General features: G+C 45.2%; 8 protein-coding genes across 19 annotated transcripts; 3 read left to right on the top strand and 5 right to left on the bottom strand.

Annotated features, from left to right (window-relative positions):
• Positions 1-12,678: 12,678 nt before the first annotated feature.
• On the bottom strand, positions 12,679-23,201 carry prss16 (serine protease 16). Its single transcript, XM_076981347.1, has 12 exons — positions 22,938-23,201; positions 22,506-22,651; positions 22,233-22,332; positions 21,988-22,117; positions 21,051-21,174; positions 20,749-20,826; positions 19,086-19,133; positions 18,720-19,004; positions 17,668-17,803; positions 17,136-17,315; positions 16,839-16,984; positions 12,679-13,109 (listed from the first exon to the last, which is right to left on the bottom strand). Exons 1-12 carry the CDS (start codon positions 22,996-22,998, stop codon positions 13,050-13,052), a joined length of 1,494 nt encoding a protein of 497 aa, XP_076837462.1. The 5' UTR covers positions 22,999-23,201; the 3' UTR covers positions 12,679-13,049.
• A 115-nt stretch (positions 23,202-23,316) lies between these two features.
• On the bottom strand, positions 23,317-27,810 carry ech1 (enoyl CoA hydratase 1, peroxisomal). Of its 6 annotated transcripts, none has more exons than XM_076981351.1 (10): positions 27,575-27,810; positions 26,622-26,781; positions 26,355-26,443; positions 25,747-25,871; positions 25,447-25,495; positions 24,905-24,963; positions 24,493-24,563; positions 24,341-24,412; positions 24,068-24,218; positions 23,317-23,803 (listed from the first exon to the last, which is right to left on the bottom strand). In XM_076981351.1, exons 1-10 carry the CDS (start codon positions 27,606-27,608, stop codon positions 23,699-23,701), a joined length of 915 nt encoding a protein of 304 aa, XP_076837466.1. In that variant the 5' UTR covers positions 27,609-27,810; the 3' UTR covers positions 23,317-23,698. The 6 variants fall into 6 exon arrangements, with proteins under 6 accessions (XP_076837466.1, XP_076837465.1, XP_076837468.1 ...); XM_076981350.1 differs by having other exon boundaries at positions 24,899-24,963; positions 27,575-27,803; XM_076981353.1 differs by having other exon boundaries at positions 24,899-24,963; positions 27,458-27,596.
• Positions 27,811-28,147: 337 nt separating this feature from the next.
• On the bottom strand, positions 28,148-34,805 carry hnrnpl2 (heterogeneous nuclear ribonucleoprotein L2). Its single transcript, XM_076981346.1, has 14 exons — positions 34,642-34,805; positions 34,052-34,170; positions 33,714-33,951; positions 33,529-33,614; positions 33,291-33,387; positions 33,129-33,201; positions 30,902-30,934; positions 30,655-30,723; positions 30,183-30,436; positions 29,960-30,081; positions 29,551-29,752; positions 29,394-29,451; positions 28,680-28,787; positions 28,148-28,578 (listed from the first exon to the last, which is right to left on the bottom strand). The coding sequence occupies exons 1-14, from the start codon at positions 34,726-34,728 to the stop codon at positions 28,520-28,522; spliced, it is 1,605 nt and encodes a 534-aa protein (XP_076837461.1). The 5' UTR covers positions 34,729-34,805; the 3' UTR covers positions 28,148-28,519.
• Positions 34,806-35,406: 601 nt separating this feature from the next.
• On the bottom strand, positions 35,407-41,550 carry LOC143482813 (uncharacterized). 4 transcript variants are annotated; one of them, XM_076981358.1, is made up of 8 exons: positions 40,895-41,550; positions 39,798-40,036; positions 39,444-39,620; positions 39,078-39,152; positions 38,697-38,735; positions 38,161-38,205; positions 38,000-38,077; positions 35,407-37,104 (listed from the first exon to the last, which is right to left on the bottom strand). In XM_076981358.1, the coding sequence occupies exons 2-8, from the start codon at positions 40,022-40,024 to the stop codon at positions 37,032-37,034; spliced, it is 714 nt and encodes a 237-aa protein (XP_076837473.1). In that variant the 5' UTR covers positions 40,025-40,036; positions 40,895-41,550; the 3' UTR covers positions 35,407-37,031. The 4 variants fall into 4 exon arrangements, with proteins under 4 accessions (XP_076837473.1, XP_076837474.1, XP_076837471.1 ...); XM_076981359.1 differs by having other exon boundaries at positions 35,407-35,813; positions 40,895-41,547; XM_076981356.1 differs by having other exon boundaries at positions 39,078-39,155; positions 40,895-41,536.
• A 454-nt stretch (positions 41,551-42,004) lies between these two features.
• Positions 42,005-44,616, top strand: chchd2 (coiled-coil-helix-coiled-coil-helix domain containing 2). Its single transcript, XM_076981360.1, has 4 exons — positions 42,005-42,196; positions 42,998-43,262; positions 43,650-43,809; positions 44,370-44,616. The coding sequence occupies exons 1-4, from the start codon at positions 42,150-42,152 to the stop codon at positions 44,378-44,380; spliced, it is 483 nt and encodes a 160-aa protein (XP_076837475.1). The 5' UTR covers positions 42,005-42,149; the 3' UTR covers positions 44,381-44,616.
• Positions 44,617-44,758: 142 nt separating this feature from the next.
• On the top strand, positions 44,759-53,379 carry LOC143482811 (phosphorylase b kinase gamma catalytic chain, skeletal muscle/heart isoform-like). 2 transcript variants are annotated; one of them, XM_076981348.1, is made up of 10 exons: positions 44,759-44,968; positions 45,963-46,066; positions 46,456-46,634; positions 46,883-46,937; positions 47,042-47,107; positions 47,294-47,457; positions 49,321-49,411; positions 51,133-51,286; positions 51,426-51,551; positions 52,675-53,378. In XM_076981348.1, exons 2-10 carry the CDS (start codon positions 45,984-45,986, stop codon positions 52,939-52,941), a joined length of 1,185 nt encoding a protein of 394 aa, XP_076837463.1. In that variant the 5' UTR covers positions 44,759-44,968; positions 45,963-45,983; the 3' UTR covers positions 52,942-53,378. The 2 variants fall into 2 exon arrangements, with proteins under 2 accessions (XP_076837463.1, XP_076837464.1); XM_076981349.1 differs by lacking the exon at positions 44,759-44,968 and having other exon boundaries at positions 45,967-46,066; positions 52,675-53,379.
• Positions 53,380-54,187: 808 nt separating this feature from the next.
• psph (phosphoserine phosphatase) lies at positions 54,188-56,471 on the top strand. 2 transcript variants are annotated; one of them, XM_076981599.1, is made up of 6 exons: positions 54,188-54,450; positions 54,978-55,129; positions 55,195-55,329; positions 55,454-55,599; positions 55,693-55,841; positions 55,972-56,471. In XM_076981599.1, the coding sequence occupies exons 2-6, from the start codon at positions 54,990-54,992 to the stop codon at positions 56,101-56,103; spliced, it is 702 nt and encodes a 233-aa protein (XP_076837714.1). In that variant the 5' UTR covers positions 54,188-54,450; positions 54,978-54,989; the 3' UTR covers positions 56,104-56,471. The 2 variants fall into 2 exon arrangements, with proteins under 2 accessions (XP_076837714.1, XP_076837715.1); XM_076981600.1 differs by lacking the exon at positions 54,188-54,450 and adding an exon at positions 54,714-54,878.
• A 2-nt stretch (positions 56,472-56,473) lies between these two features.
• Positions 56,474-64,342, bottom strand: nipsnap2 (nipsnap homolog 2). Of its 2 annotated transcripts, XM_076981598.1 has the most exons (10): positions 64,135-64,328; positions 63,425-63,564; positions 63,289-63,334; positions 61,173-61,267; positions 60,127-60,197; positions 59,393-59,533; positions 58,766-58,797; positions 58,440-58,534; positions 57,885-57,968; positions 56,474-57,762 (listed from the first exon to the last, which is right to left on the bottom strand). In XM_076981598.1, the coding sequence occupies exons 1-10, from the start codon at positions 64,212-64,214 to the stop codon at positions 57,698-57,700; spliced, it is 849 nt and encodes a 282-aa protein (XP_076837713.1). In that variant the 5' UTR covers positions 64,215-64,328; the 3' UTR covers positions 56,474-57,697. The 2 variants fall into 2 exon arrangements, with proteins under 2 accessions (XP_076837713.1, XP_076837712.1); XM_076981597.1 differs by having other exon boundaries at positions 57,885-58,534; positions 64,135-64,342.
• Between the last annotated feature and the right edge of the window lie 4,417 nt (positions 64,343-68,759).

Here is a 68,759-nt window from a genome sequence, read left to right as displayed (position 1 = left end):
CACACACACTCAAACACACACACACACACACACACTCAAACACACACACACACTCACACACACACACTCACACACACACACACACACACACACAAATACACCCTTACACACAAACCACAACACACATACCCACACACACCTCCAAATGGCAGCCACATTGACACCATGTCCTTAAAAGCAGCTCATATCTTATGTGCATACATTTTGCGTTAGGCGATACAGTTTTTCTTCTCCTGTGTTACCCAAACGTTATGAGTAAGTAATCCAAGGTTCTCCCACTCCCTGCTCGGGCCCGGCTGGCCAGAACTCTGAGCGATGGGTTGGGGGATTAGCGGCGTTGGGTCGGCCACGAGGCTGATGGATGTGCGGGCGTGAGGAAGGAGCACCCAGCACACACAGCTGCACGCTCAGCGCTCCATAAATCTGAGCTGCCCGGCCTCACACGGCAGAGAGCTGCTGGCTGCTTGTTGTAAGCAGCTGTATTACTGCTCACCACGAGAACAACGGCAGATTTCTGCTTGTTTTTGTTTGAGTGTTGGTTTGTTTGAGTGTTGGTTTGTTTGAGTGTTGGTTTGTTTGAGTGTTGTGCTCGCCATTTGAGATGTGTTTGTGCCCAGTACAGAACTAGCTGGGTTTTACATACAGGGTTAAAGGCTGTTCAGTAGCATAGATTAGTGGACAGTGTAGACTAATGTAGATGAATGTATACTAATGTAGACTAATGCAGATGAATGTAGACTAATGTAGACTGATGTAGACTGCTGTAGACTGATGTAGACTAGGAGGCTATGCGGGTGTTCACAGGTATTTCACAACCTTCTGACAAACTGCAGTGATGTAGGAATGCACCTAGGAAATGGTCGTCATGGCATCTGCATTCAAACTTCATCTTAAAAAACTGATTTGCTGATTTAGTAATTAACAAATGGTGTCTTGTTAATATGTGAGTTTAATGGCTTGGGGTGTTTTGATCTGGACAGAGCATTAGTACAAATAGTTTTAATGTGTGTGTGTGTGTGCGTGTGTGTGTGTGTGTGTGTGTGTGTGTGTGTGTGTGTGTGCGTGCGTGCGTGCGTGCGTGCGTGTGTGTGTGTGTGTGTGTGTGTGTGTGTGTGTGTGTGTGTGTGTGTGTGTGTTTTCAGTCAGCTTCTGGAGACATCTGTATGCTGTTGTTCTGCAGCCTGGCTAGGATCAGATAGCCCCCCCCCCCCCCCCCCCCCCCCCACACACACATAACCATACACCCCACCCCCTGCCCCCCCACACACACCCCACCCCACTTCAGCCCCCCTCCCTCCATTTGTCATGGGGCAGCTGTCGGGCTGTTGTGATTGGTTGTTGTGGGAGACAGATAGCCGATAGGCTCTGATTAATAGTTGTGGCTCCAGCTCATGCTCATTGATCAAGAGAATGGAGAGAGAGAGAGAGACAGAGAGAGAGAGAGAGGAGAGGGAGAGAGAGACAGAGAGAGACAGATGGAGAGAGGGAGAGACGGAGATGGGGAAAAACAGACACTGAGAGAGAGAGGCAGAGGGAGAGAGATGGAAGGAGAGAGAGAAAGGGAGAGACAGAGAGAGGGGTGAGAGAGGGAGAGAAAGAAGGAGAGGGAGAGGGAGAGACAGGGAGATGGAGGGAGAGAGAGGGAGAGAAATTATGAAACAGAGAGAGAGGATTCTCTCAAGAGAGGATTCAAACAGAAATAAAAGAACAAGAAGAGAAAGACGTGAAATGGAAGTGAGAGAAATTAAGGTAAGAGAAAAATAGAAAGACAGACAGAGACACAGAGAAAGAGAGAGGTGGAGAGAGAGAGATGAAGAGAGAGAGATGGAGAGAGAGAGGTGGAGAGAGATGAAGAGAGAGAGATGAAGAGAGAGAGAGAGATGGAGAGAGGAAGAGAGAGAGAGATGGAGAGAGATGAGAGAGAGAGAGAGAGATGGAGAGAGAGAGAGAGGTGGAGAGAGATGAAGAGAGAGAGAGGTGGAAAGAGATGAAGAGAGAGAGATGGAGAGAGAGAGGTGGAGAGAGATGAAGAGAGAGAGAGGTGGAGAGAGATGAAGAGAGAGAGATGGAGAGAGAGAGAGGTGGAGAGAGATGAAGAGAGAGAGAGGTGGAGAGAGATGAAGAGAGAGAGATGGAGAGAGAGTGATCAACCTAGGTAATGATGAGATGCTGTGAGTAGAATTCAGGACTGTTGGACTGTCACTCATCAAACCATCTAACCTCACCTGTCTAACCCCACCTGTCTAACCTTAACCCCACCTGTCTAACCTTAACCCCACCTGTCTAACCCCACCTGTCTAACCTTAACCCTACCTGTCTAACCCCACCTGTCTAACCCTAACCCTAACACTACCTGTCTAACCCTAACCCTACCTATCTAACCCTACCTGTCTAATCCTAACCCTAACACTACCTGTCTAACCCTAACCCTACCTATCTAACCCTACCTGTCTAATCCTAACCCTACCTGTCTAATCCTAACCCTAACCCTACCTGTCTAACCTTAACCCTACCTATCTAACCCTAACCCTACCTGCTAACCCTACCTATCTAACCCTACCTGTCTAATCCTAACCCTACCTGTCTAACCCTAACCCTAACATTACCTGTCTAACCCTAACCCTACCTGTCTAACCTTAACCCTACGTGTCTAACCTTAACCCTACCTGTCTAACCCTAACCCTACCTGCTAACCCTAACACTACCTGTCTAACCCTAACCCTACCTGTCTAACCTTAACCTTACCTGTCTAACCGTAACCCTACCAGTCTAGCCCTAACTCTACCTGTCTAATCTTAACCCTAACCCTAATCCTACCTGTCTAACATGAACCCTAACTTAACCCTACCTCTCTAACCCTAATCCTAGCTGTCTAACCCTAACCTTAACTTTAACCATCTTTTAATGATGGTGCATGTGAGGTTCTTCAAGGCCTCACAAACACAGACACACAAAAATGCAAACACACAGAAACTGACATACCAAAAAATAAACACACAGAAACTGACATACCAAAACACAAACACACAGCCTTCTGATCCGGCTCAACCACCCATAATTGTGGTTTACTTTTGCAAACATTGTGTGACAATGAGACCAACAGGATCACTAGTGCGTCAGGTTTAGTTTATTTCACAAATACAAGAAGGTGGAAGCCTGATCTCAGATCAGCAGTGCCTTTGAAATTATTTACAAATTCAAGGTTTGTGTCATGGTCAGAACACCAGGCTGAGGCACATCTTAAATCACTGTACGGGCAATGAGTGGCTGATGCCTGCCAGGGATTTGCAGGTAATGCTTTATTGACCGATACAGGGAGATGAGCGTTGGGGCCTTGGCTTATAGAAACAGCCCAGTGTGGCGATCCAGGCAGCGACCGGGTCTTAGTATCATAAAGAGATTATAGAGAGATGGGAGGGGGAGGGGATCACAAGATGTCATGATGTAGTCATATTGTAGACTAGATGTAGTGTTAATACAGACTTAATGTAGTCATATTGTAGACTAGATGTAGTGTTAATACAGACTTAATGTAGTCATATTGTAGACTAGATGTAGAGTTAATATAGACTTAATGTAGTCATATTGTAGACTAGATGTAGTGTTAATACAGACTTAATGTAGTCATTGTAGACTAGATGTAGAGTTAATACAGACTTAATGTAGTCATATTGTAGACTAGATGTAGTGTTAATACAGACTTAATGTAGTCATATTGTAGACTAGATGTAGAGTTAATACAGACTTAATGTAGTCATATTGTAGACTAGATGTAGTGTTAATACAGACTTAATGTAGTCATATTGTAGACTAGATGTAGAGTTAATACAGACTTAATGTAGTCATATTGTAGACTAGATGTAGAGTTAATATAGACTTAATGTAGTCATATTGTAGACTAGATGTAGAGATAATTTAGACTTAATGTAGTGTTAATATAGGTAATGAAGTCATATTGTTGACTAGATGTAGTTAATATAGACTTAATGTAGTCATATTGTAGACTAGATGTAGTGTTAATATAGACTTAATGTAGTCATATTGTAGACTAGATGTAGAGTTAATATAGATTTAATGTAGTCATATTGTAGACTAGATGAAGTTAATATAGACTTAATGAAGTCATATTGTAGACTAGATGTAGTGTTAATGTAGACTTGTCCTTAGTCCTTACATAGGAAAACTACTGTGAGATAATGTGGTACCAATGAAGGCCCACGAGGGCAGAGAGACTAATAATCTGCTTGAGTGAATGTGTGTGTGTGTGAGGATGGGGGAGGCACTCTCTGTGGGGGGGTCAGTGGTGGGAGGTCATGACCTGCTTGACCCCAGGGGAGTGGAGATCATCAATCAGCAAGAGTCAGTACTGAGCAGCAGGCAGAGTACACACCCCCTGTCACACACACACACACATGCGCACATACACGCACTCTCTCTCACACACACACACACACACACACACACACACACACACACACACACACACACACACACACACACAATCACACAAACACATACTCACACACACACACACACACACACACACACACACACACACACACACACACACACACACACACACAGTCAACCAGATGGCTGCTGGGTAAAGCAGCTCTTCTTCATCTTATTCTCATGCACTCATAGATTCAGATTCTGCCGTCATTGATTTCCTGTTTCTGCTGGTGTTTGGTACTATTTCATATGACCCTATTTGTAGCCACTCTGCATAAATCCATTAGTTAAATATCCCGCACTGAATAACACAGTATACATATCACACTGTAGTCCCTTGTGTCTGAATAACACAGTATACATATCACACTGTAGTGCCTTGTGTCTGAATAACACAGTATACATATCACAATGTAGTGACTACATATCACACTGTAGTTCCCTGTGTCTGAATAACACAGTATACATATCACAATGTAGTCCCTTGTGAATGAATAACACAGTATACATATCTCCCTGTAGTGCCTTGTGTCTGAATAACACAGTATACATATCACACTATAGTGCCTTGTGTCTGAATAACACAGTATACATATCACACTGTAATGCCTTGTGTCTGAATAACACAGTATACAAATCACACTGTATTCCCTTGTGTCTGAATAACACAGAATACATATCACACTGTAGTGCCTTGTGTCTGAATAACACAGTATACCTATCACACTGTATTCCCTTGTGTCTGAATAACAGTATACATATCATACTGTAGTCTCTTGTGTCTGAATAACACAGTATACCTATCACACTGTATTCCCTTGTGTCTGAATAACACAGTATACATATCACACTGTAGTGCCTTGTGTCTGAATAACACAGTATACATATCACAATGTAGTCCCTTGTGTCTGAATAACACAGTATACATATCACACTGTAGTGCCTTGTGTCTGAATAACACAGTATACATATCACAATGTAGTCCCTTGTGTCTGAATAACACAGCATACATATCACACTGTAGTCCCTTGTGTCTGAATAACACAGTATACATATCTCCCTGAAGTGCCTTGTGTCTGAATAACACAGTATACATATCACACTATAGTGCCTTGTGTCTGAATAACAGTATACCTATCACACTGTAGTCCCTCGTGTCTGAATAACACAGTATACAAATCACACTGTATTCCCTTGTGTCTGAATAACACAGAATACATATCACACTGTAGTGCCTTGTGTCTGAATAACACAGTATACCTATCACACTGTATTCCCTTGTGTCTGAATAACAGTATACATATCATACTGTAGTCCCTTGTGTCTGAATAACACAGTATACCTATCACACTGTATTCCCTTGTGTCTGAATAACACAGTATACATATCACACTGTAGTCCCTTGTGTCTGAATAACACAGCATACATATCACACTGTAGTGCCTTGTGTCTGAATAACACAGTATACATATCACAATGTAGTCCCTTGTGTCTGAATAACACAGTATACATATCACACTGTAGTGCCCTGTGTCTGAATAACACAGTATACATATCACACTATAGTGCTTTGTGTCTGAATAACACAGCATACATATCACACTGTAGTCCCTTGTGTCTGAATAACACAGTATACATATCACTGTAGTGCCTTGTGTCTGAATAACACAGTATACATATCACACTGTAGTCTCTTGTGTCTGAATAACACAGTATACATATCACACTGTAGTGCCTTGTGTCTGAATAACACAATATACATATCACCATGTAGTGCCTTGTGTCTGAATAACACAGTATACATATCACTGTAGTGCCTTGTGTCTGAATAACACAGTATATATATCACACTGTAATGCCTTGTGTTTGAATAACACAGTATACATATCACACTAGTGCCTTGTGTCTGAATAACACAGCATACATATCACACTGTAGTCCCTTGTGTCTGAATAACACAGTATACATATCTCCCTGTAGTGCCTTGTGTCTGAATAACACAGTATACATATCACACTATAGTGCCTTGTGTCTGAATAACAGTATACCTATCACACTGTAGTCCCTCGTGTCTGAATAACACAGTATACAAATAACACTGTATTCCATTGTGTCTGAATAACACAGAATACATATCACACTGTAGTGCCTTGTGTCTGAATAACACAGTATACATATCACACTGTAGTCCCTTGTGTCTGAATAACACAGCATACATATCACCCTGTAGTGCCTTGTGTCTGAATAACACAGTATACATATCACTGTAGTGCCTTGTGTCTGAATAACACAGTATACATATCACACTGTAGTCTCTTGTGTCTGAATAACACAGTATACATATCACACTGTAGTGCCTTGTGTCTGAATAACACAATATACATATCACCATGTAGTGCCTTGTGTCTGAATAACACAGTATACATATCACTGTAGTGCCTTGTGTCTGAATAACACAGTATATATATCACACTGTAATGCCTTGTGTCTGAATAACACAGTATACATATCACACTAGTGCCTTGTGTCTGAATAACACAGCATACATATCACACTGTAGTCCCTTGTGTCTGAATAACACAGTATACATATCTCCCTGTAGTGCCTTGTGTCTGAATAACACAGTATACATATCACACTATAGTGCCTTGTGTCTGAATAACAGTATACCTATCACACTGTAGTCCCTCGTGTCTGAATAACAGTATACAAATAACACTGTATTCCATTGTGTCTGAATAACACAGAATACATATCACACTGTAGTGCCTTGTGTCTGAATAACACAGTATACCTATCACACTGTATTCCCTTGTGTCTGAATAACAGTATACATATCATACTGTAGTGCTTTGTGTCTGAATAACACAGTATACATCTCACACTGTAGTGCCTTGTGTCTGAATAACACAGTATACCTATCACACTATATTCCCTTGTGTCTGAATAACACAGTATACATGTCACACTGTAGTGCCTTGTGTCTGAATAACACAGTATACATATCACCCTGTAGTGCCTTGTGTCTGAATAACACAGTATACATATCACTGTAGTGCCTTGTGTCTGAATAACACAGTATACATATCACACTGTAATGCCTTGTGTCTGAATAACACAGTATACATATCACACTAGTGCCTTGTGTCTGAATAACACAGCATACATATCACACTGTAGTCCCTTGTGTCTGAATAACACAGTATACATATCTCCCTGTAGTGCCTTGTGTCTGAATAACACAGTATACATATCACACTATAGTGCCTTGTGTCTGAATAACAGTATACCTATCACACTGTAGTCCCTCGTGTCTGAATAACACAGTATACAAATAACACTGTATTCCATTGTGTCTGAATAACACAGAATACATATCACACTGTAGTGCCTTGTGTCTGAATAACACAGTATACCTATCACACTGTATTCCCTTGTGTCTGAATAACAGTATACATATCATACCAGCCCCGGTTCTGGACTGCTTTGCTTGGGGGGGCAGTAAAACATAATGAGGGGGCATGTTGATAGTCATGTTTATGAAGCCAGAAATATATTCAAGGCTTGATTTGTGCATGAATGATGACTATACTGGCTTAAAGTGATGTATTAGGTAAAGAAATAAAAATGCACATTTTCGAACTTAAAACTTAAAACACAATGATTAAAAAATACATGTTGATTATGTAAATGGAGAACAAAGATTATCTAATTGTATTTCATTTCAATACTGCCATTACTAATAGAACAACTCTATTTCTTGAAAGGCTGACAAATGTACCTATACACAGACTGAGAATATTCAAACATGGAAATAGGAATGAGTGAGAATATTTATATTACTGGGAAATTAAAATATAAAGAAAACAAAAGAATACAAATTCTGTTATAAAAGGGAGTATTCGTCACATTTCTATTTTGAAAAAGAAAAAAATATGAAAGTACATAAAATAAGAAATCTATCTACTGCACTTTAATGGTAAAAAATCTGGTAAAGTATTGAAGTTTTTATTGATGTTATGAAACGTACTGGTACAATGCGGTATTTATGCACAGTATAACAATACTGGCTGTGATGGCGAGGAATCGTTTAAACCAGGGATGTCAAAGTCAAAAACACAGAGGGCCAAAAAAACAAATTTGCTACAAGCCGAGGGCCGGACTGGTTCAATGTTTATTAAAACATATTGAAATGATTGCACATAGCCTATTGAACCAAGACCTAACACAGTGTATATTATTTAATGTTTAAATGAATAAAGCACTATTTTCTTATGGATCTGTCAGTAATTTCAAGTGAAAACATTTTTCAACAGGCAAACAGATAAAAGCAAACTTCATTCAAAGAAAAATCACATGAAGACACACAGGTTTACCTTTTACCTCCGTGAACATGTACTCTGCCTCCCACCTGGCTTGAAACCCGTTCTCAGTGTCCACCTTACGTTTAGTCATTTTTGAGAAGGGGGATAGCTGAACGTTGATGTCTGCTCTGACTGCTGATTTAGGTTTATACTTTCGCGAGTGACCATAGTGCGCGACTCCGAATTTTAATGTTGCTTTGTGTTGCAAGTTTGAAAAGTGCTGCAATTTAGGCTAAAGTACTTGAAAATGTTTTAAATTGTAACTACTTCGTTTCACAACAAATATCTGTCTGACTGAACAGTTCTCTTGTATTACGTTAACAAATACGAGCCTCTTGTAATTCCAGGACGAAACATGAGAGAAAGTGAAGACGTTAAGTTTGGGGAAAATAAACAACCATTAAATAATGTGAATAAAAAGCGAATTATTTCGAATCATTTCGAGTATATGTATAAATATTTAACATATTTAAGTTTAACGTGCTGGAAAATATTGAAATGGACCTTTAAAGTGACGTACAAGTGCTTGAATTCCACCTTATAAAGCAGACCCTCCAGAAAGTCGCGATGTTGCGATTTGCAACTTCAACGCAACTTCAAGCAAACACCGCGAATTCAGGGCGGTGTTGCAACTTCAGCCAATCACCGCAACTTGCCCGCAAATTTGACCAATCACTGATGTCGTCTTGATGTGACGTCGACAAACTCCCGCCTTACTTCCGTATATACGTTCAAGAGGAGCAGACTGAAAGCAGCATGAGCGACGAAAATAACGCCAAAAAGATCGGGAAAAGCAGTATCCCTGTACACTACATGAAAGCGGGGATAAACTGTCCAGATCCGACCCGCGAATTGATTATCTATGCCCCCTGGATGATATTTAATTACTATTAGAATCGGCCCGCAGGCCACAGCCGCCCGATGGTGTTTTGCACGCACAAACACTACATTCCCCACAATGCAACGGTAGCCCGCGAAGTCACTGCAGCGCACACAAGCGGCGAGGGTCTGAGATAAAGTTTAAAGTCAGAGATAAAGTTTATTTATCTCTGATCCATATCTATGAGTTACTAGTTCGCTCTGGCGCCAACCACTGGCGATCGATCTCGATATAATACTTAATTTGTGTCCATTTTACAGGCCGCCCGGTAACAACTTACGTTCGCTAACCCCGCCCCCCCCCCCCCCCCGTCAACAATTAATGTTCGCCACCCACCTCCAGGTTCAAATCTCACTCCAAGCGATCTTGAAAAGTTGGCAACCCTGAATAAATAGGTAAATAGATCATTAAAATGTACTACTAAATAGAGGAAACCATACAACATTTACTCCCTATTGTAATGTACTCACAAAAAAGCAAAAACACACCGCAACTTCCATCGCAATTTTTTTGAAAAACACCCGCAACATCAAACATTTTAGCCCGCAACAATCACAAAAAAGGCCCGCGAAATCCTGGTGGGACTGATAAAGGTGTATGAACCCTGCAGACGTGACTTTGTTCATTGCGCTGGCGGAGCCACTGCGATTACGTCATTTTCGCCGCGCGGACCCTCGCGACGCTTCGCGCTGCAGTGACTTCGCGGGCTACCGTTGCATTGTGGGGAATGTAGTGTTTGTGCGTACAAAACACCATCGGGCGGCTGTGGCCTGCGGGCCGGTTCTAATAGTAATTCAATATCATCCAGGGGGCCATAGATAATCAATTCGCGGGCCGGATCTGGCTCGCGGGCCTTGACTTTGACATATGTGGTTTAAACCATGAGCCGTGACGGCTTGCACGGGGGAAAGAGCAGCCTCGCGCGCTGTCGTGCACCTCTCGAATTTTGTAACTTCGCGCGCGCCGCACCTCAGCGCAATGAACAATGTCATGTTTGCCGGGTTCATACACCTATACAAGGTGGAATTAAAGCACTTGTACCTCACTTTAAAGGTCCAGTTCAATATTTCTCAGCACGTTAAACTAAATTAAGTTAAATATTTATACATATACTCAAAATAATTCGCTTTTTTAATCACACTTTCAAAACGCCCAATCTTAACGTCTTCACGTTCGTCCTGGAATTACAAGAGGCTCGTATTTGTTAACGAGCCAAAGACAAGAGAACTGTTCATTCAGACAGATATTTGTTGTGAAACGAAGTAGTTACAATTTCAACATTTTCAAGTACTTTAGCCTAAATTCCAGCACTTTTCAAATCTGAAAAAGCAACATTAAAATTCGTCAGGTAAATGTTCATTCCCCTGTTTTTTATTACCACATATCGTTTCGGACAACACTGCGCGGCAAGTATTTAAACGCTTCCGCTGTTCGCGCAGGTTTAGGAGAAGCAAGTTAGCCTAACCGCTAACGGCTAATAAAATAATTTAAGCAACACCTATGTAAGAGGTGAGTAACATTAAAGCAACGAAAAACCACAGTTAAGCAAATATTACCATGTGGAAGTCAGTTTAAACTCAGAAGTGTTTGCCAGTATACCTGTCTTTCACTCACACTAACAGAACATATACTGCCCGTTTGGGGCGGTCTGCCGATTTTTATATGACTCAAAGAGCCAATCAGGAATAAGCAAGGAAATATCTTCACGCTGTAAAGCAAAATGCATTTTTGTGATTGGTTCAGATATAATAAAAAAAGCCGTTGCTTGCATTGTGCTTGGGGGGGCAAAGACACAATTTGGGGGGGCAATGCCCCCCTCTGCCCCCCCCTAGCGCCGGCCCTGTATCATACTGTAGTGCTTTGTGTCTGAATAACACAGTATACATATCACACTGTAGTGCCTTGTGTCTGAATAACACAGTATACCTATCACACTGTATTCCCTTGTGTCTGAATAACACAGTATACATATCACACTGTAGTGCCTTGTGTCTGAATAACACAGTATACATATCACACTGTAATGTATTGTGTCTGAATAACACAGTATACATATCACAATGTAGTGACTATTGATTATTAATTAATTAAATTGATTTATTTAATTAAGAATAGATGTTTTATAGTTAAGTTTACTTCTGTTGTGAACAAACCAGTTGTCTCAGGTTGAGAGAATTTAATTTAATTTGATAGCTGTAAATGCACTTTATATAGTGTAACTGTTTACTTTTGCTTTTTTTTTTTCCCCCAAAGATTTGGGATTTTAAAGGATTTTATCCTGCACTGGTCTGTGGATGTGCAATAAACATCAAAAGTTAAACACCTTTCTAATCTACTCATTTCAACTGACTGTGAAAACTGCTTTTTCAAAAAATCCTTATTCATTGGCATATAACTTTTTTTAAACTGTAATGCAAATAGTTACTTTCCCTGGTAACGAGTTATTTTTATTATAGAGTAATTCAGTTACTAACTCAGTTACTTTTTTGAACAAGTAGTGAGTAACGATAACTAATTACTTTTTTTAAGTAACGTTCCCAACACTGCACATCACACATGTGTACACATCTCACATGTACACACATCTCACATGTACACACATCTCATATGTACACACATCTCATATGTACAGTCCAAGGGACTATGGCTGTTCTGTATAGGTAAGTAAATGTAGAACCTGGTATCTTGTTGTTGTTTCTTATGAAACTAAGTACACTAAGCAAGTTAATTGTAAAGTTACATTAACACTAAAACTACTTTACATCCTTCATAAATGCTAAATATGAACATAGCATATAGCAAATGATAGATGATTCATGATAGTTATGGGGTGACAAACCATAAGATTAATAACCATAAGCTTAGTAATTGTGTAATACATCTGAAGTTTAAATGCTTTAAAGAGACCAGAAATGCCAGGGGCCAGCTTAAGAACTTTGCCGCACAGTAAGTAAACATAGTTTTTTGTGTTTATTCAAATATCAGTGTGTTTACAGAGCCTCGAAATAAAGAATGCTTTATTCTCATTGGTTAGCTTATGGCCAGATTACAGTCATTAAAACAAAGCACTGATATATTCAGTTTGAGAACGTTTCACCTGATGCTACCCAAACGCTGAGATGTGTGTCTTCATTGAGGCTACGCAGCAGCGAGGTGAAGATTAGCCTTCGTTTCCCAAACAGGAACCGAACACAGTGCGGTGTATCTCCACACGGCACTCAGTGTGTGAGTTCACACACATGCAGGCAGTCTTGATAAGATAATTTGACAGAAGGCAGAATAGAAAGGTAATGGTAGGTCAACCGGGTTGGCACATTTTGGTCACATGATCAATCACCAAGCATCCTGATTGGTTAAACCATGTTCTCCCATGCTGCAGACTTCAGCCATATGGCAACATGCCTTTCAATTTCCTGCATGGAAAAAAAGATGAAGTGCATATGTTAGTGTATGGGTGTGCAGAAGGAGAGAGAGAGGGAGTGAGAAAGACAGAAGAGTGCAGTTCGCTCACAGTGGCTCCTCACCCAGAGTATAAGAGTAATCCATCATTGTTTTGCACGTCACTGCTGTTTTGCTATACAATCATGTTCTGTTTTCAGGCTTCACCCCCCCCCCCCCCCTCCATCTACCCCAACACTCCCCCCAACACTCCCTCCTCCTCCATCTACCCCAACACTCCCTCCTCCTCCATCTACCCCAACACTCCCCCCAACACTCCCTCCTCCTCCTCCATCTCCCCCCAACACTCCCTCCTCCTCCATCTCCCCCAACACTCCCTCCTCCTCCATCTCCCCCAACACTCCCTCCTCCTCCATCTCCCCCAACACTCCCTCCTCCTCCATCTCCCCCAACACTCCCTCCTCCTCCATCTCCCCCAACACTCCCTCCCCCTCCATCTCCCCCAACACTCCCCCCCTCCATCTCCCCCAACACTCCCTCCCCCTCCATCTCCCCCAACACTCCCTCCTCCATCTCCCCCAACACTCCCCCCTCCATCTCCCCCAACACTCCCTCCTCCTCCATCTCCCCCAACACTCCCTCCTCCTCCATCTCCCCCAACACTCCCTCCCCCTCCATCTCCCCCAACACTCCCTCCTCTATCTCCCCCAACACTCCCCCCTCCATCTCCCCCAACACTCCCCCCTCCTCCATCTCCCCCAACACTCCCTCCTCCTCCATCTCCCCCAACACTCCCTCCCCCTCCATCTCCCCCAACACTCCCTCCTCCTCCATCTCCCCCAACACTCCCTCCCCCTCCATCTCCCCCAACACTCCCTCCTCCTCCATCTCCCCCAACACTCCCTCCTCCTCCATCTCCCCCAACACTCCCTCCCCCTCCATCTCCCCAACACTCCCTCCCCCTCCATCTCCCCCAACACTCCCTCCTCCTCCATCTCCCCCAACACTCCCCTCCCCCTCCATCTCCCCCAACACTCCCTCCTCCTCCATCTCCCCCAACACTCCCTCCTCCTCCATCTCCCCCAACACTCCCTCCCCCTCCATCTCCCCCAACACTCCCTCCTCCTCCATCTCCCCCAACACTCCCTCCCCTTCCATCTCCCCCAACACTCCCTCCTCCATCTCCCCCAACACTCCCCCCTCCATCTCCCCCAACACTCCCTCCTCCTCCATCTCCCCCAACACTCCCTCCTCCTCCATCTCCCCCAACACTCCCTCCCCCTCCATCTCCCCCAACACTCCCTCCCCCTCCATCTACCCCAACACTCCCTCCCCCTCCATCTCCCCCCAACACTCCCTCCTCCTCCATCTCCCCCCAACACTCCCTCCTCCTCCATCTCCCCCAACACTCCCTCCTCTATCTCCCCCAACACTCCCCCCTCCATCTCCCCCAACACTCCCCCCTCCTCCATCTCCCCCAACACTCCCTCCTCCTCCATCTCCCCCAACACTCCCTCCCCCTCCATCTCCCCCAACACTCCCTCCTCCTCCATCTCCCCCAACACTCCCTCCCCCTCCATCTCCCCCAACACTCCCTCCTCCTCCATCTCCCCCAACACTCCCTCCTCCTCCATCTCCCCCAACACTCCCTCCCCCTCCATCTCCCCCAACACTCCCTCCCCCTCCATCTCCCCCAACACTCCCTCCTCCTCCATCTCCCCCAACACTCCCTCCCCCTCCATCTCCCCCAACACTCCCTCCTCCTCCATCTCCCCCAACACTCCCTCCTCCTCCATCTCCCCCAACACTCCCTCCCCCTCCATCTCCCCCAACACTCCCTCCTCCTCCATCTCCCCCAACACTCCCTCCCCTTCCATCTCCCCCAACACTCCCTCCTCCATCTCCCCCAACACTCCCCCCTCCATCTCCCCCAACACTCCCTCCTCCTCCATCTCCCCCAACACTCCCTCCTCCTCCATCTCCCCCAACACTCCCTCCCCCTCCATCTCCCCCAACACTCCCTCCCCCTCCATCTACCCCAACACTCCCTCCCCCTCCATCTCCCCCCAACACTCCCTCCTCCTCCATCTCCCCCCAACACTCCCTCCTCCTCCATCTCCCCCAACACTCCCCCCTCCATCTCCCCCAACACTCCCTCCTCCTCCATCTCCCCCAACACTCCCTCCTCCTCCATCTCCCCCAACACTCCCTCCCTCTCCATCTCCCCCAACACTCCCTCCCCCTCCATCTCCCCCAACACTCCCTCCCCCTCCATCTCCCCCAACACTCCCTCCTCCTCCATCTCCCCCAACACTCCCTCCCCCTCCATCTCCCCCAACACTCCCTCCCCCTCCATCTCCCCCAACACTCCCTCCTCCTCCATCTCCCCCAACACTCCCTCCTCCTCCATCTCCCCAACACTCCCCCTCCATCTCCCCCAACACTCCCCCCTCCATCTCCCCCAACACTCCCCCCTCCTCCATCTCCCCCAACACTCCCTCCCCCTCCATCTCCCCCAACACTCCCTCCTCCTCCATCTCCCCCAACACTCCCTCCCCCTCCATCTCCCCCAACACTCCCTCCCCCTCCATCTCCCCCAACACTCCCTCCTCCTCCATCTCCCCCAACACTCCCTCCCCCTCCATCTCCCCCAACACTCCCTCCCCCTCCATCTCCCCTAACACTCCCTCCCCCTCCATCTCCCCCAACACTCCCCCCTCCATCTCCCCCAACACTCCCTCCTCCTCCATCTCCCCCAACACTCCCTCCCCCTCCATCTCCCCCAACACTCCCTCCATCTCCCCCAACACTCCCTCCCCCTCCATCTCCCCCAACACTCCCCCCCTCCATCTCCCCCAACACTCCCCCCCCTCCATCTCCCCCAACACTCCCTCCCCCTCCATCTCCCCCAACACTCCCTCCTCCTCCATCTACCCCAACACTCCCCCCAACACTCCCTCCCCCTCCATCTCCCCCAACACTCCCTCCTCCTCCATCTACCCCAACACTCCCTCCCCCTCCATCTCCCCCAACACTCCCCCCCTCCATCTCCCCCAACACTCCCCCCTCCATCTCCCCAACACTCCCCCAACACCCCCCCCTCCATCTCCCCCAACACTCCCCCCTCCTCCATCTCCCCCAACACTCCCTCCCCCTCCATCTCCCCCAACACTCCCTCCTCCTCCATCTCCCCCAACACTCCCTCCCCCTCCATCTCCCCCAACACTCCCTCCCCCTCCATCTCCCCCAACACTCCCTCCTCCTCCATCTCCCCCAACACTCCCCCCCTCCATCTCCCCCAACACTCCCTCCATCTCCCCCAACACTCCCTCCCCCTCCATCTCCCCCAACACTCCCTCCTCCTCCATCTCCCCCAACACTCCCTCCTCCTCCATCTCCCCCAACACTCCCTCCTCCTCCATCTACCCCAACACTCCCTCCTCCTCCATCTCCCCCAACACTCCCCCCCTCCATCTCCCCCAACACTCCCTCCTCCTCCATCTCCCCCAACACTCCCCCCTCCTCCATCTCCCCCAACACTCCCTCCTCCTCCATCTCCCCCAACACTCCCTCCTCCTCCATCTCCCCCAACACTCCCTCCCCCTCCATCTACCCCAACACTCCCTCCCCCTCCATCTACCCCAACACTCCCTCCTCCTCCATCTACCCCAACACTCCCTCCTCCTCCATCTCCCCCAACACTCCCTCCTCCCTCTCTCTCTCCCTCCCTCCTTCTCTCTCACCTTCCTGGCCTGATGCAGTGCCAGTCTGTCTCCAGGACGTGTGGGGTTCATGTCCGCACAGTGTGCGGTGCCCGGGATGACGATGGCCCCGTCCACGCTGCTTCCGTTCTGCACCACACTCAGCTGTATCCATGGGTCGATGTCGCCTGAGAGTCAGAAAACCTCGGTCAAGTGTTGGAAAGGTAAATCTCGCACACTACTCACTGAACTACACCCATACACTACACACACACTAAACACCCTAACAGTGAATGCACAACAGCTGTGTGTTAGCAGTCTGTCTGTACACTCATTCACCATTAACGTAGAGCACACGCTGGCTGTGGGGCTCATCTCCCCCGTAGTACTGGTTGGTAAAGGCGATGTTTGTGGGCAGCGCGTCCTGAGAGATACCAAACAGCAGGGGGCAGAGTTGAGTCTGGGTCTGCAGTGTCAGCATGCATGAGAAAGGGCAGCTTGTGTCCTCACATGTCTGATCTGGTCATCAAACACACACACACACACACACACATGTAAAGTCTACAAAGATATAACAAAAGCTTTTTCCAAAAGATTTTTCCAAAGCATTAGGACTGGTTCACTTGTTTACAATCACACATATACAAAAGTTATAAGTAATGTCCTATATCAAAATTGTTTGGGTCTTAAAGGTTTATTTATTTAATACAACTATATGATGGTTTAGATAAGCATGTGCCCAGAGTGGCGCAGAGCACAATCATGTGTGTTCATGCATATATGTGTGTGTGTGTGTGTGTGTGTGTGTGTGTGTGTGTGTGTGTGTGCATTAGTACTTAAGAGGGAAACAAGTTCAAAGTCTTATACGTACAGAAGCCGAACTCGGTGCAGGTTTGGTAGAACCACTGTCTATAGCCTGATATGCCATCAGAGGTGGAGTTGAGACTGTGGATGGTGTGTTTGTGAGACACGTCCAAACACACCTCCCTCTCTAGCGTGCGATAAAGCTGCACACACACACAACCAGACCAGAAACACTGGGGTCACTACCAGGACAAGCAGCACCTTAACCCCACGAGACCATACACAACCGACAGGGTTTCCTCTCCCTCTCTGAATATTGCTAGGACAATCAAAACATGAATAAGAATAAACAAACAAACACAAAAGCAGGACTGTAGTGCTGTGTGACCGCTGGGACAGAGCTACAGCCCTGCAGGATGTTTACAGCTCACTGGCGCCACCTGCCACTACGTTTGGTAAATTCTGTGAGCTCTTCTGGAGAGCACTGCTGTCATGGACACTCACCTGATTTATAACTTCACTCACTAATGCAATAATTCACAGAGGCTGAAGATGAGCAAGTACCAATACAAAATAATTTCAGCACACTAACAAACTCTTCATTAAAGATGTAATTAATAGATGTACAGTTAATTACATGACATAAAGCTCTGTTTTCGGTGGATAACTACAGTCATAACTCAAAAAAGTCATAACCCAAGAGTGTGTCAGAGTAACCAGAGCTCTGAAATACTCACAGTGACCAGAACTCTGAAATACTTGCAGTGACCAAAGCTCTGAAATTCTCACAGTGACCAGAGATCTGAAAAACTCACACACACTTCCTGTTTCTTAGCTTAATATTATTATTAAACAGACTGACTACAGCAAAAGGAGGTTCTTTACTTCTTTAGTGTAAGACTGTAGGTGGCGCTATAAACAAACCTGTTCTTTGTATTCAAAAAATATATACATATGAACAGATTTCTGTTCAAAACTGGCTGTCAACATGGATTAACAATCATGGATTGAATCAGACTGACAATAACAAGTTGACAATCACGGACTGACAATCATGGACAGACAATCATGGGACAATCACAAACAAGAGAAGACAGAACAATGAGCCAATGTCCACACCTCTGCCAGTTTGACCAGTCTGCTGTAGGGCTCCTCCCCCTGCCCTCCAGCGCTGTCCTGATTGGTCATGAAGCTGCAGAGGTGGGCGATGGTCAAGGCAACCCCCTCCTCGTTGTACTGGACACTCCCCATGAACATGTCAGCCAGGCTCTGCATGAGCTCGACCTGGTCCTCCGGGCTTGTGGGCGGGTCACAGCAGACAAAGTCCACGCCCACCTTCGTAGTGTTGCCACCACGGAGGACAGCCTCCACGGCCCTGAAGGCCTCCCGCACGATGTTCAAACACTGAGCAATACACAAACATGGTACAGTAACGGACATCTACAAACCAGCATGTGTAAACAGACACAGTTGTATTGACCGTACCCTCTCAGAACCTCCCACCCTCTCGTCCATCAGACTGCGTCCCACCACCTGTCCAGGGGACAGAGAGGAGACACATAAACACTACTGCAGTCACATTAAATATGTACGGGGTTACAGCAAGAGGCATGAGGGGTAACAAGGCAGCCAGCAGCAGGATCAATGATGCTTTAACACATTATGATAGGCTATAACATGCTAGAACACATTATGGTGCACAGTAACATGTCATAACACATTATGACACACTATGACATGCTATAACACATTATGATGCACATTAACATGGCATAACACATTATGATAGGCTATAGCATGCTAGAACACATTATGGTGCACAGTAACATGTCATAACACATTATGACACACTATGACATGCTATAACACATTATGATGCACATTAACATGGCATAACACATTATGATAGGCTATAACATGCTAGAACACATTATGGTGCATAGTAACATGTCATAACACATTATGACACACTATGACATGCTATAACACATTATGATGCACTATAACATGGCATAACACATTATGATAGGCTATAACATGCTAGAACACATTATGGTGCACAGTAACATGTCATAACACATTATGACACACTATGACATGCTATAACACATTATGATGCACATTAACATGGCATAACACATTATGATAGGCTATAACATGCTAGAACACATTATGGTGCATAGTAACATGTCATAACACATTATGACACACTATGACATGCTATAACACATTATGATGCACTATAACATGGCATAACACATTATGATAGGCTATAACATGCTAGAACACATTATGGTGCACAGTAACATGTCATAACACATTATGACACACTATGACATGCAATAACACATTATGATGCACTATAACATGGCATAACACATTATGATAGGCTATAACATGCTAGAACACATTATGGTTCACAATAACATGTCATAACACATTATGACACACTATGACATGCTATAACACATTATGATGCACATTAACATGGCATAACACATTATGATAGGCTATAACATGCTAGAACACATTATGGTGCACAGTAACATGTCATAACACATTATGACATACTATGACATGCTATAACACATTATGATGCACTATAACATGGCATAACACATTATGACAGGCTATAGCATACTATAACACATAATGATAAGCTATAACATGCTATAGCACACTATAACATGCTATAACACACTAACATGCTATAGCATACTATAACACATTAAGACTTGCTATAAACATGCTATAACAAATTATGACACACTGTAACATGTTATAACACATTATGACACGCTATAGCATACTATAACACATTAAGACATGATATAACATGCTATATGTTGATAACATAACAATGTTATAACACATTATGACACTATAACGTGTTATAACACACTATAACATCCTATAACACACTATGGAGCACTATAACATGCTGTAACACACTATAACATGCTATAACACGCTATAACATGCTATAACATCCTATAACACACTATGGAGCACTATAACATGCTGTAACACACTATAACATGCTATAACATCCTATAACACACTATGGAGCACTATAACATGCTGTTACACACTATAACATGCTGTAACACATTATGACACACTATAACATGTTATAACACACTCTTACTTTGTTATAAGCAGAAAAATCCAGTTCAGCCCGGACAGGAGCAGAAGATGCTACTGCCCCATAGATGAGGTGAGGAAACTACAAAACCCAGTGAGAAATATGTTCACACTATTATCAGTGAACGGAAGAGGCCACCACATCATTCTAATGAAACTGTGTCATCTAGTCCATAATGTTGTGAATTTACTCTCAGCCATGTTAGGGTGAAACAATGCATTCTAGGTAAGTTTGTGGTACTTTGGGAACACCAGCTGTGCTTGAGGTTAAAGGGCAGAGGTTAAAGTGCAGACGTGTGCACAGACCTTTCCCCTCAGCCAGGCCGACAGGGCGCCAGCGTACGAACCCCCGAAGCTGATCCAGGTGTTCCTGCGGCTGAGGTCGTACTTCTGATGAACATACTGGTGGAATACAGCCAGGTCAGAGAGACTGTGTGTGGGGAGAGAGGAGGGGAGAGAGGGAGGTAAGAGAGGGAGAAAGAGAGGGGAGGGGAGAAGAGAGAGGGAAGAGAAGAGGGGAGAGAGGGAGGGGAGAGAGAGGGAGGGAGAGAGGGAGAAAGGGAGGGGAGGGGAGAAGAGAGAGGGAAGAGAAGAGGGGAGAGAAAGAGGGAAGAGAAGAGGGGAGAGAGGGATGGGAGAGAGAGGGAGGTAAGAGAGGGAGAAAGGGAGGGGAGAGGAGAAGAGAGAGGGAAGAGAAGAGGGGAGAGAAAGAGGGAAGAGAAGAGGGGAGAGAGGGAGGGGAGAGAGAGGGAGAAAGGGAGGGGAGAAGAGAGAGGGAAGAGAAGAGGGGAGAGAAAGAGGGAAGAGAAGAGGGGAGAGAGGGAGGGGAGAGAGAGGGAGGGAGAGAGGGAGAAAGGGAGGGGAGGGGAGAAGAAAGAGGGAAGAGAAGAGGGGAGAGAGGGATGGGAGAGAGAGGGAGGTAAGAGAGGGAGAAAGGGAGGGGAGGGGAGAAGAGAGAGGGAAGAGAAGAGGGGAGAGAAAGAGGGAAGAGAAGAGGGGAGAGAGGGAGGGGAGAGAGAGGGAGGTAAGAGAGGGAGAAAGGGAGGGGAGGGGAGAAGAGAGAGGGAAGAGAAGAGGGGAGAGAGGGGAGAGAAAGAGGGAAGAGAAGAGGGGAGAGAGGGAGGGAGAGAGGAGGGGAGGGGAGAGAGAGAGGGAAGGGGAGAGGGGAGATGGGAGAGAGGGGGAGGAGTTATGAGGAGGCGGCTGTGCTGGAGGCGGGGTCACACAGGCAGGGCTCACTCACGCCTGGACACTGGAGAGGTGCTGCAGGTTCTGGGTTTCTGTGCCGCCCGGGTGGATGCTGCTGCCATAGAAACGGTGCTCCAGAGCCACCAGCAGAGCACCGTGTGCCTCTGCCATCACCACGTGGTGTCCTGCAGGGCGGCAGCACATTCACCTCTAATCTCAATCACATATTTCACTAAGTATTATAATAATTAGAAATCATAATGAATAGTATCCTCTTGAGTACATTTGGGGAATCAATACCTGCCAGCACGCTGTATTCAGACAGAGGGCCTTCACCTTCAATGTATAGGAACACTGGACCATCGGGACGGTCCCAGAACGCCTCGTTCACAAAGAATCTCTGACAAATGGACAAACAGACGCTCACTAACCCAACTTTAGGGTCTGAACACTCGCCACTCCTGAGTTAGTTAAACTCATGTTAGTCAAAGATGTTTAGCGATGACCGCTCCTGCGTTATGGTCCGTTTTGGGTGCGGATTAAGGTTTCGCTACGTGTTTCCGAGGTTTGGACCTGGGAGAAGGTTTCCGTGTTCCGCGCGCTGAAGTGGTCCAGCTGCTGCTCGATGCGGCCCCGAACAGCGTGCGCCAGCACGTGCTGCTTGGCTGTCTGCTGGCGGATCGCACGCGCGCGCTCTTTCGCCTTCCAGAGCACGCGACCTAAAATTCACGAGCACGAGCAAGAGATATTCTGCAGCTTTGCAGGTTAGACATGAACACTTTGTGATGCGGTGGGTCCACTTCAGTCAGAACTTAAGAAAGAAAACTGTTGCATGATACACTACGATGCACCTGTTATCTTATTGTATGGTTGCATTCTGGTACACTGAACATCATATATGCTCCATTGCTAAAACTCTTAATGGTGGCCTAATAGATTTGCACAATAATGTATGTGCGAGTGATTTTGTTATTTATTAATTTTATTTTGGCAAAAAAATCTTACCTGAAGAGACCAAGTCGATAAAAAGGATGATTGATACGAAATGAAACACCGATGGCATCATGGATGTTGACGGGTTGGTTAAACCTTCACTGAAAGTAGACTGAAAGACTTTAAACTGATCCAGTCAGTACTACTCCGTGTACGTCGTGATGTCCGTTCAGCACTATTTAAAGCACTCTGCCCTTTACTTCCATAGGAGGACTCTTAATTCAAACATATAAAAAGAAACAGCCATGGATAACCATAATTTAAAACTAGGACGCTCACATGATACTGATGCTGTCATATCACATTACATGCAATATATAGATCATTTTTCACATATTTCCAACATATTCAAATACATTTTCAGTTAGTGAGAAACACATACAAGAACAAGAAAGTTCAGGGTAGTTTAATTCAGTAATGAGACAAAACAAGAGGAAACAGAACACGCGTTTGTCAGAAGCAGGTCAGGTATGAGTCTCTGGAAGATGAGTGACAAACACAGATGCACACCACTTCCCACAGCAATCATCTCAGAGTTACTGTTATTCACTTAATTATTTACAGCTATTATTTCAGCACTTGGCCACATACAGAGAGTCTGACAAGTTCCTTTTGTGATCAGCTAGTTGTTCTGTGACTAACCCTTGTTGAAAGACTGCTCTGTAACTAAACAGCGTAAGACACAGAAGGTGACCGTCCGGGTCCCGGTCGAGACTGTTGAGGGCCACTAGGCTGTTGTGGGCCTGCCTGCTGTGGACGGCGGTTTCTGCTTCTCAGAGCTTGGAGAAGGCCACGCTTTTAGGACTCTTCCTCTCCAGGGCTGCCTGCGCAGACTTGACAAGGTCTTGCGTTTGTAGCATGCTCATGTTCCACGTGGCCTGGACACACGGGTGGAGACACATGGGAGGAAGTGTGCAGGTGGAGACACGTGGGACAAACATGGGACAAGACAGGACAGAGCAGTTGAGAGCAAAAACTGCTGGTCTGACACAGCACAGAAGCTCCACTCACGTCTATGCTTTAACTACAGCATCCTGTTTTGTGGCTCTAGTGTGTGTGAGGGCTTCTGTGTCTGTGGCTCTAGTGTGTGTGAGGTCAGTTTTGTGTGTGGCTCTAGTGTGTGTGTCTGTGGCTCCGCCCACCATGAATTCGAGGCCCTCGGCCACACTGTGGTCTCTGGAGTAGAGCAGGTTGACTTTGGTTCCCTGGACAGCAATGGGGCTCCGAGCAGCGATCTCACCTGCAACTTCCAACGCTCCTGCCATGAGTGTCTCTTTATCAGGAAACACACGGCTGCAGAGAGCGCGCACACACACACACACACACATACACACTTACACACACACACTTACACACACTTATATGCATTTCATTTTAAAATCTGGGAATGTCTACTATAATAGAAACACCATTACCTGACCAGTCCTGAGCTCTTGGCTTCATCAGAGTACATCTTCCTAGCTGTCAGAGCCAGTTCATTCACCAAGCTGATGGAGAGAAACAAACATTAGCAGCTCTTACACGAAACCATCATTTTGCATTTCAGGCTAAACACGACGGCCCTCACCTACGGCTGCCGATTACTTTAGGCAGTCGCTGTAAAGTTCCCACGTCTGCTGCCAAGCCGATGTCCACCTCCTGAATGACACGTAGCAGTGTTTACCTCAACACACATCATTTATCCCAACATTCACACATTGACACAGACAGAAGTGTGCCCCCTTGTGGTTGGATTCCTTTGTGACACTTTCAGAACCGAGGTGCAAGGTGGCAGTATGAAGAGTAGAGAAGTGCTGACCCAGGGTCAGGGTCATTTTAATATGGGCATGATGATGTGGGAGGAACTGCTAATCCTGGACCAGTAATGTAAACACTAAGACACATATGGACACATTCAGGCCCAGGACTAAGCTCTCTTCCCTAAAACAGGGACGTACGTTACTGCCTAGAGGACACGGAGACGTTCGTAATACCTTCACCTGGAACCAAGCGTCCTGTGTGCAGAGACGGATGTCACAGGCTGTGATCAAGTCCACCCCTGGCAAGAGACAGACAGACAGACAGACACACACGGGTTCATAGCAAATTCTTATATGGCTAATATTCTGTAGCACTTTTTTAAATAAAGAACATGACACTTACATCAAGACCTTTAAATAGCAGTACAAGACAGCTTTGTGGACAATACAACTGTGGTTAACTGTGTGGGGTTTAACACATTAACTTTCAGAGTTTCAGAGTGGACAAAAATAAACAGTGCTGATACACTCCTGCACAAAAGAGAAAGTGTGTCCTGTTGTGAGCTAGAGTTCTGAGTGTGTCCTGTCGTGAGCTAGAGTTCTGAGTGTGTCCTGTTGTGAGCTAGAGTTCTGAGTGTGTCCTGTTGTGAGCTAGAGTTCTGAGTGTGTCCTGTCGTGAGCTAGAGTTCTGAGTGTGTCCTGTTGTGAGCTAGAGTTCTGAGTGTGTCCTGTCGTGAGGTGTGCATGTGCAGTAGAGGTGCTCTTCCTCCTGGTGAACAGACCTCCTCCCACACACGCGCCGTGTACGGCCGCGATCACAGGCTTCGGACACTGCACAGACACCATGGAGAGCACAAGCAGTTCAGTTACACACGCAGCTCAATTACACATCACAAAACACCAGTTCCACCTCTGTAATCTCTAATCTGTCCTCATTGAGAGGTTGACTGCTAATAATGGCATTACTTTAATCTGAATGTCACATTCACTTCAAATATAACAAGGTGTAACTGATATGTCACATGACCTGAGCACTTGTGACAGGAGGGATATGACAAAAAGGATAACCGTAGTAACCGGACCTTTTCGATGACTGAGAAGGTCTCCTGGTATTTGGACACGATGCGGCGGAGGTACCAGGACGTGCGAGCGGTGTCGTCTCCCTCGGGATGGAGCAGATCTCCAGCGATGTCCATCAGATCGATGCCTACACACAGGCTGCACATGACATCGGACACCACTGCACCACTAAACCAAACTGTCTCTGGAAGGGCTTTAGAGTAACGTTCCAGGACATCACCAGAGTCTTCAGTCCCTGTGGTTCATGTCAACACTGCTGCCCTGCTACACTACGCTCCCACGCTACGCTCCCACACTACGCTCCTGCTGGGGAATCACCAGTACTAGCTGAACTGTGAACTGACCCATTACAGAAGCTTGAATGAGTGATTTTGGAGTCGAAGTCTAAATGTGAGCGTACATCACTCAGTGGTGCTGAGTGATACTTTGCAAAAAGTGACAAAAAGACTGCAGATGTGTGAAACTGTTACATGCGAGGCTTAAAGAATATATTCCGCCTTCTGTCACAATAGTTGTGATTCGCTGAACCCCTACTGCAAAATGGCAAGCCACAGATTTCTAGTTCTCTCCTGCAACAGTGCAGTAAAGGAGAAACATGGAGCTTCTTTACCCGCTGTGAAAAGTTTGCCAGCCCCTGAGAAAACCACCACACGACACTCTGGGTCTTCAGCAATCTGATTAAAGCAGCCGACCATTTCACTGCAGACAGGGAAATTGTATTATATGACTTATTAAGGCACAATTACTGGTATACTTAAACCTCTTTGTCTGTGTACTGCGTTACAGACTGCACACTAAATGAAGGAAAATCTACTGACTCAAGCCAGGACTGTAGTTATGAGTATTTCATAACTACAGGACGATGGGGGACAAATACCTCCAGAAAGCTTTGTTCATGGCGTTGCGTTTGTCTGGGCGATGCAGCTCCACCTGCGTGATGTGGTCGGCGGGGTGGCTGACGGACAGGGTGGTGAAAGGCGGTGTGGGTCCAGCTGGGGTCGACATGGCTCGTACTGTGTGCAGGCACAGGGCCCTGCCTGTTCAAAGCCAACCAATAGATCACTATACTGCCTATTTTTATGGGCAAAACACACTGGGAAAGCCAAAATTAGGGTGAATAATGGTCAGCACATCCACGTGAAAACACTGGCATGGGTAATCCTGCATGAGCTATGATAACCAGCACAAAACACACAACACAAACTTAATGAGTGTACAACCAGATCCGAGAGACCCTGAACGGTGTTAACGGCCACTGAAACTGAGACTAGAGACCTGACATTAGAGACTAGAAACTAACTAGAGACCTGAGACTAGAAACCTGTGACTAGAGATTAGAAACTAACTAGAGACCTGAGATTAGAGACTAGAAACCTGCGACTAGAGATTAGAAACTAACTAGAGACCTGAGATTAGAGACTAGAAACCTGCGACTAGAAACTAGAGACCTGCGACTAGAGACTAGAAACCTGCTACTAGAGACTAACTAGACACCTGCGACAAGAGACCTGGACACAACGACAAACCCGCGAGCGCTGGCACGTTTAGCTCCGACCTTTCACCCACTGCCACGTACACCGTGTGTTAAACGAGGACATAACCGCCGTGCTCCACCTAAAACCAGTAAATTCACTAAATACGTGAATATATATATGGATATATGGTGAATAGACACGGTCATCCGGGTATTTATCCGTACGTTAGCGGACCTACATCCGTTAAACCGCTTTATTCGCCGGTTCTCTCCTCGGTTGTGGTGTGGTTGGTTTAGTCCGTGGTGTTGACGTTATAACGCGGATAGTCGTGTGTAATCGGACGTTAGATACTCACTCCCTATTAACGCAGATCTGATTACGACGTTCATCTGTCCGACATTTACCTCAGACTAGCGGCGAAAACGCGTCGGTTTATATAACATGGCTAGATACCCCGACGAGCTCTGGGGGGTAATACTGCCGGGGCAGGACTTTTATTCAACTGGACACACTTGTTTACTTTGTAACAATTTCCCAAATTCTTAAAATTATCCGATTTTAACATTTATATTACGTCATTCTTCCGCACCAATCGTACGGCATCCGAAAAGGTTCAAAAACGACTGGAGAACGAAAGTAGCCGAACCGCGCCACGTTGAGTAACCTTCATTTATATATATATATGCCTTCATAATCTCTCTCTCTATATATATATATATATATATATCTTCATATGCATAACTCGTGTACGAACACTAATATTAAGCAAATATTTTCACTTTTAGCCTGAATTTTCACTTAAAAAATATTTTCACTTTAGTTCTATTAAAAGCTTAATCAATCGAGCAGATTAAAAATCTGCCATCACAGTAAACTCATTGTTTCTTTGATTCAAAAGATAAACAGACACGAGTCTGCAAAAAAAAGGTCTAATCACGGTCATTTTATTTTACAATTAAAAGAAAAATGCAGTATGTCCTTTACAGGGTGACAGGTTTCCAAAAGTGACGCGCTGCACACAGCTAACAGTCAGTAATGAAAAGCAATTAAAAAAGAAAAAAAAAAGAAACAGAAAATACTGGTACAAAAGCATGGCCACCATCCTCCTTTTCAATAAAAACAATTTACGGTTCTGTCAGTTTCACCTTCTCAGCGCTAGTGGCAGCCCCATCACACACACACAGACACACTCACACACACCCTCATGTAGGACCCAGTAAGAGAGCGATACACAGCGCGGGAGACGGACGAGGAAGTTGCAGCAGTGTGGTGAGAACGCAGGAGAGAAGCGACAGACGTCTCAGTTCGCGTGCTGTGCGGTGGAGAAGCACAGCTTCAGCGTGTAGGGGTACGGACCATCTGGAAGAGAAACATCTCAGCTGAGCACAAACCCCAGACACCAGGTCCGTACTGTTGGGAATACGGTGAACACCTCACATTTGGTCAGCAAGGACACTTACTAGGGTTCTTCATCTGGTGATGGTTCATCATTGCCAGAGCTTCCATAGCATCGTTCACAGACTCCCACTCCAGGAGACCAGAGGAGCTCTTCTCCGAGGACGCGCCACCTGAGAACGGTCATCAAAGCTCAAACGCATGTTTCAGTTTAAGTGCTTTAATAAAAACAGAAAAGGCTGAACAGGAACAATTTTTTTCCCCTTCCGTGTTGACTGCTAATGGAGAAGTGACATTCTCAGTAGAGTCCTGACGAAATCAGGGTATCTGCACATTTTTAAATCTCAAATTCAATGACTTAAGACCTTTTTAATACCCCTCACAAGAAAAAATTATATACTCCAACGCTAGGAATCTAGCACTAGGACCCTGGAGCGGTTGTTTTCTGCATGGTCCTAGCGCTAGATTCGGCCAAGTTCACATCGCGCCAGAACAACTGAACAACACACACTTATAATAATTTAATGCCTCCCCTGATAAAATTCCAGACATTTTAAGACATTTTTAGGCCTTGAATATGGAAAACTAAATTTAAGACATTTAAAGACTTTTTAAGGACCCGTGGGTACCCTGGAAATACTTTTTGTAATCGATTTCATCTTCACTTAAGATTTAAGATTTCATTTAAGATTATAAATTAGACTACATCTTCAATACAACCCATGTGCCATGCATGAGCACGCTGAGGGACCCATTCCAGAAGATGCACACCCACTCACCCTTTGCTGAGAACAGTTTTACGTTAGATGGACTCTTCACACCAAGCTCGTCACATATCTGAAAAGCCAAAGAACAGAAGCCCGAGTTTGTCAGACTGCGTATCCCAAAGTCACCATCCCAGAATCAAGACCATCTTGAAAGACTCTGCCCGCTAACCTCAGAGAAGATCTCTGCGGAGGCCTCCGGGGCGGCGTTGAAGTAGTGCAGGACGTTGCTGGGATGCTGGATGCGGTTCTTGGCCGCCTGCTCAGGGGAAGTGAAGCGGTTGTTGCGACTGCCGTGGAAGTCTTTGAAGCTGCTGGAGCCGTCCTCCAGCTCGTAGGACTGCCCCGGCATGATGGCCTGCTGCTTGGACACACTACAACAGAGACCTTAAATCAGGAAACCTCCAACACCACACAATGACCTGAACTCAAGAACTCGAATACTAGTGACCAAGGGAGTATAGGCAATATGGTTACGGATAGGAAGAAGGGGAGAAATGTAGATCAAAGTGTTCTTGAATAGCTTCATGTTGTCAAAGCAGTAAGCGCAAGCGATTGAGGACAAAGCCAAGAACCCTCACCACACGTTAAGCTTCTGGTTGAAGAGGAAGTGGTTGTTGAGATGGCAGATGGCACGGTCCACGGCGTAGCAATCTCCCATCTCCACCATGGCAGCTCCGGGCTTGCTCTTCATGAACTTCACCTGTGGTTTCAAAACAGATTTTGATTGATATACCAATTCTCATTTTGGTAATCTGGAGTTTGCTGTAAGATGTAGAAGACCCATTTCCTAGTCTCTCTTACCCTCTCAACATTGCCATAGAGGCAGAAAATGTTGAAGACCTTGTCAGCATTTATTTTGGCTGGCTCCAGGCCGTACACCATCATGACGGGAGACTCCGCGTGTGCGCTGTACTCCCCCGGGGGTGGGGGAGGGGCCCCGTACTGCCCCCCGTACCGCTGACCTGATGCCCCACGCCGCGGGCCGCCCATAGACGGGCCCATACGCCGTCCTTCATAGCCGCCATAACTCTCGTCCTGGTATCCATGGTAACCACCTGGATTGGGGTGAGAGGGAAGGAGGGAAATAAAAAATAAAAATACTCTTGGAAGATTTATTCTTGGCGCCAAGTGACTCAACACAGCACCAACCTGCTGGCACTGTGCACCGGCATTTAATCAACACGGCCTAACTGCTCCTTCCCAGTTGAACCACCCCCCCCCCCCCCCCCCCCCAAACACACAAACGTGTGTTGGCTGCGGCCACAGGACTTACCATACTCTGGAGGGTGGTCTCCCAGCAGGGCCGGCTGGCGCTGACGCTTGTGAGGGTTGGCGTTCATATCTGAGGCAGGAGGAGGGAGGTTGGGAGACCAAGTGAGAAGCAGGCAGACAAACAAGCCAATACAGCTGGACACACTCAATGAAGCCCGATCGACAGGAAAGAGAAAGCGGCCACCACACTGGAGCATTGCGTAATGTAGATCGAAGAAGAACACTGAGGGTATAACAAGAACACACACCTTGATCGCCCCCGTTGCCATCGGCTTCTGCACCTGTTCAGGTACACACATTACAAACATGAATCTTACTGGACACTCGACATTCACTTCAATGTAACACAGACAAGAATACTACCGAGTGTGAGGTGAGGTGCACATCCGAGAACCCGTTTCCCCACAGATTACAAAAGCCAGAGAAGAGGCCTCCAACAGATCATGACTAAACCCAGAACATTCGCCCCGGACATTACGGGTACTTCTAGAACAACCATCACTACTAGAACAACCCTCTCAGTCTGCAGCGTAGCAGCAAGAGGAACCCACAGGATAAACATTTAAACCAGAAGAGCAGGGGGGAGGGAGAAAGAGCAAGTTAGTCATTCCGTCACAGAACCTCTCGACCCAAAACCACATGAGAGCATCACTCCAAGACAACACAAGCTTGGGATTACTTACAGCTTCAAGTCAAGGGGGCGGGGCAGAGCAGTTGAGGCAGGAATCAAGTGATGTAACTTAGTTGCCAGCCAGCCAGCCACAGGCCCGTTCAGCTCTGCCTCTTCGCGATCAGCACACAGTGCTAACCCCGGCTTCTTCGCCGCCTCCCCGCGGCACCATTCTGGCTCATGACCACAGTTCCGCCGCAGATCTTGCGCTCTCCGCATTCTCATTTCAACACACTTCCTTTTCTCATCGCGGAGGGTTGCCAAGTTGGGACTTTTTGCACATTTCAGACAGTTTGTTGTTCCCCCACTAGAGAGACAATGCCACACCTGCATCACATTGGAAGGTATTACAGAGTAGTCATTTAAGACTAAAACGAAGAAAAAAAAAAATTAATAAAAATAAAAAAAAAGTCACACATTGAGAGGATGAATTGTTTTGGTAGGTGTAGCTCAGCCTACAGATGTCAGGGTGGCGAGATATCGTCCGGCACGCTTCAGGACGTAACAGGTGGAGGAGATCGGCGTGTTAAGTCTGCATGTAGGTGCTTGGTGGTGTTTGCCGTGTTGTCCAGGTTCACTGGCGGTGTGAGGCTTTGCTCCAGTGATCTGCTACGGCGTGAAGTCAGTGGTTTGGCCCGTGATATGCAGCTCTACATGGCGTGTGAGTGCCAGTCGACCCCGAGCAGTAAAGGAGCAAGAGATCAAAAATGGTACAACCCAACATAGGCGGGGTTTACAGACGGCCTGTTTGTTTCTTGAGGTGCTGTGTGCCTGTGGACGTCGTCTGTTTGGTGTAAACAGACTGAGGCTTGTCTGATTGCATCGTGTTGTGTCTTTGTTTTGCCTCCCTGAAGATTCCTTTGTCAGCAGTGAGGTGATGGTGCAGTGTCACAGTGGTGTGTCTTGTTCTTGGAGAAAGGCGACTAATCGGGAGGTCAGTGTGGCGGCGCTGTGGGGATCTGGCGTCTTCGTGGCTGTAGGGGTGCTGGTTCAGTAGGAACGCTGAGTGCGAGATGTTTGGGGGGGGGGGGGGTCAGTGGTGTCTCGTGTGTCAGGTCTGTTCTGCTACTGGCTGCTCTTGTGGAGGCAGCGGTGGAACGTTCCATCTGCGGGGGTGTAGGACCAATGGTGGCTGACTGGTAGCGTGGTGGTGTTAGAATGTTGAGGCAGTGTCTTCGGTGCGAATATAAAGAGAGGTCCAATGTCCGGATGTGTTGTGCTGTAGCAGCTGATGAGGCAGGTTCTGTGCATCTCCCGTTTGAGTGTACAGCACAGATGGCCAGGAGCATCTGGCCATGAGCAGGTGTCATGGAGACTTCCCCAGGGACCTGGGGGCCATTATCTCCACCATTGTTGAGAAGCCATGACACACCATGGCCAGAACGCCACACAGACCCACATAAGCTACTCATAGAAAATGCGAATAGATAAAAAGGTGGAGAGAGAGGGGGGTTGTCCTGACTAAGTTGTCAGAGACAGAATGTTTCTCCATGAATGACACGTACCCAGTGGCCCAGTTGCTCCTGACATCCTTGCCTTGTTGAGAAAGGGAACTCATGTTTTGAGAGGGTTCATGTTTTGAAAGAGCATTTCAAGAACAGTGTCACAAGACTCCCACTAGCACAGCGTGACGGTAGAGCGTCAGCTGACGTGTGGTCCCACACACCGCGGGCAGGTGATGGCCGCACAGGTGAGTAACACTGCTCCTGAAGGCCACGCCCACACAGAGGGGCCCAGTCCCACCCACTGCTGCTCCACACAGGGTGTTGAGTAGTGTCAGAACAGAAAAAAACGGCTCACTTTACCTTGACCGCTGAGGTTTGGGTTGGTGTAGTCCCATGTGTCCTGGTCATTCTTGAACACATTGAGGCGTGTGGGCTAATAAGAGAAAAAACAAATCATTGCCATATTGCCTGTAGAAACGAACCACGCTTGTACATGTACATGCACACGTACACATCGCTTACCTTAGCATATTCAATCTTAAGGGTGCAGCAGCCAGAATATATATCTGCGCCGTTGAGTGAAGCTTTGGCCCTCTGGGCACTCTGCACCGAATCGAACGTGGGAGGAGTCAAGGACAAAAATGCCCAACAGGACATCACCAATAGCAAACATGCTCTTGGAAGGATTTTTAAAATCAATTTAAAGACAGTATAAAAAGCATCGTGTATTCAAATGTCACAGCCAAACAGTAAAGGATATTCCACCATGGCCTGGACACCATTTTTCCTGAAGATGACGATCCTTTGGACGGGACCACAATTGTTGCAAATGGTATACAGCACGTCCTGCATGAAAGGATTAATTAAACAAAACACACAAGCCACTATGCTGACCAAATCACACGGAGAAATAGAAGTGATGGAGAGCATGTACATGGGTATTACCGTTGTGATGGGATAAATGGGATTCATGATCGTGAACAGCAAAACGTTATTAACACTGCGAGAGTCATCAGAATCGCCAGGGCGGGAGATCTTCTGACTGGTTGAATAATTCACAAACGCAGGATGGCCAGCAATATAGATCTGGTTGTCGTTGGCATAGGTCACAGCATTGCAAGATCCACTCATGTCCTCGTATTCAACCAGAGCCTGGCGCTTCTTGGGCATCAGCACTACATAACTGCAGACACAAAAGAAACGTGGTGAGCGCACACACACACACACACATCACAAAACACCAACGAGGCAGCTGCAGGTACAAACGCCAAGGGTGATGTTACCTTATGGTCCCAAACTCCTGCAGGGCTTCCACAAGGTCCGCCTCCAAAACGCCGTCCACCAGCCCCCTCACGTGTACCACCAGGGAGGGGAGAGGTTTGTGAGGGTCATCATAGCCCTCCTGCAACACACAACGGTTACATTATATCCGGATGACTGAAGAAACAAGTCAGAACTGGTATTTAAACAGCAGCGCGTCTTCAGCGGCGACTAGTTGTCCGGCGCGTGCAGCCCTCACGGCTCTGAGGCGCAGCTAGCCGGCGTCTGTAGCGGCTTAGCCGAATTACTTTACTGTAAATTTCCGCAGTTTGAGTACTGTGGGCCAACGTTTAACGCACTGGAAGGTAATGTTTGGAAATGTCACTCACTCTGAATATATTACTCGACGAAAAATGAAACTGGAAAATGCAGTGTGTGTTTACAGCGTTCGCTCAAATGAAACAAAGCCCGCTAACTTAGCTTAGCATAGGCTAGCTTAGCATTGGCTAGCTAACCTTGCTAGCTAGCCATCCAATCACGCCCAGCCGGGAAGCGGGCTTGGTGTAGAGAATTAAATCGGTAACACAAACACTTATCGGACAGATATCCTTACGCCCGATATTCCTCCGTCGTTTTCGGTTTTCTGGCGCTTGGTCGCCCTGCCGCCCTCGCTGTAGTAGCGGGCCGTCTGCGCAGCCATGTTGTCCCGTTAGGTTTGCAGCGCTTCGAATGAAAATGGACGTAAAATACAAGCGCGTTCACGCCCTCCGCGGCCTTCCATTGGTCAGGTCGAGACTGAGCGTCAACCAATAAGAACGCTACAAAACCGCCGAGAGCTCCGTGATTGGCTATGCCGTTTCAATTAGTGGAAATACTGAAAATGATCGGAAAATGCTGATATATTTACAGAAACCAGACAGGTTATGACTTTATCTCATGCACGACAGGAAAAACTGGTATTGGTCATTTGTCTTACTAATTAATAAAGGCAGTTACCATTATTTGACCGTTAAACTGACCTGTAATACCAACATCGAACGTAACTCACTAACGTTAAACTCATCAATAATACAAACACCTCGAGCTCGACTCACCACCGCGCAGGCGCAGATTCGTCAGATTAAACTGTACTGTGGAGCCATCGTGCCTAGATTAAGCATCACCCAACCTTAAACTCATGCCACAATGAAGTCTGAAGCGTCAGGCTGTACCAAATACCAGCGGGACGCACTTTAATAATCTACCTGTTCATAAATCAACCGTTTGATTTCACGCAAAGTAGATACGTAACTCTTTAATAGTTTAATTCACATAGTAAACAGCGGTCATCTGCCCGGATTAACGCTCTCCCACATTTAATCCAGATTATTCGCGTGCATTTGTTGCCACAAATCTTTATTCCGTTCTTGTTCATTTCCAGTGTAAACCTTCTATACATCTAGAAAACAAACTCAGCCCTTTAAAACCTGCTACAGGAAATGCGTAAGGAGAAAAGGGTCAAAATTCAAAATAAAGACGAAAAAGGGTTTTCTCCTGTAAAACTATCATTTTAAGCATACTTGATGTAGAGACTTTATGGTAAACATTAATTATCAGAAAAAACACCACCAAACAAATGTGAAACATCAAATTATATAAAATACACTTTCATGTGGTGAAGACGTTGAAGAAAACTGATTAAAGTGAGCAGGCTGATGGTAAGTAAGGGGTTTATGTTAAGGGCTCTTCTGCAGTCTTTCTTCAGCTGGAGTGGGGCTTTTTTTCTGGCTGGGGGACCTGGAATGGCTGGAACAGATAGAGAGAGAAATTCAGGGAAGAGAACACATGTACAAACCACACCATTCAAACCCCATCACAGTCCCACCCCTGCACTATATCAGCTCTGGGGATTTGTCCTGCCCGAGAAGAATCTGGGGCTCCTTCACATTTTCTTGTATGTGGTCTATGTATCTGTGAACCTTTTTGTTGTATCGTATTGTCTGCACTTCTGTGGGTTCACACATTTGCGCATTACATTGTTCTCACAATTATCTGCCAAGTTAACTTCCTGTGCACTGTGAAAAAGTGATTCTGATTTCACAACAGCTGTGACTTCACCATAAAACCTGATTCCAGGGACTTAAGCAACGTTTAGCTTTAGTTGTGGACATCTACCATAAAGATCAGCATCTCTCAAAACTACAAAAGACCAGAGAAGGAATTTGGACCAATGCAGCATAAAATTATGGGCAACTAAGACCTGCCGTAGGTAGGACCTGCCTCTGCAGACTGCTGCCCCATGACGGACACCAGTTCACAGCCCAGCAGTGCTACTCTGTCACAGGCAACATGAGCCTGCTACGCTAAAACATTCATTCACCCTCTCACCTAACATTACAGCCAGAAAGATTACAGTACAGTAGACATCTCTTATGTACGACAAAAGAAACACTGTTAACCATGATTAGAACACTGTAAAACACACATGTGAATGCAGTCACACTCCCATTCTCACATACACACGTGTGAACGCACTCACACACACACGCTCTCCAGGGGTGTTAATTAGCGCATGCTCTGCACACGTTCAGCATCAAGAAAATGTTTACAAGTGGGTTTACTACAACCAGGGCTCAGATTAAGAAGGACATTAACTCTTGGGTTTTGGTTACCTTTGAAGACAGTGGCGGAAACAACATACAGAGAAGCGACGGATGCTAGAACTCGAAGACACACTCGGAGGGTCTTGAAGTCTGATCTCTCGTCTGCTCTCTCTCTCTCTCACACCCTTCTCAGAAGCTAAGCATGAAGTTGGAGCTTTGGAGGAAATGGGGGGGGCCCATAACTCTCAGCCCAGCATTCTGGTGCGCAGTAGTGCATGGGGGGGTGCGGGTTGGGAGTGGGGGGGCGGGTGGAACAACTGTTTGTGTACGCGCTGGATGCGTCCCGTCAGAACGTGCGTCGGACGACCCCTTTAAACCAGCGTGGCACAGGCTGATTTCAGGTAAGGCTGATCTCTTTAGGTCACCCTCCTGGAGGACGTTTAACGCGGCAAAGATGAACCTGGGTCAGTGCTGGAGACGCCGACTCCCACACTCTTTAGAAAAAAACAAGAACAGCCTGCAGAAATTGGTCACCGGAGTCTGATAATGACAGATCTGTAAAAATTTGTGTTCTTTTTTTCTTTTTTTTTTGTGTTTTTTTTTTTTTGGAAGAGTGGGGATTTTGGATACCCTGGATGGATGTATGTTAACTAAATCAACCTGAGGCTGGATCTAAGGGAGAAGAGAGATGATGATTCCTCAAGTACTACCCCATCACTTTACCTCTGGCTTACAAGGCATGTATGAGAGTGGTCACTGTACCTAAACATGACTTGAACAAGTCGTTCTACACTGGGTGATTTCCCGTAATATTTCAGACACTTTGTAGGAGTTTAAATGTCAAGGGCTGAGCCACGGCTCCACCCCGCGTCTCTGGAGGGCCTTACAGTCCTGATCTGCTCGTTCTAATTCTTCACCCTCCCTGCTCATCTTCGTCCGTCCGTTTCCGTCGAAAGGTTGTCAACCTGCGGCCGGAGCTGTGCAGACAGGCTAATGGGACTCGCTTACCTCAGCAGCAAGCTGGTCTTCTAGGGAAAGCCAGGAATGCACTGTGGACTATTCTCACCTGAGATGAACTGTACAGGGATGCACTGTGGACTATTCTCACCTGGGATGTACTGTACGGGGGATGCACTGTGGACTATTCTCATCTAAGCCAAGGACACTGTGCTGTCTCTGAACAGCCTCATCACCTAAGCTGACTGCATTATTTCATATGTGTGTCACTTTGTAAATGGGGCCTACAAAATATTCTAACCTACAAAGTTAAACCGATTAACAAACAGCAATAATGAACATGCTTTTACATAATTCAATAATTGATCAGATGCATTAAAATTACATTTAAAGATAAAGAGATACGATACTGGTATAGACCAAAGGAATTACCTGTCCTTAGCACCACGGGACCGGGAACGGGACCGGGACTTGGAGCGGGACACAGATCTTGAGCGAGATCGAGAACGACTGAAATAAAACAAAAGCCAGAGTGCATTAAGTGATGGTTCACTGTGGCACACGGCAGCGACCATGACGGGCTGATGTCATACCTCCGTACGGGAGTTCGGGATCTGGAGCGTCCTGGAGAGCCAGACCTGGATCGTTTTGAAAGGAAAAGGCAAATATATCAAATTACAAATTACTGATTGTCGTCAAATGCAGTCAGGCTTAACCCTAATTTAGCCACTAAAGAGAACATCAGAAAATAGTGTTGTCTCAGCTTTAACCTTAAGTGTGGCATGTTTTCTTGGTCATTCATCTGTCCAGTAATAAAAATAATAATAACCCAGTAATAACTTTTTTTTTCTAGACTATTAGTCAACTAATCATTAATCTAATCTATAAATTTATTAGCAATTGACGTCTTGGTCAAGGGTTAGGATTAGTACCCTAATACCCTAGCCCTATTAGTCAAGCGTAATTATTAACATCAAAAATCACCGAAAAGATCTAAATACAAACACATGAGCATAAAAGGAAATCCGTCAGTTGCTTTCAGCTTGTTTTTGTACGAGGTCATTTTTATGAGGTCATATAAACTGGGTTAACGTCAAACTGGGTCACTGTCACTGGTCCCACCACTTACTTGCTCCTGCGTTTAGAATAAGATGGAGAACGGTACTTCCTATGACAACACAGAGAAAGAAAATGTGTTAGGTTTTCTGTTTAGTTGAGTACACCAACAATACTGACCAGCAACCCCAACCCCAACCCTAACATACTAGTGCTGTACCAATGCCATAGGTTATATGGAATACACTTTGTGACCGCTTATTTTCATTATTTAAATTAATAGATATAATTAATCTAGTTTTTTCAATGGTGTAGTGGAAAAGCAGCTCCCCAACAATCTTTTAATGTGAAATTATAAACCTGCCAGTAATGTCTTTATACATTACAGTAACTGTGAAATATAATGGAGTGGTATGATGTGCTATGAAGTGAGACTACAGAGTGAAGGTCCCACCTGCCCTGGCTGCGGCTTCGTGAGCGGCTACGTCTGCTCCTGGACCTGGATCGAGAGCGCGAACGAGAACGCGACCTGCTGGACAAACAAGGAAAACGCTTTGAAGAGCTTTGCAGAAGGACATATGAAAACACTAATGTACAGTGCTCTAGCTTTTATTGTTTAAATGTACCAACCTAGACTTCATCAGGATTGTATTAAGTTGTACCAAGCTGAAAACTTTTACAGGCACACAAATTGAAAAAGCTTCTCTTGAAATCATTGAATTCATTAGCACTTATTAAACCACCAACCGCATTACCCAGGATACCCAGGACCACATTACCCAGCATACCCAGGACCGCATTACTGCTGCTGGCTCCGTACCTGCTGCGACGGCCTCTCTTGCTGAAACGGTAGCAGTCATAGGCATAGTGGCCCCTGTTTCCGCACTGATAACATCGGTCGTTTGGGTCAAACTGACGACGGCTGGGGCGGCCATACCGGCTCTTCCGAGACAAGCCAGTGGAGAGCTCCACACGGATCCGAGAACCACAGAGAACCCTGAACATTGGGTTATGGGAAAGAGTTGTCAGTAACAGGTGTGATATGGAACATGTATGGGCCAATATTTCCATCTTCTGCTGGCATGGCTCAAAGTTTATTTACATAATTTTTAGCTGTGCAAGTAAAGTGCTTATACATTATACAAAATATTTATTCACAAGAATGTACACGCACTTTCCATCCATTCCCTTTACGGCATCCTCAGCGTCCCGGGCATCTTCATACTCTACAAATGCGAAACCAGGTGGGTTCCTCGCCACCCAGACACTGCGCAGCGGACCGTAGTAGCCAAAAGCCCTCTCCAGTTCGCCCTTGGCTGCCCCGTTGCCCAAATCTCCAACATAGACCTTACACTCCAGGTTCCGGGAGGAACCTCGAGAGGATGATGAGTGGTACGACATACCTCTCGTTATCTGCAACAAGAGAAAGCAATTATAATAATAATCTTTATTTGTATAGCACCTTTCATACATACATGCAACTCAAAATGCTTTACATAATAAATAAAAAAAGAAACATTAAAAGGAAGTAAAGATAATAAGCCAAAAAGATTAATGTTAAAAAAAATTAAAGATAAAAAGGAAACAAACACAATAAAATAATGTAATAAAGAGACAAATTATAAAATAATAGACAACAATGTAATAAAGTAAATAAGATGGCAAAACTTAAAATAATTAGAACAGACATAAAATGTAACTAAATTAAATAATGTAATAAAGTAAATATGATAACAATATATATTAAATGTGGTTAAATGTTTCGTTTGATTACTTCGTTATTTTCTCACGCTTGTCAAATGCCCGCAAACGAGTTACATACAAAGCGCTTCTGGATATTTCCCTAGCTAACCTAGGCAGCTAATTCCTGTGGGTTTTACTGTAATGCAGCTTTAGTAAGACAATAAATTAATACGCGTGTGCCCATAAACACGAGTATGACTTACTGTACTGAATAACAGCTTGTGATAACCTTGACAGCTAAATATACATGTAGCTACCCAGCTTGGCTTAATGTGCCATTAGCTACACCAGCTAGCTAGCTAGCTTTCTTCACCTCTTAGTTCTTCGCCTAAATTCCGTTGTTTTCTCCCCTGAAATGTCTATGAACGTCATATATTATATACTTCATATATATATTATAGCTAATGTTAACTAGATAGCTATCAACGACGCTAGCCAAGTTAGCAAGTTTGGCTATCTACCCAGTTAACTAGCAGTTATGCTAGCGTTGGCTAGCCTAGCCGTGACAACGTCGACCATGGCACTCACCTCTTTGTGTCAGCTGCTGTATCCAGTGTTTGAGAAATGTCGATGAACAGGATACACCGGGGAAAGTCACTGTGTCGGATTACAAACTAATAAGTTAGGTACAGTAACCATAACAAAGTAGTCAGCCAGACAGGGCAGCGAACTTTGCTGTGGCCTCTCACGCAAAACGTAGTGGGAGGGACTTCAACACAGGAACAGCTCAGATCAGTCAGCCGAGATCACATCACATCACATCAGATCAGTCAGTTTAGATCAGATCAGTCAGCTGAGATCAGATCAGACCAGTCAGTTTAGATCAGATCAGTCAGCTGAGATCACATCAGATCAGTCAGTTTAGATCACATCAGTCAGTCAGCTAAGATCACGTCACATCAGATCAGATCAGATCAGATCAGTCAGTTTAGATCACATCAGTCAGTTTAGATCACATCAGATCAGTCCGTTTAGATCACATCAGTCAGCTGAGATCAGATCGGTCAGTTTAGATCAGATCAGTCAGCTCAGATTAGTCAGCTGAAATCAGATCAGTCAGTTTAGATCAGATCAGTCAGCTGAGATCAGATCAGATCAGTACCTCAGTTCAGTCCGTTCAGCTCAGCTCAGATCAGTCAGTTCAGCTCAGCTCAGTTCAGTCAAATCAGTTAAGATCAGATCAGTTCAGCATGGGCTGAAATCTCTGCTTAATGTAACACACGTGTTACCCTGACAATGCCAAACTTGTAATAGGAGGTGTTTTATGTCACCACCCACTTATCGCCGTGTTTTTTGGATAATAGATAATAACCAAGAGACCTAATGTATAAAATGAAGAGTCTGTATAATTACTAATATTTGTATAGTGTCGAAAATGTTAATGTACTATGTATGAAGAATTTTAGACCAAGTAAACAGTATCTTAGTAATCGAAGAGATGTTGATATTTGTTTCTAATACACTGACTGAAACATTGACATTACACATTTATTCCAGGAATTTAAATTTAGTTTAATCATAAAATAAGTTAAACAAATAGAACAAAAATGAATTCGGAAGGTAATCTGTAGTAAGGTCTGGTTTAAAATTTTGTGTAAATGTAAAACTAGCTACGTAAGGGTCAGTGGACCCTTCCGATCCGGCGCCGCAGATTCGCCACAGCAGTGAAGGTCGACCAGCGAGCAACACGGAAACAGCGAAGCTTCTGGATTCATAACGTCTAAGACCCCCCCCGAGTCGAGGCAGACCACCGCAAACCTTACAGTAATTATCGGTGTTAAACATGCCGAGAGGAAGCCGCAGCAGGACTTCGAGGATGGCTCCCCCGAGGTAACACGGACGAGAGACACAACTCAACACGACTGTGCCAGCTAGCCACTTTAGCCACGGCGGGCTAACGTTAGGGTCGTGTAGGCATGATGCAGCCGGGTGTAATGTCGTAATCTAGCAGATTAAGGCCTTTAACTTCATCACACACAAACAAGACATTATGTTGGCTACTCAACTAGTAATATATGTCCGAGATCAATTATTTAATGTATATGTATTCTATATGGACATGCATAGCTAGCTGGAAAGGGTAACCGGTGTGGTGAAAATTAGGTACATCTGCGAATATCTTAAGTTATAAGTTACACTCGAGTAAATATATAGCTGTAATTACGTTTCACAGCGTTTGTTTAACACGTAGGTAAAATGTGACCTGGCAGGTGTCGGGGCGACCAGGTGAGGATGCTCTCGTGGTACTTGAAGTAGCAACAGAAGCTCAATCTGAAATTGCATACTTGAGTAGTACGCACTAGATTTCAAGGTAGTATGTTCTGCATACTACGCCCGCCATTTTACCCACGTCATATGACGTATGAAGTCACACGGTCATGGTTAAATGCTTCAGTTGAATCATGGGATAGAACAGTGTGTAGTATTCGCATACTTCAAAATGGCTCCCGATTCAGTGAGCCATCTGGGTGCTTTTTGCGTATTGTATAATGCATAATATGTATTTGGAGATGCTACCTTTTAGCGCGTGCTGTTTTGGCATACAGTATAGTAGGGAAGTGCTGCGTTTCAGACGGAGCCACTGTGTTCACGAGTAAACCATGACTTGTGTTTGTATCTCCTGTGTGCCAGCTACTCCTCGAGGCCATCACCTCCTCCCCAGCCGATGTCCAGAGCAGCCCCTGCGCCATCGTACGCACCCGCCCACGCGCCTCCGTCCGCTGTGGCGTCCCCTGCTGCTGCCCCCCGGCAGCCGGGCATGTTTGCCCAGATGGCGACCACCGCAGCAGGCGTGGCGGTTGGCTCTGCCGTGGGACACACGATAGGCCACGCCATGACCGGAGGGTTCGGCGGGTCTGGACAGTCAGAGACCACCAGGCCTGATGTCACCTACCAGGTAAACACTTCTCAAACTAGCATAACATGCAGTCGAGACAGGTCATGTGTCAGACTGAATGGATTTTAGTCTTAAGATCATAATATAATGCCATAAGTGATATTTAGCTCAAGATTAGTTGTAGGCCTAGTCCCTCTCATTATTTCAAATCACATTGGATCTATCCCTTATACTAGGGTTAGGGTTTAGTCTAGTTGGGTTAGGGTAAGGGTTAAGCACCCATTTACTTCCATGTTATGGACAGGTTTGACAACAAGAAGTGGGACTGATTTGGCTTTCATAAGGTTCATAGTTTTAAGAATAAAGTTCTGTCTTCCATGTTGCTACTATTCCCATATTTGTGCATGAGAAGTAAATGCAAGTAAAAGTTGTCCTTCATCTCTGCAGGAGCCCTACCAGTCTCAGCCTGCCTACCAGCAGGGGGCAGCACAGCAGAACCCCTGTGCCTACGAGATGAGGCAGTTCCTGGAGTGTGCACAGACACAGAGTGATCTCAAGCTCTGTGAGGGATTTAGCGAAGTGTTTAAACAATGCAAATTCTCCAATGGTATGTTTGTGTGACTGCAGAGCTTTTAAAATTATATTTTAAACTGACTTGTAACTCTAAGACTTTTATTTTGAAATTTGTCACACTTCACAAAATTCCCAGCTGTTTTTTTTTTATTCAAAGCTACTGCTGTTCACTTCAAGTGTTAAATGCCATCTTAATTTCACTTGTATTCAGTTTAGATATTCCAACTATTTTAGATATTCAGACTTGTATTCAGACTAAATTTCTATACTGTGTTTTACTTTTTGCATATTTATTGACAACACATTAAGCAGCACCATGGTGTATGTCCAGGACAGTAGTGTTCAGAGGGTCGATGCAGAACAGTAGTGTTCAAGGGGCCTGAGCCAGAACTATAGTGTTCAAATCCAAAAGGTTGTTCCTTATTAGGTGTCCTTATATGTAAACGTGTGGGGCCACCAGGTGGTTAGGGGGTTGTGTGCAGGTTAGAAGGAAACGGCATTGTCTGTGTTGTGTTGGTGCAACATTTATTCAGTTTGAATGTGGGATAGTGTTGGACACAAATATAATCTTTTCTATTCTTTCTTTTTTTGTAGGATTGCCCTGAGATCAGAGATTGACCTTATTCGTCCTACGTTCATAATATTACAATGTAAAAGCATTTCTTTGATGGAAACATTGAGTAATTGTTCAGATCTTATGTTTGATGTATATATTTTGGTTACATACATTGTAATCAGAATTAACATAGAATTCATAGAATTCAGCATATATTGCATCACTATGTCTGAGTGCAACCTGTCGGTCACTGAACAAAAACACAATAAAACCTAACACCTCTGAGCTAGTCTTGGGACTTCGTCTTTGAAGCTGTAAATTATAAATGCGTTTGAGTCCATTTATAAACGTGCTCTATAGATGTAAACGAAATGTGGGTAGACCTTCGGTGTCACGTTGAACCAAATGAATGAAAGTCCTTTGAGATGAAGGGTGTTTTTCTAAGTAAAGTGAGGTTGGGGACTCTGTGTCTCGGGTGTTTGTTCTAGAGGCAACAACCTCTCGGTCCCTCCACGGTTTTATTTTTGGCCCATGACATTCTCCGCTGTCCTTTCTCCGTCCTGCCGCCCTTCGCCTCTTGTTTTCGTCGCGTTTTTTAAAGCCACAGACCGATCTGGACGTATAGACATGCTTCAAGGTATGTGAAATCTTCTCAAATAAACCACCAATTAGTGTTAGATTAATTTTGCTCACCGGGTTAGCGTAGTCGGCCTGATATACAGGCAGGCATCACCGAACGGGTCGGGGAGGACGCCGCAGGTTAGAGAACCTCAACGGGAACCGGCAAATACAGAAATGGACCGCTGATCGGAAACGAACAGCTTCGTGCTTATGGAAAATACAATGAACTTTTGTTAAATGGGAATGCTGGCAAACAGACTGGTTTTCTAGAGGACATGTAGTCTGGTTAGGTTGCACTGAAAGAGGATGATTCGTCCCTGCAGTCTACATCATAACAGTGCCATCTGTGTTTAGTGCCATCACGTTTTAACTGCTGATCAGGTGTGATCTGTAAGGAGTTTCGGTGTATATTTATTTACTTTGTAGCCTAAATGATGTTTTTCGATACACAATGCTTTCGATGTAATTTCTTTGTGTATTCGGTTCATCTCGGCTCACGTCTGACAATCCTGCAGTCTGCTAAATTATTTTGTAGGGAAGCATTCATGAAAGAGAATCATTGCAAAGCCTAAGTGAAGCAAATTTAAGAGTTACAGTATTTTAATGGAAAGCAGATGGCCATTTTTATTAAGTGGCCGGCTTAGACATTACAGAGGCAGGCAATACACAAATTGTCCACATGGGGCGCCACATGCATCCTTGCTGGCTCTGGTGCGTGCTGCAAATGTAGCTGTTTGGACTGCGAGCAAAACTATTCTTGAATGACAGAGGAGGCATCGCCCTGTTCGTGCAGAGACGATGCAGAAAATATGCACCACCCCTGATGCAGTACTTATGCAGTAAAAAAGTGTGAAGCAACAGGAAGGCTCCGATTTCTACAGGAAAAAAGTCTGCTTGGGTATAACCAACCAATCAATAACCAATCAATCAGTGTCCGAGGAAGATGATAATAAACAAAGACACTGTTGTGGTATCTGGTCTCCACTAAGGTTGTAACCAACTTTCCTCAGATCATCTGTGAAGTCGTTATCATGGCAAAAGAAGATGAGATTCCTGACTGGGTCGGGGCGCAGGAGTTCTACGACAAATATGATCCGAAGGAGATTCTGGGAAGGTACTGCAGACATGTTTATCAGCAAATAAAGGACAAACATGCAGGAGATGTGGAGACTGGACTGCCTGGTTTAAATTATTCGTAAAGCAAATTGTGAAAAACAGTTCCAGTGTTGTTGATGAGTGTCTAATCCCATGAGCGTTGGTGCAGGCATAACTGCATGTGGTCATGTGGCAGTGTGCCAAATCATCCCTTCATCTTCCCAGAGCTCAGTATCTTCTGATTGCAGCATGTGTGAGATGGTGGGGTTAGGGTTAGTTGAGTTTAGGGTTAGTTGGGTTTAGGGTTAGTTGGGTTTGGGTTAGTTGGGTTTGGGTTAGTTGGGTTTAGGGTTAGTTGAGCTCAAGGTTGTGTGAGATGTACAGTTCTGCTGTGCTGTTGGCCTGCAGGGGGGTTAGCAGCGTGGTTCGGCGCTGTGTGAATAAACGCACCACCCAGGAGTACGCCGTCAAGATCATAGACATAACCCCGTCTGACAAAATGACCAGTCAAGAAATAGAGGAGGTCAGGAATGCCACCCTGAAGGAGATTGACATCCTGAAGAAAGTGTGCGGGCAGGAAAACATCAGTAAGTGGCTGTTCCTTTCAAAGATGACCAGACTCCAACACAGAAGACAGTGACCATTCAGACACATTCAGTAGTGTGTTTGAGTCCATGCTAGTAATTTAAGAACTAAACTGCGTTGATGTTCATAGCTCTGGTTTCTGCATGTGTGAGTGTGTCTTGTTTATTGTGAGGCTTACAAAATGTTTGTGAGTTTGACGTTCTACACTTCTGCATTACTGCTGCTTTAAATGATCACATGGTTTCTGCAGTTCAGCTGAAGGATTGCTATGAAACTAAAGCCTTCTTCTTCCTGGTCTTTGACCTGTGAGTATGATACCTGTCCTACAGAATGTAAAATGTATCATCATATAGAACACTGTCCAAATCCACAAGAGGAGAAAAACATGGTGGTGTTCTTATTCCAACAGGATGAAGAAAGGAGAGCTTTTTGATTACCTCACTGAAAAGGTTACGCTAAGTGAGAAAGAGACCAGGTTAGATGCATATTTATCACTTCAGTCCCTTTCCATCACCATGGATTGATATTCTGCACATATATACGTATGTGATTGGTACTGTCTGTGATTGATGATGTCTGTGAGTGGTCCTGTCTATGATTGATGTCTGTGAGTGGTTCTGTCTGTGATTGATGATGTCTGTGAGTGGTTCTGTCTGTGCAGGAAGATCATGCGTGCTCTCCTGGAAGTAGTGGGTTTTTTGCACTCCCAGAACATCCTCCACCGAGATCTAAAGCCAGAGAACATACTTTTAGATGACAACATGAACATCAAAGTGACTGATTTTGGCTTTGCTATTCAGATTGCACCTGGGCAAAAGCTGAACGGTAAATTCCTTTTATATTTTATAATCTTTTGTTGCTGGATTTCGCTTGCCTTGCATTTTTAGAACTGAACACTTGATATTAATAAAATATTAATATTAAGTTTTCGCAATTACAAAACGTCATTTATTGGTTATGGATTCTGTTTTTTGATTTTCAAAACTTTAGGACCTATTTTGACGCCATAGCAGTGCTGTGCAAACATCTACTCAAATCATTGAAGCTGAGAAAGGTTAAAAAGAACTTGGTTCTTGGTCTGTTTGAAATAGCCTATTCTATACCCCCCGTGTATTGATTGGGTCCCAAGTCATTATGCTGTATGATGCATTCAAAAGAAAATTTTCCACCACACGTGTCTCCGGATGACACACCACTTTAGTCAAATATTTGAGTATGCGACTGGCACTGATGCTGTACTGCATCTCGACATGCAGCGGTGGTGGAGAGAGTGATGCATAGTATGTACTAGGAGAGAGCGATATATAGTATGTACTAGGAGAGGGCGATATATAGTATGTACTAGGAGAGTGTGATATATAGTATGTACTAGGAGAGGGTGATACATAGTACATACTAGGAGAGGGCGATATATAGTATGTACTAGGAGAGTGCAATACATAGTATGTACTAAGAGAGTGCAATATATAGTATGTACTAGGACAGTGTGATGCATAGTATGTACTAGGATGGGGTGATGCATAATATGTACTGGAAGAGGGGGCGATACACTAGGGGAGTGCAATATATAGTGTGGTTGAAATTCTGTAAATCTTAAATAGTGAGCACAATAGAAGTCAGAAGCAGTTGGGTAAGATAATAAAGTAAAATTAATTTATTATAAGCCAGAGATCTCGTTTACATACACTCAAGAGCGTCTGCAAAAGAGAGCTAATCCCCCCCTCCGAACTTTTATATAAATTATCCATAAGCACACAAGATGTTCATGAACATGAGGTGATCACAAGATGATTAAATTAATATGATTGGATAAACTTGGCGTAATTGGCATAATTCACACACGATTGGAGAAATGTATATTGGCCCCTCCCCTCACACGCCCCATCCACGCTTGGCGGTCTCGTGATGGTCTGAGAGCCGATGTGGCCACTTTCACGTTAGAGACCAGCTGGTGTTTCCAGTATAGATAAGGGCGAGGTCACCCAGGAACATCAGGTCCTGGGAATGGGCCAATGACGTCCAGGGGAAAGACAATACAATTCTAAGGCCTACTGAACCACACCAAGCACTGAATGGCTGTAGACATTGGTACACATAAAGAGCACTAGCGTATACATTTATCATGTGACCATTGTGATTTACATATACTAAATAAAGCATAGCATCAAGGAAAATTTTCCACCACAATAGTATGTACTAGGAGAGGGAGATACATAGTATATACTAGGATAGGGTGATACATAGTATGTACTAGGAGAGTGCGATACATAGTATGTACTAGGAGAGTGCAATATATAGTGTGAACTAGGAGAGTGCGATATATACTGTGTACTAGGGGAGTGTGATATATACTATGTACTAGGGGCGTGCGATATATAGTATGTACTAGGCTTATTCACATAGATCCATTCAGAACTGTTTGCTGGGCATTTACTATGTATGACATGACATTGTCATGGAAACAGCCTGAGAGACAGAATAGTTTTTAAGGAAGACTGAGATTAATAAAGTCATTATTTGTTTCAGTATTAAGTAATCATTTATTTAATCATTAGCTGTCGAATAAAAAAAGAATAGTTTGAGAACAACTGCACACTGCAGTATAATATATATTACTATATAATCGAGTTGCTTCTTTGCCTTAAAGCACTTTTTTAAATTGTGTAATTTATTTATTTAACTCTGCAGAAGTCTGTGGGACCCCTGGGTATCTGGCTCCAGAGATCATCGAATGTTCTATGGATCCTCATCACTCAGGATATGGCCCAGCAGTAGACATGTGAGCTGTCCTGACTTTGTAACTCTGTAGCCATGTAAACCTGTAAACCTGTAACTCTGTAACCATGTAAACCTGTAACTGTAACTGTGTTGACATATCCCTACGCCCTAAGTGTATAGACATATGAGCTGTTTCAACTCTGTAACAATGTAACTCTATAACTGTGTAACATTTTAGTGTTAACTTGAGTGATGCTTGAAGGGACATGTGATTGTATGTGAAAGTTTGGACATCCTTGGCCAAATGACAATTCTTGTGAAGTTTTGAAATGGCGTAGTAGACACAGCCTCTGTAGCTAATCAGACATCAGACACAGCAAGCAGTACATCCTAAATCATAGTTACTCTCCTTCATAACATAAAATGTGTTCAATGTGGCATATACAAACCCACTTTGACCTAAATCACAGCTTCCTAACCCTTTTTCCATCCAGATAAATATCCTTTAGTTTTTGTATTTCGTTTTTTCCCCACTCTTTGCGTAACATCCCTAGTGCAGAAATATTCTTGGGTCATCTTGCATGCACGGGATGTTGAGGGTCTCCACACGTCCTCAGTGATGTTTAGGTCAGGCGGATCGGTGCAGAGGCTGCTCGGTGTAGAGCTGCTGGTCCTCCATGTAGTGAAGAGCCAGTTCAGGAAGACCCAGGACACACTGGAGAGATTATATCTCCCGGCTGTCCTGGGAACACCTCGGTATTCCCCCAGAAGAGCTAGAAGAGGTGGCTGGGGAGAGGGAAACCTGGGCCTCTTTGCTTAGGCTACTGCCCCCGCGACCCGGACCCGGATAAGCGGATGAGAATGGATGGATGGATGAATGGATGGATGGTGTTTTCTGGGATCCACTCTTGTCCTCTTTGTGTGCAGTACTCCCGAGTCACTGCCAGCAGACTCTGAGAGGTTCACTCCCTGCTCCCCAGTGTGTAAGGCAGTGCTGACATGAAAAATCTAATTTGTCTCCAAATGTACCTGTGCTGACTTTAACCAGAATCTGTGGCACACTGAGGTTTGTGACAAGATTGCAGGTACGGTTTCCTTCTTTGGATTCTCCAGTGAAGACTCCAGTGTGTTTGTGCGTCACTGCTGCACAGTGAAACAGTGGCAGGCCTGTTGGACTTCTGATTTGATTTGCCTTCACAGCATGCGAGCGCCTCTCTCTGTTATCTTGGCATCCATAGATCCCCTGAACTTAATAGCATTCCACACTGCAGGAACCCCATTTGGAAGCTCTGGGCATTATTCTTCCTCTGCTTTGTGAACATCAATTATTTTTATTTTCAGATCTTTTCACAGTTACCTAGAGGAGCCCATGGTGTTGGCTTGAGTGTTTGGTCAAGGTTTTTAGAGTTAGAGAATTTAGAAAGCATGGAAGTTATTCAGCCGCCAGGTACAATCGAGTACGCACCTTCAACCTGATGAACTGCTTCTGTCAAAAACTTTGTCAAAAACCTCTGAACCGGTATCACTTCCCTGTCAAAACCTTTGTACAAACCACATTGATGAATGCGATTTTAAATTTTTGACAGCGTAACGTGAATTAGGATGTGCTGTGTTTACTACATCTCAATTACAAATGTTAATTAAATGTGATATTTGACCAAGGCACTCCCAACGTTCACACACGGCTGTATGAGGGTGTTGTGTGGAGAAGCCCTGGCTAGTGGCTATAGGACTGAAGTTCACGAATGCGTGGGTGAGTGTGAACTCTTGTGCGGTCCACAGCTGGAGTGCAGGGGTGATCATGTACACCCTGCTGGCTGGATCACCTCCCTTCTGGCACAGGAAACAAATGCTCATGCTCCGTATGATCCTGGCAGGGAACTACCAGTTCACGTCGCCGGAGTGGGACGACCGCTCCGATACCGTCAAAGACCTGGTACGAGCAATCGGGACAGTGTAAAAAGGAAAGATGGATTTCTGCTGGCAATCCACAGAACATTTTCCTGAGTTGAGATCCCTGGGCGCACTCTTGGCCTGTCGGGGTTGTTTGTGAAGGTTGTTTTCCTCGTTTTCAGATCTCCAGGATGCTGGTGGTGAATCCTGAGCAGCGCTGCAGTGCCTTGGAGGCCCTGAGCCACCCGTTCTTCCAGCAGTACGTCAGCGCAGAGGTGCGACACTTCAGCCCATACAGGAGGTTCAAGGTGAGGGGCTGACCACCACACCCCAGCCTGACCACCACACCCCAGCCTGATCACGACACCCCAGCCTCACAGGCTGACCACCACACCCCAGCCTCGCAGGCTGACCACCACACCCCAGCCTGACCACCACACCCCAGCCTGACCACCACACCCCAGCCTCGCAGGCTGACCACCACACCCCAGCCTGATCACGACACCCCAGCCTCGCAGGCTGACCACCACACCCCAGCCTGACCACCACACCCCAGCCTCGCAGGCTGACCACCACACCCCAGCCTGATCACGACACCCCAGCCTCGCAGCCTGACCACCACACCCCAGCCTCGCAGGCTGACCACCACACCCCACCTCGCAGGCTGACCACCACACCCCAGCCTGACCACCACACCCCAGCCTCGCAGGCTGACCACCACACCCCAGCCTGACCACCACACCCCAGCCTCGCAGCCTGACCACCACACCCCAGCCTGACCACCACACCCCAGCCTGACCACCACACCCCAGCCTGATCACGACACCCCAGCCTCACAGGCTGACCACCACACCCCAGCCTCGCAGGCTGATCACCACACCCCAGCCTCGCAGGCTGATCACCACACCCCAGCCTGACCACCACACCCCAGCCTCACAGGCTGACCACCACACCCCAGCCTGACCACCACACCCCAGCCTCACAGGCTGACCACCACACCCCAAGCCTCCTGAGTCCTGAAACAAACCCAGCACAAACCAATTTGCATCATTTGGATCAGGTTGAAGTTTGCCATTATAATCCCCTGGGGCACACAGGCCAAATAAATAAACAAAAGTGCAGATTAACAAAATTATTCCTGCTGTACCTTCTTCAGGGGCACATGCCATTTATTTGTCTTGCTAATATCTGTGTGCTGCCATCCCAGTCATTATTGCCAGCTGCTCTTTTGGCTGTAACTCTTTCAGCAGTAAAGAATGAATCTAGGAGCTGGAACATTTGCCTACCATGATAAGAGAAGGTTGACCACGACAGACTACATGGGTCTGGGTGTTGTTTTTCCGTTCGCCTGAACAGACTCACATGCCAGATGGAGTGATTTATTGTTTCAGATTCAGTAAACGATCATTTCACCTGCTCGGCTGTTCCCAGGTGCTCTGTGTGACGGTCGTGGCTGCCATGCGTATTTACTGCAACTATCGCCGCGCAAAGCCGGTCACCAAGGAGGTGGTGAAGAGCGACCCGTATGCGGTGAAACCCATCCGCAAGCTCATCGACGCCTGTGCCTTCAAGATCTACGGCCACTGGGTGAAGAAGGGGCAGACGCAGAACAGAGCCGCCCTGTTCGAGAACAGCCCCAAGACTCTTCTTCTTTCCCTCGCCGCTGAGGCCGAGGACATGTCTCAGCGGGCGTGGTAGAGGATGCCGGGAGGGAGAGGGGGTGAGAGAGAGGGAGGGAAAGGGAGAGAGAGAGAGAAAGAGAATGTTAGATCGTGCAGTGAAGCTGTTGCATCTTCTATTATGACGTTTGAAGGTACGTTAAAGTCCTTCATGAAACCGCATTTTTTTTATAACTTATTTTTTAAAGTGCAATCATTTTAATATGATTAATTTTAAAATGAAGGGAGAGACCTTAGTTCTGGGTACTCTAAATCTAGGACTTTTACAGTCATTACTGTTCCAGGATTCCCCCGTATGGTTACAGTGCGGTAGCTGTTGGTGGATCTACAACACGTCTGCATCCTGCCCTTGATACTGCTGTCAAATAAATGTAAACCAGGTAGCACTGAAGAAGGTACCTGCATCCTAGACTGAGGTTTCAAACCACACCACTATTAATAAAGAGGTCCAGCAACCTACAGAATGTGCTTCTTTATTAGTAAAAGTGTTTATTAGTTTGGAAAGTTGTAGCACTTCCTTTTTACTGTTTTTCTGTTTTTGTTTGACGAGTGTTCTGGTGAGTTCTCTGTACTCAAATGTGCTCCACAGGTCCTGTAGTCATACACACAGCACCTTTGGAATGTGGTAAAATGGGAGATTAGTACAGTTGACCAACCTGCAGCTGTGACGTTAGAGTAGATCGACGTCTCTGAGGAATGTTTCCAGCACCATGTTGAATCTGCCACGAAGAAGTAAGTAAAATAAGTCCTGTCCAACCCAGTACTAGCAAAGGGCACCTAATACACTGACCGGTGCGTGTACAATGTGTTTTTATAGCAGTCTATGTAATAACACAAGTTTACAGGCAAGGCAAGACAAGGCAAGTTTATTTATATAGCACCTTTCATACACACTGGCAATAAAAAGTGCTTTACACAAGAAAATAAAGAAGATTATTATGACCCGAGGTCATCACCTTGGGAAGGCGTTGCCCATAATACATAAAAGTTAAAAACAAGATTTTAAAGGAAATCAAATAGAAATTAAAATGATTACAATATAAAAAATAAAAGATAAAATGATTAAAAGATAAAATAATTTAAGAAGATAATAATAAAAAGCAATAAAAATGGAAACAGAAAATAAATAAGAATAAGTAAAAGATAAATAAAATAATTTAAATAATGTTAAAAAAAACAATGTTATGATTGTGTAATGATTCGACTACGAACAGAAACGTTCAGATAACAGCACTAGGACAACACAACTCATCAATCAGCCGTGATTAAGGGCCGTCAAAGTCCGCAGCTCCACCAGCCAGGCGGACACAGGCGGAGCGGCCAATGGTGCTTAATCACACGACTGCAGCGCCGGCACTACCGGGTGTGATTGGCCGCCACTCTCCTTCCCAGAGCACAAGGAAACCGGCAGGGACGAGCCAACAACACTTCATTATTGTTCAGTTAAAAGTTTTTCACGTTTTGTAGGTTTTTTTTAAGGCATAGGGTGGGGAATCTTGAAGCGGACTTGTCAAAGTAGCGTTTGAAGGTAAGCAGATGGCGTTTGTGTGGTGGTTTACACACACGTTCGCGTTATAAACGTTCGCGTTGGTCATTTCGAGTGTGTGGTTTTAATTTTAATTTCGGATATGCAGGACGACTAGAGGCGATATTAACGTCATTAAAGCTCTTCTACTGAAGCTCTGGGGGGGTTTTGGAGGGTGATGCAATAACCCAGCCAGCAGCTCCAGCTCGGTACGGTTGGTTAGAGGAGGCTGTGCCGTTTTAACAGCCACTATTTCACAGTGGTTAGATAACAGCACCACCGCCCAAATGTTCTGTTGAGCTGAACTGGTGTTGCAGCTGATATTTTGTAACTCTTGGTAGACGAGTGAGAAGTTGCTGCTTCTACAACAGGGTCCGTCCTGGTCTGCGCTGAGACCTTCACACTCAGCCCGTGTTTACCAAGACTTTCGTGTAACTCGGCAATTACAAGTCCAGCCTGACTGGTTTAGACTGAATTTACAAATGAATGTTGTTGTCTTCTCTTCCTAACCTCACGTTCTTGCTTTGCAGAACATCTCCACCATGTCCACGTCTGAGGAGACGAAAGCGGTGTTTCGCGCCGCACAGGCGGTTTGCTTCGACGTGGACAGCACGGTTATAAAGGAGGAAGGCATCGACGAACTGGCCAAGTTCTGTGGAGTCGGTGATGCCGTAGCAGAGATGTGAGTATTTATCAGGCACTGACATGATGTGGTTTGGTGCTGGAGGTAACCTCCGTTATCCACAGGACTCGCAAGGCCATGGGAGGATCAATGAGCTTTAAAACGGCGTTGACGGAGCGCCTTGCCATTATAAAATGCTCAAGGGAGCAAGTAAACAAGCTGATAACAGACCACCCTCCACAGCTGACTTCAGGTATTAAGTAAGTTGACGTTGACTTCTACGCTGCTTTAGTGGAGGAATATGGATATGCTCACCACCTGCGTTTCTGCTGAGATATCTGAACCCTCCTATTAACCGCAGGCGTCCAAAACGTTTGTTTTAAGGGAGCTTGTGGAGAGGCTACATCAGCGCAAAGTGGAGGTCTTCCTCATTTCCGGAGGATTCCGCTGTATCGTGGAGCACGTGGCCACACAGCTCAGCATCCCCCTCGACCACGTCTTCGCGAATCGCCTCAAGTTTTACTTCAACGGTAAGAAAGTTTACACAGTGGGCCTGCGGTCGTGGACCTACGACTGACTGTGTGTTCAGTACTTGATGATGCTTCTTCCTGCCTCACCCTTAGGGGAGTACGCAGGGTTTGATGAGACACAACCTACAGCCGAGTCAGGTGGAAAAGGCAGAGTGATCAGTCTACTGAAGGAGAAATACGGCTTTGAAAAGATACTGATGATTGGAGATGGAGCCACAGACCTGGAAGCGTGCCCGCCTGCCGTGAGTGTCCCCCCCCCCCCCCCCCCCCCCCCCCGCACGCCTAAACACTCGTTGTGTTTGGCCAAGGAGGACTTGTTGAGAGTGAGTGACCACTCCGGTCTGTTTAGATGTGAATGTTTTCTCCTTTCAGACTGCGTTCATTGGCTTCGGTGGCAACGTCGTCCGGCAACAGGTCAAGGAGAAGTCCTCGTGGTATGTCACCAGCTTTGGGGAACTGCTAAAAGAACTTGAAGATTTAGCAGATGGTTGTTTGCATATATAGAGTCCTGCAAACGTTTCACCATCCTGAACTATTTTCAGAGTTTACATGGCATAGAAGGAACATTATTAGAATAACTGATCAAAGTAACTAATGCGATATGACATGTGTCATTTTCAGTTTGGATTTCTGGTTTAACATTTATGATGCTCTAATAGATCATTAGATATTGATTATATATATATAAAGTTTTATAAAAGTTTTTTAAATAATATATGTGCAATTTGGGTATCTATAGAACACTTTCATTTTGATACCCAGTGTGTGTGTGGGTGTGTGTGCGCATGTGTGTGTGCATATATATTCTGAGTTATTCAACTTATTTAATGTGTCTATAGAATGTCATGCTCATTTAAATTTGGAACTCAGTGCATCATGGTCTATTGGTTTATTGTACAGCATCGGTTTCAGATATATGAGCAGTTTGCACTATGCTTGTTAAACAACTGCAAGTGAGACACGTTACAAACAGTAAATATGCAAAACAGTACATATGCAAAACAGTACATATGCAAAACAGGCCTGGAGCAAAACACATCTGAGGTCAAAACTGAACAATGTCCAGCAGTTTATCAGCAGGCTGCAAAATGTGACAAGCAGTTGTAAGTGTGTGCAACAGTATCAAATCTGAAATCTGAAAACCAGTATCAAGAACTCCCATTAAAACAGGCATGAACTGGTTTAACTGGTCAGGTTTGTTTTCCATAAAACCACAGATTTAGAAATCACAGATTCTGAAATCATTTTTCAAATATGCATCCTCACAGAGCTAGTGGAGCAGTACACAGAAAACTATTTGAAATACGTTTCTTCTGGTCACATTATACATGTGTATATTTACAACAAATAAATCTGAAATAAATAACCCCTTGGTAACATCAGGTACATTAAAATGGTTTTACATGAGTGTGCAGAGGAAAAATCGATTGTGTGCGCTCGAGTCTTCTCACCAGCTCTCACAGCTTGGTCTAGAGGCCATGGACAGGCCTCACAGCTAACAAACTACATATGGTGGTGGGTATGTACATGATATGATATGGAAATGATTCAAACAAGCAAATATAGTGTCAGAATGCCTGTTTCTTGTGTATATTTCTTATTTTAACGTCCTGAGAGTCTGGCCCATGTTGTAATTTCATTTCTTGGTGTTCCCTCTACCTGTTTATTGGAGCACATATGTGTGTTAGACCTGTGGGTTACCCAGGTCCACAGGTTACAACAGGTCCAGGGTCCTGGGCTGGAGGTTAAAGGATAATCAACTTTCCTGTCTGCTAGTCTGGTTGAACAGTGCTGTACTGTAGCAGGACGGTGATGTGATGGTTGTTGGGGGGGGGGGGGGGGGGTGTTTAAGCATGCTGACAAGTCAAGCTTACAACATCACACGAATAAGTGCATCACCTGAGCAGCAAGTGTTCTGCATGGGGTGGTAGATCAGGGCGTGGCCCATACAACAGCTGTGGTTTCATGGTCATCGAGAGCAGAATTTTTATGGATTTTGTTGCCATAATGAGAACACAGTGAAGCAGCAGTGGGCGGGGCTTCAGGGGCCGTTTCACTGTCCAAAGGGCTGTTCAGCTTGTGTGGACCCGGATGAGGATCACTGCAGTGGTGATGTTTTCATTGGAATCATTATCCTGGAGTCCATGTGCTGAATAAGGGGGACTTGGACAAGGATAAAAGTTCACATTAGGAGAACAGTTTCAAATGAGTAATTGTCTTTACAGGAGGGTCACGTTACTAGAAGGTGCGCTGCTAAATGTGGGCCAGAGAGGGGTGGTGTTTACCGGTGTAGTACACCACCTCGTTCCAGCCTTCATGCTGCCAGACGGCGTTCCTGGTGTCCTCTCGCATCTGCAGGTCTTTATATGCTGTCAGAAATGGAACATAATCCATGTATTCAAGTTCCAGCTTATTGGAGGACATGTATGTGCTGCGTGGACATGTATGTGCTGTGGACATGTATGTGCTGCGTGGACATGTATGTGCTGTGGGCATGTATGTGCTGCGTGGACATGTATGCGCTGCGTGGACATGTATGTGCTGTGGACATGTATGTGCTGCGTGGACATGTATGTGCTGTGGACATGTATGTGCTGCGTGGACATGTATGTGATGTGGACATGTATGCGCTGCGTGGACATGTATGCGCTGTGGACATGTATGCGCTGCGTGGACATGTATGCGCTGTGTGGACATGTATGTGATGTGGACCTGTATGCGCTGCGTGGACATGTATGTGATGGGGACATGTATGTGCTGCGTGGACATGTATGCGCTGCGTGGACATGTATGCGCTGAGTGGACATGTATGTGCTGTGTGGATGCAGCACTTGCTGTACCCCACAGGTGGTGGACCATGTAGAGATGTCCTATCTGAGAGAAGAACCCTCCAACCGCCTCACGGTTTTGCTGCCGATATCGAATAGCTGGAGCCCTGAACAGCCCATAATAACCACATCAGTCATGCAACACTAGTACTGCAATACATTCTGCAGATTTTGGCCACATGAACCAAACAGTATTCATGTTCATGATTGCTTAAAAGATTTCTGTACATTAAGCAATTTCACAAAAGAACAAACACATTATATATTTTATATTAACCATTATATAGTAACAGAAAACATGAAAAAAGTGGAATTTAATTATATGTAGGCCAACATACCAGTAATTACCCCACTCTATCATGGTCCCCGGCTGCAAAGACAAAGATAAAATGTTATATTTCGCAAGCGTGTGTCCCAGAAACTTAATATCCAGTGCTCTACTGCAGAGAATTACTGGAATGTCAGACTTTGTAAAGGGGAACTAGCATGAGCGTGAGAGAGCTGCACATCTGGTCTGTTTTAAACTACTTTCATGTGCACACACCTTTAACATCCATCTTCAACCTGTTTAAAATAATCTAGAATGCCTTATGAGATAATCTAGTTGTGGATCAGTTTCCAGCAGCGCTGAGGGGAAGAGATGGAAGTAGCAGGTGGTGCCGTGACGGGGGGAGTGAGGGGAAGAGTGAGGGGGAGTGAGGGGCAGTGTGAGGGAGTGTGAGGGGAAGAGTGAGAGGGAGTGTGAGGGGAAGAGTGAGGGAGTGTGAGGGGGAGTGTGAGGGAGTGTGAGGGGAAGAGTGAGAGGGAGTGAGGGGGAGTGTGAGGGAGTGTGAGGGGGAGAGTGAGAGGGAGTGAGGGGAAGTGTGGGGGGATGTGTGAGAAGGAGTGAGGGGGAGAGAGAGGGAGTGGGTGGAGTGATGGGGAGTGTGGGGGGGGTGTAAGAAGGAGTGAGGGGGAGTGCTCACTCTTAGCTGGTAGGACCTGAGCTCGTAGATATTGGGTCCTTCTCGTGGAACAGGCTCATTCCAGAAACTAAACTCCAGCAGGAGCTGGTTCCGCCGAGACAGCAACATCTTTCCCCGCTCGTTCCTGTACTCCAGAAACTTCTGCAACACAACATTAGTATAGCAATGTAAGTCTCCTGCAGTCAGACAGACACAGGTGTTACACTGTAACTCGCCTGTACACAGACACAGGTATTACAGTGTAACTCACCTGCACACAGACACAGGTGTTACAGTGTAACTCGCCTGCACACAGACACAGGTGTTACAGTGTAACTCGCCTGCACACAGACACAGGTGTTACAGTGTAACTAACCTTCACACCGACACAGGTGTTACAGTGTAACTCACCTGCACACAGACACAGGTGTTACAGTGTAACTCACCTGCACACAGACAGTTGTTACACTGTAAATCATCTGCACACAGACAACTATCATGTGCATAGATCTTTCATCCACAATAGCTTGCTGACTGGGGTTCGCTTTTGGGATTCTGGTGCAGCACTGCATTATGGACTACAGCTGTCCATTATTGTTATGCTGGTAAGAAAATTTCACCAGTATCATCAGCCTGAATACTGTTTGATTTCAGATCTCAGCGTTTGTAAGGTGCAGAACAGTTTCATTGCTGATCGGAGATTCCACATGGACATTTGAAACATGCAGAGCAGTTTTAAACACGGTGTCTCATACCTTATTGTTTTTGAGCTTGTTCATGACCTCGGTCAGGGCAGGGTACCCTCCCCTGTACCTCCAAAGGTGCACTGAACACAGAGGCAAACATGAGTGGAGACCTGCACGCTCCCCCTGCTGAACACTCTTAACGTCTTAACAAAACCGAATTTTAGAAACTTCAGATCTTTTTACATGTGAACACCATACTGTGAACACCGTACTGCACACCTCACTAAGGTCTGGACTCCCACAGAGTAGGAGGAGATAGACGTGTGAGTGACTGCTGTCACACAGGGATGTGTTGTTTACTAAAGTTCCATAGTCTGCAGAGACTTCACTGAGCTGAAGCACAAGTTTAATGCAAGGTTATACTCTGGGGCAGTTAGCATCTGAGCCACGCCCAAGCCAAGACACTAGTCTGCCATTTTACTGCCAGCACACATGAAACTAGAGTAGGTCCACAGAGTCTGAGAGCACTCCTGCCCACCAGTCAGAGTGCAGACTGGGAGAGTGAGGTGTGTCCAGGGTGAGGAGTGGACAGAGACTGGGAAAGTGAGGTGTGTCCTGGGTGGAGTGAACAGAGACTGGGAGAGTGAGGTGTGTCCAGGGTGAGGAGTGGACAGAGACTGGGAAAGTGAGGTGTGTCCTGGGTGGAGTGAACAGAGACTGGGAGAGTGAGGTGTGCCCAGTGTGAGGAGTGAACAGAGACTGGAAGAGTGAGGTATGTCCAGGGTGAGGAGTGAACACACTGGGAGAGTGAGGTATGTCCAGGGTGAGGAGTGAACACACTGGGAGGGTGAGGTATGTCCAGGGTGAGGAGTGAACACACTGGGAGAGTGAGGTATGTCCAGGGTGAGGAGTGAACACACTGGGAGAGTGAGGTATGTCCAGGGTGAGGAGTGAACACACTGGGAGAGTGAGGTATGTCCAGGGTGAGGAGTGAACACACTGGGAGAGTGAGGTGTGTGCTGGATGAGGAGTGAACACACTGGGAGAGTGAGGTATGTCCAGGGTGAGGAGTGAACACACTGGGAGAGTGAGGTGTGTGCTGGATGTGGACCTACCTGCCTGGTCCTGCTCTCCATACCAGGTGTTCCAGGTCCCCACCAGCTCACAGGGGTAGAACTCATCCGTGTGGATGGAGGGCAGCACATCCTCACTGTAGGCCAAAATATACATCACACCAATGCCATCAGTTTCTGGAAAAACAAGAATCGTTTATTTCCTTAAACTGGAGTTGGATGAGAACACTACCTAAGAGTATAAGGGCAAGAGGTTTAAAAGACAGCAGTACATAGCTAACCCTTTAAGAGCAGTCCTGTGTGTGTGTGTGTGTGTGTGTGTGTGTGTGTGTAGTGAGTGAGAGAAGTATTTACTCATGCTACTACACTAAGGAATGGAGTACAGCTGCCTTTCTCCTGTTGCTGCAGGCTCAGTCACACCCAACACTAGTGTTAACTCTAACCCAGCCACACAACCCAACACTAGTGTTAACTCTAACCCAGCCACACAACCCAACACTAGTGTCAACTCTAACCCAGCCACACAACCCAACACTAGTGTCAACTCTAACCCAGCCACACAACCCAACACTAGTGTTAACTCTAACCCAGCCACACAACCCAACACTAGTGTCAACTCTAACCCAGCCACACAACCCAACACTAGTGTTAACTAACCCAGCCACGCAACCCAACACTAGTGTTAACTCTAACCCAGCCACGCAACCCAACACTAGTGTTAACTCTAACCCAGCCACACAACCCAACACTAGTGTTAACTCTAACCCAGCCACGCAACCCAACACTAGTGTCAACTCTAACCCAGCCACGCAACCCAACACTAGTGTCAACTCTAACCCAGCCACGCAACCCAACACTAGTGTTAACTCTAACCCAGCCACGCAACCCAACACTAGTGTCAACTCTAACCCAGCCACACAACCCAACACTAGTGTTAACTCTAACCCAGCCACGCAACCCAACACTAGTGTTAACTCTAACCCAGCCACGCAGCCCAACACTAGTGTTAACTCTAACCCAGCCACGCAACCCAACACTAGTGTCAACTCTAACCCAGCCACGCAACCCAACACTAGTGTCAACTCTAACCCAGCCACGCAACCCAACACTAGTGTCAACTCTAACCCAGCCACGCAACCCAACACTAGTGTCAACTCTAACCCAGCCACGCAACCCAACACTAGTGTTAACTCTAACCCAGCCACGCAACCCAACACTAGTGTCAACTCTAACCCAGCCACGCAACCCAACACTAGTGTTAACTCTAACCCAGCCACGCAGCCCAACACTAGTGTCAACTCTAACCCAGCCACGCAGCCCAACACTAGTGTTAACTCTAACCCAGTCACGCAGCCCAACACTAGTGTTAACTCTAACCCAGCCACGCAACCCAACACTAGTGTCAACTCTAACCCAGCCACGCAACCCAACACTAGTGTCAACTCTAACCCAGCCACGCAACCCAACACTAGTGTCAACTCTAATCCAGCCACGCAACCCAACACTAGTGTCAACTCTAATCCAGCCACGCAACCCAACACTAGTGTTAACTCTAACCCAGCCACGCAGCCCAACACTAATGTTAACTCTAACCCAGCCACGCAACCCAACACTAGTGTTAACTCTAACCCAGCCACGCAACCCAACACTACTGTTAACTCTAACCCAGCCACGCAGCCCAACACTAGTGTTAACTCTAACCCAGCCACGCAACCCAACACTAGTGTTAACCCTAACCCAGCCATACAACCCAACACTAGTGTTAACCCAGCCATGCAACCCAACACTAGTGTTAACCCTAACCCAGCCGTGCAACCCAACACTAGTGTTAACCCTCTCTGTTAAGTATGAGTGCTGTTACTCACAGATAAGGTGTGAATTCCCACAGAGCAGGTCTGTGCAGTGGAGTGCTGACAGCAGGCATTACCTTAACCCAAAACCCCAAACCTAACACCAAACTGAACATTAACCACCCTAACACCAAACTGAACATTAACCACCCTAACACCAAACTGAACACTAGCCCCAACCCCAACTGAGCAGCTCAGTGACTACCATGGTCAATCACTTCAGTCTTAGGGCTCAACTGCAGCTTGAGCTGATTGAGGTAAATTGCTAATAACACTTAACATGTAAATGGAAAATAAGTGACACTCACCAGAGTCTGTTGTAAGCATCCAAGCACTCTGGTTTTACATTATGAACTGAAATAAAATTAGCACTAGTTATAAAAGGTTTTAACAGTAAACAGAATGTGCCAATGAGAAGTGAAGGACCCCCTCCCTGTCACTTACACTGGATCTTATAAAGGTTGTTGTCCTCTCTCTTGGCAAGCAGATGAGAGTGGGCATCCTTTCTCGGATCCACTTTACGCACAAACAGAGACTTAAACCAGCTCTCCTCTCCTTTCCTGTTACTGGATGCTGACAAGCTCCTGAAACACAAGTCACATTCATTACTCTTCTGGGAATAAAACTACTAAGTGTTCGTGTATATAAAGTATACAGTGTGACCAAGACCAACACACCTGCAAAATAATAAAGTCAAAATAATCAAGTCTGTCGCGGGGTGATGACGTCAGGTCTTGGTTATGCGCGAGCGTGTGCAGGATTCAGGATCAAGTCACATTTACGCAGAAATGACTACAATGCACCACAATCTGTGTAACTCTCTCAAAACTTAGAAACGAAACAATGCACCTCTCATCTCGTTCACGCCACAAATACAGTGATATAATGGTTGACCTTGCCCAGTCGACTGGATTGTATCTTGCTAATCATAATTTATATGTCTTTATTGAGCTGTGCGTGACCTGACTTCTTCTACATCTACAATAATCCAATGCAGTTAAGACATTTTGTTACATTTAAAATCGGCCTCGTCTAGATATTTAGCTGTCTAACATTAGGTAAACTTCAGTTGCACATTTGTGCATCTGGGTGAAAAGCATTAAAAATGCTGCCTGCACAACCACAAACAATAAATGCAGATAAAACGTTCAGACCTGATAAAAGTGAACACGAATCCTTTCGATCTTTTAGCCTGATTAAGGCCATTAAAACGGCGAAGAACGGTGCTCGCCATCTTCAGCTGCCCAGCAGACGCCACAAAACAATGGTTAGAGATGTACTACGTACGTCCTCCACTAGAGGGCAGAAAAGTTCCATTTAAAACCACGAAATAAACGGTCACCTTTGCAATGAACAGACAAGAAGATTAAAAACGAAAGACGATGAATGTGATATTTGAACATTAATCTGATTACACTCGAATCAACTTCTTTTTATGTCTGACTGTGCATTGTATAGTCAGAATAATGCTAACGCTACCATAGCAACATATTCCAGGAAAGGTAGCAACACAGCAATACCATAATAATAATAAATATAGCCGCAAGCGGCGATAGGCGGGTTCACACACACAATAAGCAAAAGGAAGCCCAAAAGGTCCTTTAGACCTAAAAGTGAAAAGAAGCTGTTTGGGTTTGGCCAGTGTGTGCTCTACAGATAGTGTGTAATGACATCTGCATGTGTCAGAAAGGGAGACACAGAAACAGCACATCTGGCTAGGGCTGCATCTATGTGAACAATATAGGAAGGCCTGCATGTGTCTATACATGATTGGGCCTGTATATCACCGACAGAGATAGATTGAGGGAGCCAGAGACTATGCTTTGTTAATTCACTCTTTACACACCTAGCATGCCTAACATGACTGCCCATGTATTCAAAGTATGAATGTAGTCTGCAAAGCCTGGCATTACATGACTGACATGACTGGCATGACTGGAATGACATCACTGCCATGACGAACAAAATTAACATGACTGATATGACTGACATAACTGGCATGACTGTAATGATTTGATGATTTGACTGACATGACTGATATGACTGGACTGAAATGACTGATATGACTGGACTGAAATGATTGGCATGACATGACTTACATGACTGGCAGAACATGTCTGATATGACTGACATCACTGGCATGACTTACATATACTATACATATACTATAGATATGCATACAAACTACATACATTTAGGTAGAAGTGTGTGTGTGTGTGTGTGTGTGTGGTAGTGTATGTACTCAAACTATGACAACATATACTAATACATACATACATAAGTATACATAGAAACTATACATACATATAGGTATAAAGGTGTGTGTGTCTGTGTGTTTGTGTGAGAGAGAGACAAAAAGAAGCCAAATATCAGTTTGTATAAGCATGTGTTAGTCACTGAGATATGGGTGGGTATGGCTAGGGAAGTGTCATTGTGAATGCTATAGGAAGGCCTGCTTGCGCCTGTATGTGTGTGTGCCTGGTTAATAGACACAGAGAGATCTAGGTAGCCAGAGCAATGTTTACTTAGGGCACAGAGATGGGAGGGGGAATGTGGGTGAGAGTGTGAGAGAGACTGAGAGTGTGAGTTTCAGCTTGCGTGCGTGTGAGAAGGAGAAGGTGACAGAGGGACTTTACATGCATTCTTATGCATTGTATATAATACTGCACTGTAGAGCCATACGATAACCGATTTAGATGAAACTTGACAAATTTGTTCAGGATGGGATTCTGAATGGGCTTGTGCATTTTGGTCAGAATTGGGTAAAATATGAAAGAGCTTTAAGAATATGAATATTATATGTATCGATGCTGTCCATTAAAAAAATATTTAGCAGGTATAAGTGTCCTCAAATCCAAAATCTTTGGATTGTTTTTTGATTTCACACTCTGTAGAGTATTATAAGACTTTGCTTGACATGATAGTATGAAAATCCTAGGAGGAGTATGAAAAGTGATGATTTCAAACTATTATTAACTGTAAATAAACTGTGCATTTTTTAATAGGACATGTAATGGGAAAGTTATTCGCACTACTGCAAGGAATCAAAAGAGTCCAATTGCATGTTCCCAAGTGGAATTATGTAGGGGATACACTTGCTTTTTTTGCAATAGCGCCCCCCAGTGGCCAATCGACACCCGGCTGGATTATGTCATAGGGGGCGTGCACTTGTCCACACCCAAGAGGTTTCGTGCAGATCGACCAATGGTAAGCCTGTCAAACGCGTGCCGATCACTGATTGGCCGATTACGTCAGCCATTTTGGAAGTATGGCATGTCTGCTTTAGGACCTGGTTTCCAGAGGCCCATAGATGATGTCTATCAAGTTTCATGTGGATCGGCCAATCTGAGTGCATGGGGCAAATTTTTGCATGTTATAGCGCCCCCTAGCAGGTGAGGTATGGCAACCACTGCGAGCTGCCCCAGACCCTCACACGGAAGCTGTCTGTGAAGTGCCATCTCATTACATGCAAGTTTTCTTAAGTTAGAGTTCCATATGTGCAAAATTTACTATTGAATTTACGCCCCCTCATTTGATTGGCTTATACTGACTAGGTAGTGAAGAAATTAGCATTTTTGTTGGATACATTTTAAAGTTTAGACTCTTCTGAACGTTTTGATACCACATATGTGCACGTATGTGAAAAATCCAGGGACTAGTTCGCGCTCAAAGATGTGTGTGATTTTGCACATTATGCAAATTAACTCGAAATCTAAGTGGGCGGAGCTTAATGGTTGTATATTAATTGTCCTATTGAATTTAGTCAAGGAATGCATAGGAACTGGAATTTTGGTTCTAGGACCTACGGTGTAGGAGATATGGACAAAAAGTCAATATGGTCTGCTATAGCGCCACCATCAGGCCAATTTGGGGTCCCTGTATGGGAATCTGGTCCTTGGAGGTAACTGAACCTTTTTGCCAAGATTGGGTTTTCTAGGCATTACGGTCTAGGCTGCACGATGCATTTTATGTCAAAAAATGGGCAAAAGAATAAGAAAAATAAGAATATAGCCGCAAGCGGCGATTGGCGGGTTCACACAAAAAAAGGCACAAAAGCCCAAAGGGTCTTTTAGACCAACAAGTGATATGAAGCTACTTCAGTCCAAAAAATGGACAGATAAAGTAATTTGCAAAAAATTATTCAACTGGGGCAATAAAGGCCCAAAAGATCAAAACAAAATGTAATGGCAAAATGATTCAGATCATAGAAGTTAATCAGTGCTGTGATTAGCTTTGTATGTGTGTGTTTGTGTGTTTTTTCATGTATGCAGTAAGGGCTTCTTGAGGCTTTTTTGGTTGGCTTGAGCAAAGGAATACAGCTGAAGTAGAATTTTGTTTCTAGGCCATACAGTGTGGAAGATATTAGCAAAATGATTCAGACCATACAACTAAATCAAATGCTGAGATTAGGTTAAAAGCACTGACACACTGACCCAGGGGCCTAGTCAAATAAATATACCTTTGGCTGAATTTGACTGATGTTGTGAACATAGCAGCAGGAGAGCTCTGGTTAATGCCCCACATGTAAACACCACTCTTTAACCCTTTTCATTTAGCTGACAAAATATGTCACATGTGATTCTCAAACAAACCAGAGTGATGGGTTACTATACAATAAAATAACACAAATATTCTTATCTTTGCCTGTTCATGATGTTCTCATCCCTACTCTGACATGTTCTCACTGTTGTGCCCATAGTAGGGAGGCCACTAGGAATGTGTATCTAACAAGACTTTGATGATAAGTAAAGCATGCAGTTATATAGAGGTTGTGTGTGAAATGTGAATTACATATCTCTGTCCTCTCTTATGTCATTTCAGGATGTATAGAGGGCATGAGTTGAGAGTGTGGATGGAAAAATGAAGCTAAATATCAGTTAGTGTGTTGGAAATGGCAAGAGAAATGTATATATGAAGCATATAGGAAGTCCTGTGTGAGGGTGTGTGGAAAAAAAGAAGCTAAATATCTGTATATTAGTCACTGGGTAATTGATAGTAATGGCTAGAATTAGTGTGTATGTGAAACCTATAGGCCAGAGAGGCCTTTGTTTTTGTGAGTGCATGTGAAAGAGAGAGAGGGAGGAGGGAGAGCCCAAGGGTTGTAAAGTGTTAGAAGCATGGGGGAGTGGAGGAGGGGGGCAGCGTGTGTGAGAACGTGCGTGTCTTAGCAGCTGTCTATGCCTCCCTGCACTGGTCAGTATGGAAAATGAAAATATTCACTGTAGAGCCGTTTGCAGGCGGATTTGGCTCAAACTTGGCACACTTCACCACAATGGTCATGTGAATGTGGATGTCAGTTTTCATAACAATCAGACATACTATGGCGTAGTTATTGAACTGTGAATTTGATGTGTTACGATGGTAGCATTGTGATGTATATGAAAAATATTAATTTGTGAAAACCTTAGGATTTTCTTGCTAATCTTAGCATTTCAGAGTCTGCTGAGTATTACAAGGTGTGATTTAAAGGTGATGGAGTTAAAATGCTAGGACTAGTATGAAAATGACAAGTTATATATATATTTGATAATAGTGAAAAAGTGGTACATTTTTGCAAAGCACATGTAATTAGAAAGTTGCTAGGAATTCTGCATACAATCATATGAGTGCAAGCATTTCTTGATAAGTGAAAATATGTAGGAGAAATTCTGGATTTTCTAGTATAGCGCCACCTAGTGGTGCAATTCCCTTCTAACATGAGTATGTCTTAGAGGGTGTGTACATGAACATACCATGTCAGTTTCATGTGTATGTACCTATGGTAAGTCTGTCAAATGGC

This window comes from Brachyhypopomus gauderio, chromosome 19 (genome assembly GCF_052324685.1).
Source record: "Brachyhypopomus gauderio isolate BG-103 chromosome 19, BGAUD_0.2, whole genome shotgun sequence".
In the NCBI taxonomy this organism is placed as follows: domain Eukaryota; kingdom Metazoa; phylum Chordata; class Actinopteri; order Gymnotiformes; family Hypopomidae; genus Brachyhypopomus; species Brachyhypopomus gauderio.
The sequence above is the reverse complement of the archived record's forward strand: the minus strand, read 5'-3'. Positions and strand labels throughout refer to the sequence as shown.

Bases quoted from the DNA above. Each gene is read 5' to 3' on its own strand.
- prss16 (XM_076981347.1), bottom strand. From the start codon at position 22,998: ATGATGCCATCGGTGTTTCATTTCGTATCAATCATCCTTTTTATCGAC. The intron at 22,333-22,505 runs GTCCAAACCTCG...TCCATTTGTCAG, and splicing joins ACACGGAAACCTTCTCCCAG to AGATTCTTTGTGAACGAGGC. The intron at 13,110-16,838 runs GTGAGAGAGAAG...TTTTCCATGCAG, and splicing joins CACTGCATCAGGCCAGGAAG to GAAATTGAAAGGCATGTTGC.
- ech1 (XM_076981350.1), bottom strand. From the start codon at position 27,608: ATGAACGTCGTAATCAGATCTGCGTTAATAGGGA. The intron at 24,413-24,492 runs GTGAGGGCCGTC...TCTCTCCATCAG, and splicing joins AAAGTAATCGGCAGCCGTAG to CTTGGTGAATGAACTGGCTC. The intron at 24,219-24,340 runs GTAATGGTGTTT...CGCTCTCTGCAG, and splicing joins AAGAGCTCAGGACTGGTCAG to CCGTGTGTTTCCTGATAAAG.
- hnrnpl2 (XM_076981346.1), bottom strand. From the start codon at position 34,728: ATGGCTGCGCAGACGGCCCGCTACTACAGCGAGGGCGGCAGGGCGACC. The intron at 34,171-34,641 runs GTAAGGATATCT...TGTGTGTTGCAG, and splicing joins ACGACGGAGGAATATCGGGC to GAGGGCTATGATGACCCTCA. The intron at 30,724-30,901 runs GTGTGTGTTCTT...CTCCTGCCTCAG, and splicing joins TGGCAACGGGGGCGATCAAG to ATATGAACGCCAACCCTCAC.
- LOC143482813 (XM_076981356.1), bottom strand. From the start codon at position 40,024: ATGTCGTACCACTCATCATCCTCTCGAGGTTCCTCCCGGAACCTGGAG. The intron at 39,156-39,443 runs GTACGGAGCCAG...TTGTTTGTCCAG, and splicing joins AAGAGAGGCCGTCGCAGCAG to CAGGTCGCGTTCTCGTTCGC. The intron at 38,206-38,696 runs GTAAGTGGTGGG...AAAACGATCCAG, and splicing joins TATTCTAAACGCAGGAGCAA to GTCTGGCTCTCCAGGACGCT.
- chchd2 (XM_076981360.1), top strand. From the start codon at position 42,150: ATGCCGAGAGGAAGCCGCAGCAGGACTTCGAGGATGGCTCCCCCGAG. The intron at 42,197-42,997 runs GTAACACGGACG...CCTGTGTGCCAG, and splicing joins TCGAGGATGGCTCCCCCGAG to CTACTCCTCGAGGCCATCAC. The intron at 43,263-43,649 runs GTAAACACTTCT...TCATCTCTGCAG, and splicing joins GGCCTGATGTCACCTACCAG to GAGCCCTACCAGTCTCAGCC.
- LOC143482811 (XM_076981349.1), top strand. From the start codon at position 45,984: ATGGCAAAAGAAGATGAGATTCCTGACTGGGTCGGGGCGCAGGAGTTC. The intron at 46,938-47,041 runs GTGAGTATGATA...TTATTCCAACAG, and splicing joins TTCTTCCTGGTCTTTGACCT to GATGAAGAAAGGAGAGCTTT. The intron at 51,552-52,674 runs GTGAGGGGCTGA...GGCTGTTCCCAG, and splicing joins GCCCATACAGGAGGTTCAAG to GTGCTCTGTGTGACGGTCGT.
- psph (XM_076981599.1), top strand. From the start codon at position 54,990: ATGTCCACGTCTGAGGAGACGAAAGCGGTGTTTCGCGCCGCACAGGCG. The intron at 55,600-55,692 runs GTAAGAAAGTTT...CCTCACCCTTAG, and splicing joins CCTCAAGTTTTACTTCAACG to GGGAGTACGCAGGGTTTGAT. The intron at 55,842-55,971 runs GTGAGTGTCCCC...TTCTCCTTTCAG, and splicing joins TGGAAGCGTGCCCGCCTGCC to ACTGCGTTCATTGGCTTCGG.
- nipsnap2 (XM_076981597.1), bottom strand. From the start codon at position 64,214: ATGGCGAGCACCGTTCTTCGCCGTTTTAATGGCCTTAATCAGGCTAAA. The intron at 58,535-58,765 runs GTATGTTGGCCT...TGGGCTGTTCAG, and splicing joins ATAGAGTGGGGTAATTACTG to GGCTCCAGCTATTCGATATC. The intron at 57,763-57,884 runs GTAAACACCACC...TCCTTGTCCAAG, and splicing joins CGAGGTGGTGTACTACACCG to TCCCCCTTATTCAGCACATG.